Genomic DNA, 71,226 nt, shown 5'->3' on the forward strand with positions numbered 1-71,226 from the left:
CACTTCACTGGTAGGATTAGATAAATCACATTGACATTTAAGGATAATCTTCGAAATGTGAATGAAATCATTCTCATGAAAGAATTTCATGTAAAGTCAATGTAAAGAGGCAAAAGACTCGAGTAGTGGTCTGGCAGCGCAAATCGTGCAAATTGGGTGAAGCGAATGCCACGATATGCACGAATGAAGCAAACAACTTGTGAAAGTTGAAATATCTGAACCCCAGCTAATCTATCGATAACCAATCAGTGTGCAGATCCCCCGGTGACATCAGTGACGTATGGACCAGCGGAGATTCACTCATCTGGAATATATGGGACACTTTGATTGTATCTCTGTGCAGCTTCCCCAAACTCTGTGACTCTCCCTGTTTTTATGGGATCAGGAATAAACAGGAGCTCACTGTGAGGACAGAGAGTGAGGAGGATTATCTGCTGAGTTGGGAAAACTTTGTCTGTCACTTGAATCCAGCTATTGGTTATAGTAGGAAGTTAGCTCTGCCCCCTTAAGCATAACCGGCTTCCCAATTCAATATCCATGAGCTCAACCTTGTTTCCCGTCTTGGGCACTCATGGACACGCAATTTTGAAGCGGAATTGAGCGAGTCATTCGACATTAGTCATTCATTCAGAGTCTGACATGATGGAGGCTCCTCCCTGGAGTTTTCCTTCACTGTCCTTCAGTTGTAAGTTCTTTATCAACATCTAATCTGATCTGATGCAGAAAAAAACAAAAGTGTAAATAAATTATTAGCTTACCTGACACAACAATCAGAAATAAGGTGGAGTTCTGACGTCCCATTATGCTCTGAGCTTCACAATAATAATTCCCACTGTGTTCAGGTCTGAAGTCAGTGATGATGAAGACTGGGCCTGATACTTTTGGTGAGTCTTCATTCTCCTTGTACCAGGTGTAGTTAGCTGCTGGGTTAGCATCACTGCTGCAGGTCAGAGTCACTGAACTGCCCTCCACTATCTCAGCAGAGGGACTCACTGACACAGAGGGAAGCTTTGGAGCATCTAAAGTAGGAAGGTGGAGAAGCAAATATAAGACCCAGATGCCCTTAATGCTGTGATGCAAAGAAAACAGTTCTCAGAAAGCAGAGCAAACTCACACACTGAGGGAGAGACAGACTTCTCAAGTCCTCTCACAGCACAAGAGATGAAGTCTCCTGGGTAAAACCGGTCCTCATGAGAAGACTTTTCCTCATTCTGGATTTCCTTTCCATTCTTAAACCAGATGTATGACATGTCACCAGCAGAAGAGCAGCTGTGGTGACACCTCAGCACTGCTACAGTGTAATCCTGGTGGACTGTTACCGAGGTTACCTGCACCTGCATAGCTGGACACATGAGGAACAACACAACATGTCAACAGATGACTGTGACAGTGCTTACATTGTAATCTTTAAAGTTAGAGCGTCTCAGTTCAAGACTTCAGTGACTTCAACAAACACAAACAAAAGTTTGAATCATAGAATCAAAGGATTTGTCATGAGTGAAGTGTATTCAGCTTAATAATCAAACTGAGGGAAAGGAGCCTTAATAGAAGGTGGTAAAAGCTTGTGTGGTGCTGCTGTACCAGGTGTGTTCTTCAGTACCTGTGACAGTCAGAGTTGTACCAGGGAAACTGTTCCCCCAATTAGAGCGTGGTCCTTTGAACTTAAAGCAATACTCTGCTGAATCGCTCTCTCTCAGGTCAGAGATGCTCAGAGTGGAGTGTACTCTCGAAATGCCAGAGACCTGAACACGGCCTTCATACTGTGAGTCTTCTTTTAGGTCCTGAGGCTGTGTTGGATTCTGCCAGTGATGACTATGTGCAGGACTGAACCAAAAGACTGAATTGGGAGCCCAATAAGAGAAGTATGTGCATGAAATGTTCACTGATGAGCCTTTTAGGGCACAGATCATCCTCTTGTTGTACATCATCCTGTTGCAGAATTCCCCATAGACACCTAAAATAATAAAGAAAGTATTTTTGATTTTGTGTTGGAAAAATAAATTACCTTCACATGTAGACCTGATAAATGGTGGTTAATGCACATGTTTTAAATTAATGCTCAAGCTTGTATTGTTAAAGCAAAGCTAAGAGGAAACAGTCACTGGCTGTTAGCAGTCAAACAGTCAAGAGCTTTTTAGCTATGTTTTATAAAAACAACACATCTCACATTCTCACAGGACTTTAACCATAACTCTCCACTAAAACTCTCAGAGATTATTGAGCCACCGGCTGCTGCTGAATTGTGAGCAGTCAAAGTAAACATTCCGGTTCCAGGCACCAGCAGGTGGTGATGTTAAACTCACACACTGAAGGAGAAGGGGAATCCTCATGTCCTTTCAGAGCACAGGCATAGCTGGGTTTATTATCTAAGGATACTGAAACCGAAGACGTTTCTGTCTGAATCTTCTCTCCGTTCTTGAACCAGATGTAGGACAGCTGACCAGCTGGACTGCAGCTGCTGTGACACTTCAGCTCTGCAGTGCCAGCATACAAGTCAATTTTGTTCACCTGCACCTGTAGAGCTGGATATTTGAGCCAGAATCACAAAAAGTCTTTAACATTAACAGTTAAAAAGATATTCTGATGACTGTAAAATAACAACACTGTTTAGTTACATGTCTGATGTCTACGCCTAATGTCTGCTAACTCTTTGATATCCACCCTCTTATCTCATCCAAGATCTGGTCATCAAAATTGAGGATTCAAAACTGCAGTCCACAGACCACAGCGTCTATTTTACATCTTAAATAGGCAACAGTCTGTGGGAAGAGCTGTGATATGCAATGTGTACCTGATCTAAAAGGCACCTCTTATGATTCAGTCATTTCAGTGTGATGCCATCGTCAGGATCAGCACAAACAGCTGTCTGAACACCAGAACCAAGACTAGATCAGGGAACTAAGACAGCTGGTTCAGTCTGTCACCTATATCTGTGCTTTAGATGAGCTTAGATCTTCATAAGGACACTCAGTTAAAGATCTTACCTGTGACAGACAAAGAAACTCCAGGTGACCCAGTCAAGCTCTGATCCGGTTTGTTTGTTCTCAGTGTGAACTTGTACTCAGCTGAGTCGCTCTTTCTCAGGTCTTTGATTCTCAGAGTGCAGCCGTTCTCACGAAAGTGATACTCCACACGACCTGTGTAGTCTGAGTCTGATCTCAGGTCCACAGGGTCATTTCCATTCATTTCTCTGAACCAGGAAGCAACAACCACATCACGCTCATTCCATCTGGGTGGATATGTGTAGGTGCAGGATATGTCCACCGTTGATCCATTAAGGGCACAGATCTGAGTAGAAGAGTAAGTCACTCCTGAGCCATGCTGACCGTGTACCACTGTAACAGAAAGCAGATTAGAAACTATAATCATGACCGTGACTATTCATTTTGATTGTTTATGGAGGCTGATGTAAATCATGATAAGAGAAAAGAACTCAGGCCCATCCTGTCTGAAGCCTGATTTATACCTCTGCGTCAAATCGACGGCGTAGCCTACGCCGGGGGTTCAAATTGAAGTGTTATCTGTTTATCACTATGGTACAGGTCTGAAGTATTTACATTGATACGTTTTACAATACAAAACGTACATACAACTCTCTGAATTGACAAGGGCAACTAAGAGTGCAAATGGTAGTAAGCATGTGCTTTAGTGATGGGATGTTCGGCTCTTTTCAGAGAGCCGGCTCTTTTAACTCGGCTCCCAAAGAAGAGCCGGCTCTTATGACTCCCGAGCGGCTCTTAATTTAGGATCTTTTGTAGCCGTATATTTTACCTGAACTTTGCAAAAAATTATGGTTTCTGTTGAAAGCTCTTTACGTACAGTGTTTTAATGAGAAGCATTATAATTGACCAATTTTTTGCATTTATTCTGTTACAAAACCATTCTTACCCTAACCCGAGGGTTAGGGTTAGGATTAGGATTAGGGAATGATAACAGAAAATAACTCAGGCCCATCCTGTCTTAGAAACATGCTGGAAACCTAGACCATGCATGTGGTACTTCTCAATCCGGAAGCATCTACCAACTTCTAGGGACATCCTGTGTTTGTTGCATGCAGATATCTATTAATAGACAAGCGTTAGAACTAAACTGTGGTTAGATGACTGCTGATGGGTGCAGAGAGGCTCTCTGCTCAATTTGTTTGCATGTCAACAACTTTAAAACTTAATGTCACTTTAGAGTTACTATAGATCTTCCCAGGAGTTCTTGAGGTTCTTCTGGATCGTTGCTAAAGATGGCCTGTTGGGCGTGCCTGACTTCAGCTGCTAAAATTATAAATATCAGTCTTCCCTTTAGTATCATTACTGTAAATGTTAATGCATCTTAGAGCTGCTCAATCTTAGCTGATATTATCAACTTTATCACTCCTCCCTGTTTTAACAGCATGATAGTGGTTGATGTTTAAAATAGGCTGATCAGTGGATTGTCATACTTCCTGTTCCTGCTTATACCACTCATACTTTTGACGTTTACTATGTTGCCATTGTTGCCATGAATGTGTTGTATCTGTTGTTGTAGTTTCTTTAGTTGTTCCTCTATTTGCTTGAGATAAAACTTTTATAAACTGCTGCCATAAAAACACACACAACCTTTCGTCTATAAAAAAGGCTTATCTGAGGACTTTTATCAGCTATAAAATTTGTTCTAAAGATGCATTGATTCAGCTTACAGAGACTTCAGCAAAGACAAAGGCTTAAAAGACTTCGTCTTCAGATTTGATATGAAAATGGAGACGTCGTTACCTGTTATAGAGAGAAGGAAGATGACTAATCCACTCTTAGTTGCTGATGAACTCATCGCTTCTCCTTTCACCTCTGGGTGGGTTCAAAGGTATTAAGGTATGACAAGATAAATCAAATCCGCAAGATATATCGCATCAGATGCTTCCAGTTGTTGCCTTGACTTGTCACGCTCGTTGATGGCCAGGCGTGTGAACAGGAGACAGAGACGGGCTGTTAAAATACACCCAACTTCCTTCCTCTTCACAGTTTTGATCGTCTTTGTGAAGCACACACCAAAAGCATGTGACAAAGATGACTTCAGTATCCTCATGTGGCCTGCTGTCACTGAACATCATACAAAACCCACCACCTCAACAATACTATTTATTATTATTATCTTACTTACAACCATAACATAATGATCTATGATATATCACGTTCACAATGTCTGCAAAACTACTCAAGATGCAAGACTCGTCTACTCATGTTACTATTTTAGGTTTTATATTTCTTTAATATTCATTTCTTTGTAATACAAGGAGACTTTAAGCTGTATTCAAAAGAATGCATTACTTTGTAGACTCAGATACACATTTCTGAGGTTGTATTAATACTTTTCACATCAGCTAGCAGGACTGCAGTTGTGGTCACCCTCTTCCTGTTTGTCCTTATGTGTGACAACAGTAAAAAACTCCCTACAGTCAGTCTCTTACTGTGTTCTCTCTGTAATGTGTATTAATAGAGACTGATCTTCTAGTACGTATGCTACCCTGCAGTCTCACATGTAAATTAGGCATTTGAACCTGATTGTATATAAAAAGGAGAAGAGCATGGTAACATAAATAACTATAGTAGGCACATGAAAAGAGGAAGTGAGGGCAAGTGAGGGTGTTACTACGGCAGCCATTGGGGTGTCCCTCCATGCCCGCATGGCCTGGTCCATCGGTCGCGGGGCGTGGCTGGGGGGGAGTGGTCGGGCCGGCTGGGGGGGCGGGGGGGATTGGCCCTGCCCCCTCCACCCTCCCCCACTCCGGCGTGCCGGTTGGCGGGCTGTGGTCCGGGTCCTGCCCGGCTGCCTGGCTCTCTGCTCCTGGTGCTGGGCCCCTTGGGCTCCTTTGGCTGTCTTGTGGGGCTGTGGGGGCTGGTGTCCCCGTCACCCTCCATCCCTCTGCTGTCCCCTCCGTTGCGGGAGCCTGGTCCGCGGCCACCCTCGGGGCCGGGTTTCCCGATGGTCCCCTCGCGGTCCTCTCGGGAGGGTGGGGTGGCGCGCAGCTGGGGGGGTGTTACTACGGCAGCCATTGGGGTGTCCCTCCATGCCCGCACGGCCTGGTCCATCGGTTGCGGGTTGGGCTGGGGGGCGTGGCTGGGGGGAGTGGTCGGGCCAGCTGGGGGGGGGGGGGGGGGATTGGCCCTGCCCCCTCCACCCTCCCCCCACTCCGGCGTGCCGGTTGGCGGGCTGTGGTCCGGGTCCTGCCCGGCTGCCTGGCTGTCTGCTCCTGGTGCTGGGCCCCTTCGGGCTCCTTTGGCTCTGTCTTGGGGGGCTGTGGGGGCGGTGTTGTGGAGGCGTTCCTTGGGGGGGCTGCGGGATCTCTCCCCCCTCGCCCCCCTTTCCTCCTGCTGGGTGCCCTGGCGGTGCCTGTTTGCTTCCGGTCTGGGTCCTTGGCTGGTCCCCTGGCCTGGGTCTCCCGCAGCACGTTGGGTCCTTCGGCCTGACTGCTCTCGCGGCCCGGGTGCTGGGCTAAACCGCTCGGCTGATCTGACCCAAGTGGTATGATCTGCACCAGTGGTGGTCTTGTCACACAAATAGAGCACAGCACAGCGGCAACCCTCTGCGACCCAAGCTTCAGTAATGGTTGTGGACACTAAGGGTTGCTTAATCATTAGTATCACCGCACAATGTTTTTGGCGTCATGGTGAGATGGTCCCTCTCCATCTAAGTGTCTTAGGTCTCTCTCTCCTTCTCTTTCCCTGTCCCTTTGTGTATCTTTGTGTATTCTTTCTTTTACTTTATTTATTTATTTATTTATTTTTGGTCTACCTAGGTGTTCACGCCCTCTTTTACAGAACATGATATTGGCTGTCAATAAAAGATAGGCCAGAGTTCTAAGAGGGATGGTGATGGTCGCATGCACACAGTCACAAGCGCTAGCACTTTTCCATGAAAAATAAAAATCATCCACTAGATCTTCAAATCTGCAGACGTGGGGATTAAAACCGACCTTTGTGTTTATTAAGACAGCCTACAACTAGCATGCCTCCCTCTTAAGCTCCTTGTTAGCACACGTGTGCAGGGAATGAAAAACGGAGGAGGGGTTGAGTTGTATTTTATAAAGTCTATGGGCTGAACAAGCTCCGAGCTCTGACTTCCTGTTACAGACCGGATGGCGTTGTGACGTATGAAAAACACTGAAAACTGAAACGGCTTGTTTCAGCACACATTTACAGAAAGGTGGAGAAATCAGAACAGGGGCAGAATGGATTCTTTTCATTTTCAGGGGGTTTGTAGACAGGGACACAGATTGCAGGGAGAGAACCATTAAAAAGTCAATTTTGCATGATATGTCACCTTTAATGCTGTTTTAGGAGTTATATTACATCAGTTATTTGCTTAAATATACAACACGTTTCATGTAAATACAAAGCTGCAGATTCACTATTTCTAAATGTTGCAGAAACGCTCCCATCCTGCTCAGCTCCGGGCAGAAGTGGGCTTGTTAATAGTGATAGCGGCATATACAACATCCTGATTCTCTTGCAGCTGGTGTCCGTGTTGTTGAACTGGTCTGACGCAGGAGTAGAGAGACTCTGGTTGAACTGGTCTGACGCAGGAGTAGAGAGACTCTGGCTCTGGGTTTGTGATGAACTGAACAATGGAATAATGAAGGTCCTGCTCCTCTTGAGTGCTCTGAGAAGGAAGGCACTGTTAGGATGAAAAAGATGGGAGATGTTGATTGTAATGATCAGAGACTTGTCAGGGATATTAGTGGCTTTACATTGGGGTTTGTTTTTCAGTGGTTATGCAGCTTTTTGCCTGTGATTCATCATTTTTGCGCTGCCCATACAAAGAAATGGCGGCAGTGGACACGGCACCTTATTCAGGATTTAGACTTTTGATTCTTTCTCACCTGTTCCTGGGTGTCACCTGCTGTCTCTCCATTCTCAGCTGATCGCTTTGAGGCTCTCTTTTTTCTGTGTGGGAGCATTTTAAAGGATGAAGGAAGCATTAAACTCTGAATACTGACTGATTTGATTTTTATTGATTTAATGAAATGGGAAGAAAACTCTAAGCATGTGAAGTTCCATGAAGACACATTTTGGAGGTAATCTCCAGAAGTTCTGGATAACTTTAGACCGCTTTGTTGTTTTTAAAAACTTTCAACCAATGCTACCCATGTGACCCCTAATAGACTATAATCGATAAAAGCAAACTGCTTGCCTTATCAGGATGAATACAACGAGGAGTAAGATGACAAAGACTACAGCAAGGCTTGTTCCAACAGCTGTTGATGTCCATGCTCCTGGGTAAAGGTGATAAAGTGACAACACTGACAATTAGCTGGACTGTTAGAGAAACTTTAAGTCTACTAAAGTACAAATGAAGCTCTCGTGTGAGTTCAGACAGGAAGACTAAACTCAGCATGCAGTTTCATTGTTCATTTGGTTTATTTGGTGTGGTTGAGGGTTGACACCATCAACCACACCACCCTCCTCTCTCGTCTACAATCAACTCTACACATTACTAGCACTGCACTCTCAAGGATCAAATCATACCTCACAGACAGACAGACACCAATTCATCAATATCAACAACTGCACCTCCCCCACAGCTCCCCTGCCCCAGGGCATCCCCCAGGGTTCGGTGCTTGGTCCCCTCCTCTTTATTCTCTACATTCTCCCAATCAGTAAAATCACCCGTCGTCACGGTCTCCGCTTCCACTGCTACACTGACGACATCCAACTTTACATCTCCACCAATTCCTTTACTGCTCCAACCCTCTCCACCCTGACCAACTGCCTGACCGAAATTAAATCCTGGATGCAAAAAAAAACGACCTCCACTGAGAGAAATCTGACCTCTGATTCATCGGCCACCAACAACTTCAACCTAATGCTTCCCTTACTCCGTCCTCACATGTTCACAACCTCGGTCCATCTCTCTCCTTCTCCACCGCTGAAACCCTGATCCACGCCTTTATCACTTCCAGATTCCACTACTGCAATAGCATCCTCCACGGCCTTCCTTCCAAACAACTCAACAAACTACAACCCGCTCCTGTGACCACATCACCCCTGTCCTCCAAAACCTCCACTGGCTCCCTATCAGACAGCAAATACATTTTAAAATCCTCCTCCTCACCCACAAAGCCCTCCATAACCAGGCCCCCTCCTACCTCACCAACCTGCTCCACCACCACACCCCCTCCTGTAACCTCCGATCCTCCAACACCCACCTCTTCTCTCTTCCACCTGACATCAACCACCGAACCTGGGGGGTAGAGCTTTCTCTATCACCGCCCCCACTCTCTGGAACGCCTTACCACTTAATATTTGAAACTGTCCCAACCTGTCCACTTTCAAAACCCTCAGTAAAACCAACCTATTTACTACTGCTTTTAAATGTATTTTATGCTTTTCATTCAAATTTTTATTCATCTGTTTATATGATGTTCTAAAAATATCATTGTTGGCATCCAATTCCTTGTTAAACCAAGTTCCAAGTCATCCCAGAACAGATGTGGTCAGAGCACTTTCTTAAAGACGGTTTAATAAGTGTCTCTCTTTTGTTAACATTACATCAGTGAATGTGTTTTGATCACTGCTGTTGTCAGTGTAAAGAAAATGGAAACTAACCTGCCACAACAATCAGAAGTAAGGTGGAGTTCTGACGTCCTATTCCATTATGGGCTTCACAGTAATAATTCCCACTGTGTTCAGCTCTGGATTCAGTGATGATGAAGACCGGTCCTACAGCTTTTGGTGAGTCTTCATTCTCCTTGTACCAGGTGTAGTTAGCTGCTGGGTTAGCATCACTGCTGCAGGTCAGATTCACTGAACTGCCCTCCATTATCTCACCAGAGGGACTCACTGACACGGAGGGAAGCTGTGGAGCATCTGGAGGAGACATGGGGGGAGAAATTCATGAGCAAATGTTCCATGGATCTCCCAACGTAGAGAAAGACTTAATCATCTCAGTTTCATACTAGGAACACACTGGCTCAGGCTTGGACCAGCTCTTAGTTATGCTGCTATAGGCTTAGACTGCTGGGGGGGAAGTATCTCGGGGTCTTGTTCATGAGTGAGGATAAAATGGAGAGTGAGATTGACAGGCAGCTTGGTGCAGCAGACGTTGTACCGGACCATTGTGGTGAAGAGGGAGCTGAGCCGGAAGGCAAAGCTTTCAATTTACCAGTCATCTACGTTCCAACCCTCACTTATGGTCATGAGCTGTTGGTCGTGACCGAAAGAATAAGATCTTGGATACAAGTGGCTGAAATGAGTTTCCTCCAAAGGGTGTCTGGTCTCAGCCTTAGAGAGAGGGTCAGGAGCTCAGACATCCGGAGGGAGCTTGGGGTAGAGCCACTGCTCCTTGGCGTTGAAAGGAATCAGCTAAGGTGGTTTGGGCATCTGATAAGAATGTCTCCCGGGCGCCTCCCCTTAGAGGTGATCCAGGCACGTCCAACTGGGAGAAGGCCCCGGGGAAGACCCGGTGGAAGAACTCAGTGGAGGGAATATACTGTATATCACACCTGGTATGGGATCGCCCTGGAATTCCCCAGGAGGAACTGGAAAGTGTTGCTGGGGAGAGGGATGTCTGGGTCAATTTGCTTGGACTGCTACCTCCGTGACCCGACCCCGGATAAGCGGAAGAAAATGGATGGATAGATGGATGGACTTCATTTTCATTTTCAGGCCAATAGAGCTGGGATAAGCCAGGGTGAAGTCTCTGAATAACTTGCTGTTACCAGGGAAACTGAGACTCAGCAGAAATGTATTGTCACTAGGAGGATATGATGAACCAGGAAATGACTATTTAGCAAACATATCTGGAGGGGGGATTTTGTGGCACTTGATAACTAAATACTCTTTTTGTGAGCTGTTCTTGAAAGTGAATTTATCCTGCAGGGTCAGTAAAGCTTATCTTTAAACCTCCTCATTCAGACATGTAGGCTGTTTGTTTGTTTTTACTCACATTTGACATCAATGAAGACGGGTTCAGATGTTCTCTTTCCCAGCTCGTTCTCAGATGTACAGCGATACTCTCCAGAGTCAGAGGGCTGGATGGAAGTGAAGACAAGTTGTGGTTCTTCCCTGGGCAGTGTTTGGTTCCTCTTGAGCCAGGTGTAGTTAGCTTCTCTGTTAGCATCACTGCTACATTTCAGAGTGACTGAACTGCCATTCGTTATTTCAACAGGAGGACTTACTGACACAGAGGGAGCCTTCAGAGCATCTAAAGTAGGAAGGTGGAGAAACAAATATAAGACCCAGATGCCCTTAATGCTGTGATGCAAAGAAAACAGTTCTCAGAAAGCAGAGCAAACTCACACACTGAGGGAGAGACAGACTTCTCAAGTCCTCTCAGAGCACAAGAGATGAAGTCTCCTGGGAAAGCCCATCCCTCATGAGAGGACTTTTCCTCATTTGGGATTTTCTGTCCATTCTTAAACCAGATGTATGACATGTAACCAGCAGGAGAGCAGCTGTGGTGACACCTCAGCACTGCTTCAGTGTAATCCTGCAGGACTGTTACCGAGGTTACCTGCACCTGCAGAGCTGGACACATGAGGAACAACACAACATATCAACAGATGACTGTGACAGTGCTTACATTGTAATCTTTGTAGTTAGAGCATCTTAGTTCAAGACTTCAGTGACTTTACACAAAAGTTTGAATCATAGAATCAAAGAATTTGTCATGAGTGAAGTGTATTCAGCTTAATAATCAAACTGAGGGAAAGGAGCCTTAATAGAAGGTGGTAAAAGCTTGTGTGGTGCTGCTGTACCAGGTGTGTTCTTCAGTACCTGTGACAGTCAGAGTTGAACCAGTGAAACTGTTCCCCCAATTAGAGCGTGGTCCTTTGAACTTAAAGTGATACTCTGCTGAATCGCTCTCTCTCAGGTCAGAGATTCTCAGAGTGGAGTGTGCTCTCCAAATGCCAGAGACCTGAACACGGCCTTCATACTGTGAGTCTTCTTTTAGGTCCTGAGGCTGTGTTGGATTCTGCCAGTGATGACTACGTGCAGGACTGAACCAAAAGACTGAATTAGGAGCCCAATAAGAGAAGTATGTGCATGAAATGTTGACTGATGAGCCTTTTAGGGCACAGATCCTCCTCTTGTCGTACATCATCCTGTTGCAGAATTCCCCATAGACACCTAAAATAATAAAGAAAGTATTTTTGATTTTGTGTTGGCAAAAATAAATTACCTTCACATGTAGACCTGATAAATGGTGGTTAATGCACATGTTTTAAATTCATGCTCAAGCTTGTATTGTTAAAGCAAAGCTAAGAGGAACAGTCACTGGCTGTTAGCAGTCAAACAGTCAAGAGCTTTTTAGCTATGTTTTATAAAAACAACACATCTCACATTCTCACAGGACTTTAACTATAACTCTCCACTAAAACTCTCAGAGATTATTGATCCACCGGCTGCTGCTGAATTGTGAGCAGTCAAAGTAAACAGTCTGGTTCCAGGCACCAGCAGATGTTGATGTTAAACTCACACACTGGAGGAGAAGGGGAATCCTCATGTCCTTTCAGAGCACAGGCGTAGCTGTTTAAAGAATCAAAGGATCCTGAAACCGAAGATGTTTCTGTCTGAATTCTCTCTCCGCTCTTGAACCAGATGTAGGACAGCTGACCAGCTGGACTGCAGCTGCTGTGACACTTCAGCTCTGCATAGCCAGTATTCCAGTCAGCTTTGGTCACCTGCACCTGTAGAGCTGGATATTTGAGCCAGAATCACAAAAAGTCTTTAACATTAACAGCAAAAAGACATTCTGATGACTGTAAAAGAGCAACACTGCTTAGTTACATGTCTGATGTCTACGCCTAATGTCTGCTAACTCTTTGATATCTACCCTCTTATCTTATTCAAGATCTGGTCATCAAACTTGAGGCTTCAAAACTGCAGTCCACAGACCACAGCGCCTATGTTTACATCTTATATAGGCAACAGTCTGTGGGAAGAGCAGTGATATGCAATGTGGTAACTTTGCTATGATGGGAGTACTCTGATCTAAAAGGCACCTCTTATGATTCAGTCATTTCAGTGTGATGCCATCGTCAGGATCAGCACAAACAGCTGTCTGAACACCAGAACCAAGACTAGATCAGGGTACTAAGACAGCTGGTTCAGTCTGTCACCTATATCTGTGCTTTAGATGAGCTTAGATCTTCATAAGGACACTCAGTTAAAAATCTTACCTGTGACAGACAAAGAAACTCCAGGTGACCCAGTCAAGCTCTGATCCGGTTTGTTTGTTCTCAGTCTGAACTTGTACTCAGCTGAGTCGCTCTCTCTCAGGTCTTTGATTCTTAGAGTGCATTCGTTCACATAAAACTGATAATCCACACGACCTGTGTAGTCTGAGTCTGATCTCAGGTCCACAGGGTCATTTCCATTCATTTCTCTGAACCAGGAAGCAACAACCACATCACGCTCATTCCATCTGGGTGGATATGTGTAGGTGCAAGGTATGTCCACTGTTGATCCTTTAGGGGCACAGATCTGAGTAGAAGAGTAAGTCACTCCTGAGCCATGCTGACCGTGTACCACTGTAACAGAAAGCAGATTAGAAACTATAATCATGACCGTGACTATTCATTTTGATTGTTTATGGAGGCTGATGTAAATCATGATAAGAGAAAAGAACTCAGGCCCATCCTGTCTGAAGCCTGATTTCTACCTCTGCGTCAAATCGACGGCAGAAGATCTGCCAATGAAATAAACGCATCTACTCTACTCCAATACGCAATCAGTGTTTTGATGGAGTTTAGAGAGCGATTTGATGAGGCTTAGTCTGCCACTCTTGCTCTAGAAAAGTTAGGCGTCACTTGGATGAAGACAGTCGCCTCACTGTCCCAGGGAGCAACTTTCGGGTGAACGTTTTCAATGCCTGATATCATCATCCAGCAACTGTCCCAAAGATTCACCAGCTTAAATGGAACTGGGAACATGTTTGAGTCAATTCACCCCAACACACTGCTGCAAGCACGAGATGAGGAGTTACGCAGAGCTACCTGGCGCAGCTCAGTGAGCGCTCATTCTCCAAGTTAAAACTAACTAAAAACCCCTTGATGAGCACGATGGGACAGGAGAGACTGAGTGGACATGTCATGTTATTTATTGAGAATGACAGATCAAAGAAAATGGACATACAGTGCATCATGGACAAGTCCACGGAGCTTAAGGCTCGTCCAAACAGTGGTGAGTAGGCCGAGTACTTCATATTGATTTTTTGTTTGTATGTGAAGATGTGGGCCTCTGTGCCAATTATACTAAACTTTATATCTGTTGATATAGTGACCTGCTGTGCTCTCATTAGTTGAAAAAGTTAAAGTGGGTGTCAGAATGATGCGGTCGCTATCCGTGGTGCTGAACTGCTTTGAATTTGTGTTGTTTTATTATTATTATTATTATTGTTTTGTTCTCTTGGTTTGATTGACTAAAACATTTAGTAATGCTTGTAAGCCCAGCTTTTGTGGGCATAAAGCGATGTTATGATGAGCTTTACAGTGACCGCAGCCATGTGTGCGTAACGCTGTGCCAGTTTGCACCTGCCTTTCAAACGTGCTAAATATAGCATCTCCTCCTCCCAGTATTTTGCGCGTCCTGATGATCTACATGTATTCTGCAGCTTTGCGCGCGCTATCAAGTTTGCACGTGTTTTTATACACGCAAACCTTTAGTAGATCGGGCCCTAAGAGTGCAAATGGTAGTAAGCATGTGCTTCAGTGATGGGAAGTTCGGCTCTTTTCAGAGAGCCGGCTCCCAAAGAAGAGCCGGCTCTTTTGACTCCTGAGCGGCTCTTAATTTAGGATCTTTTGTAGCCGTATGTTTTACCTTAACTTTGCAAAAAATTATGGTTTCTGTTGAAAACTCTTTACGTACAGTGTTTTAATGAGAAGCCTTAATTGACCAATTTTGTGCATTTATTCTGTTACAAAACCATTCTTACCCTAACCCTAGGGTTAGGGTTAGGATTAGGATTAGGGAATGATAAGAGAAAAGAACTCAGGCCCATCCTGTCTTTGAAACATGCTGGAAACCTAGACCATGCATGTGGTACTTCTCAATCTGGAAGCATCTACCAACTTCTAGGGACATCCTGTGTTTGTTGCATGCAGATACTGTATCTATTAATAGACAAGCGTTAGAACTAAACTGTGGTTAGATGACTGCGAATGGGTGCAGAGAGGCTCTCTCCTCAATATGTTTGCATATCAACAACTTTAAATCTTAATGTCCCTTTAGAGTTACTATAGATCTTCTCAGGAGCTCTTGAGGTTCTTCTGGATTGTTGCTAAAGATGGCCTGCTGCCATGGACATGCCTGACTTCAGCTGCTACAAATATAAATATCAGTCTTACCTTTAGTATCATTACTGTAAATGTTAATGCATCTTACAGCTGCTCAACCTTAGCTGATATTATCAACTTTATCACTCCTCCCTGTTTTAACAGCATGATAGTGGTTGATGTTTCTAACAGGCTGATCAGTGGATTGTCATACTTCCTGTTCCTGCTTATACCACTCATACTTTCACTTACTGTTTTGCCATTGTAGCCATGAGTGTGTTGTATCTGTTGTTGTAGTTTCTTTTGTTGTTCCTCTATTTTCGTGTCTCTATTCGTCTCTCTTCCTGTAAGCTCGACACAGCTGCAGCAGGTGAGTGTTAAACATGCGTCTGGTTCTGCTCGAGGTTTCTGTCTGTTAAACAAAGTTTCTCCTCTCTGTTGTTCGTTGCTAAATGTTGCAAAGTTCCTTTACCATGATGAATTAATATTGGGTCTTTGTGAATAATATAACAAAGAGTACAGTCTTGACCTGCTCTTATTGTAAAGTGGCTTGAGATAAAACTTGTTATAAACTGCTGCCATAAAAAACACACAGAACCTATTTTTCATCTATAAAAAAGGCTTATCTGAGGACTTTTATCAGCTATAAAACTTGTTCTAAAGATTCATTGATTCAGCTTACAGAGACTTCAGCAAAGACAAAGGCTTAAAAGACTTCCTCCTCAGAGTTGATATGAAAATGGAGACGTCGTTACCTGTTATAGAGAGAAGGAAGATGACTAATCCACTCTTAGTTGTTGTTGAACTCATCGCTTCTCCTTTCACCTCCGTGTGGGTTCAAAATCTATTAACATAAAAGAATATTGATAAAAATCCACAAGATATATCGCATCAGATGCTGCCAGTTGTTGTCTTGACTTGTTACGCTTGTTTTTCGTCAGGCGTATGAGCCGGAGACAGAGATACAACCCACTTCCTTCCTGTACACAGTTTTGAGCTTCATTGTGAACCACATGCAAAAGCAAGTTCTAAAGATGACTTTAGTATCCTCATGTGGCCTGCTGTCACTGAAACTCATCATACAAAACCCACCACCTCAACAATACTATTTAATATTATCATCTTACTTACAACCATAACATAATGATCCATGATATATCACATTCACAATGTCTGCAAAACTACTCAAGATGCAAGACTCATCTTACTCATGTTACTATTTTAGGTTTTATATTTCTTTAATATTTGCTCCTTTCTGAAATTCTAATACAAGGAGAGTTTAAGCTTAAGTCAAAAGAATGCATTACTTTGTAGACTCAGATACACATTTCTGAGGTTGTATTAATACTTTTCACATCAGCTAGCAGGACTGCAGTTGTGGTCACCCTCTTCCTGTTTGTCCCCTGGTGTGACTTCAGTGGAAACCTGCTGCAGTCAGTCTCTTACTGTGTTCTCTCTGTAATGTCTATTAACAGAGACTGAACTCCTAGTACGTACACTACCCTGCAGCCTTACATGTAAATGAGGCATTTCAACTTAATTGCAGCGAAAAAATCAATGCACTTGACAGGACCTTTGAAATGCTTTTATCACTGAAATATGACTCTTAACTTACACTTAGTGGCAGTGTATGGAATTACAACTAGATCATTAAATAACTACCCCCCCCACATTTAAAAATACATCTAGCTTTGCCCTCCAGCTTGGACCAGGGGTTTGATGCACACTCAAGCTTTGAATACAGTGTAGTCTTCAAGTTGTCTCTTACACACTGACCAAATGTTAAGTTGACTGGATAAAACCTCTAAGAGGAGTTTGTTAAAATATGAACCCTGTAAATTGGCAAAAATAGGCTTTAAGTTAAAATTCACACCAAATTGGCGGACCTCCACTTGAGCTCAGCATTACAAAATGTTACATTTCTGGAGGTGTTGACATGATACCTAAATGTATGTTTTACTACTAAGTAAAAAAAACCTTGAGGAGTGTTTGTTTGATTGAAAAGACTCCTCAGTTAAAGATAACTAGTAACCAGGGGAGGGGGATGGAGTAAGTCTCTACAAACTGGTCACAAGCAGCCGGTCCAGCTGTACCTCACTATCAACACTACTGTAGACTGTGCTCAAGTCAACTCCAGTCAGCTGGTAGGGTGATGATAACAGATGGTGCTACATGTTGCTGAACACAAAGGAAGTCCTCACACATGAACACAGTTTAAACTTTATTCCCTTTTGGAGCGCCCCCCAAAAACAGACTGCATCTTTAACAGTTATTAACAATCAATGAACAATTATATGATTCTATAACACATGTATAAGAACGTATAAGCTGTATTTTGTTGCTGTAAGTTTTATTGTTGAAAACATTTTAACATTTTATTAAACTCTCTCCATAGGTTTCCAAACATTCTCTGTCCAAGGCATACTAAATGACACATCTCAAAGAACAGCTGTAATCATATCTGTGCTAAACTAAGACATCTGGCTTGATATATCAAATAAAAGCACTGACCTATATTAACTCAGTCACACCACTCACACCACAAACATGTATACTTGGAGACCTCCATAGCTTTAATGATGTTTCCTGAAAGCTGGGGTTGGTAGTCAGATTTAGATCCACTTTTTGTTATACTGGTTAAAATGATCTTTATGTCCCGATGGTAATCAATACATAATGTGCTCTTTGCAAAGAGAAAACAACGGAGTATTGAGGAAATGCTACATTCAAATTCATGCTAGTTTTCCGTCCCTAGCTTTAAAGAACAAAAAAATGTTTCTGTCTGTATGATCACAAAAAAAGTCATCATGGCTAACTGGATTGAATCTAATGCACCATCCTATAAAGAAAGGATCACCAAAGCAATGGAAATAACCAAGTTAGAGAAGGTAGCTTTCAGGCTGCAAAATAACAAGCAGGAATACACAGAAACATGGGCATCAAAATTATGCAATATCACTATAGCAATTATTGTATGTGTGTATATATAGGTATGTACATATATGTATATGTATGTGTGTGTATATATGCATGTGTATGTATGCCATGATCACTCAGGTCCTTCTTGGCGTTTGCAATGTGTCTTGACTTTTGTCTGACAAATGTCACTCTTTTTCTTTGTCTGTTTATTTTAATACAACTCTTGGTTTTGCCTTCCTGGTTTACGGTCAGATGAAATCTGTTTGTTTACAAATGTTGGATGATATGTTGAGTAGCTGACTCTCCCTTCTGTTTAATATCTTTTTTGTCTTCCATTTATGGAGATCGGGGTGGGATCGGGGTGGGCAGGAACTGGTTTGGTGGTTGATGGAGGCGGGAGGGGCTTTGCTTTTCTACTTTTGTTTCTTGTTTGTTTTTGTTCTATTACAAATACATATATATAATAAAACAATATATATACAGTTGTGCTCATAAATGTACATACCCTGGCAGAATTTATGGTTTCTTGGGTAGTTTCTGTTGTTCTTATGATATAAAAAGAGTATACACAGTTGTTTGACAATAAATGGCTTCACCCATCCACTAACCATGAGTGAAAGAAAAGTTTTTCTCTTATCTTTCATATTCTCTGAAATAATGCCCCCCAAAAAAACAAATTCTGCCAGGGTATGTAAACTTATGAGCACAACTGTATATACATCTGTGCTAAACTTGGTTTACTTTCACAGTTTCTAAGAGTATTATTTAACTCAGGGGTGTCAAACATACGGCCCGCGGGCCAAATCCGGCCCGCCAGAGGTTCCAATCCGGCCCGCGGGATGACTTTGCAAAGTGAGAAGTCATTAACTGCAATTTTTCAATAAAAGTACCTACTATTTCAAATTTGTCCTACAATCAGACAGCTGACAGAGGGCACCTGAACGGCACTAAGAAACTTTTTTTTTTCCAAAGTGAGGAAAAAGAATATTTGCAGTTTGCATAATCGACAGAAATTCAGACTTTTTGGACCCCTGCATACAACACTGTCCAGCAAGCAAACTGTTCATGCTGGAGCTGGGGGGTCCAAAATAGTCAACTTTACCTTGTTCATTATTATAATCTATCTTTTCTTTTACTGTAAACATTACACTCTGTGTGTCAGGTGAATGGGAAACCTGAACATTTTCAGAATGTACTTTTTTGCACTAAAACAAAGGGAAAAACTCAGAGTTGTCCTTCTCTATAGGTTATTATGTTATGATTTTACTGGTCCGGCCCACTTCAGATCAACTTGGGCTGTATGTGGCCCCTGAACTGAAATGAGTTTGACAGCCCTGATTTAACTGTTCAGATTTAGCTTCTGTGTTGTGGAACAAGTCTGTAAAGTACTGATGTCAGTGTTTCACTGAGGAGATTTTCACACTTCTTCAAATGAGAGAAAGTGTCTTCCAGGTTCAGGCTGTTTATTTGTTGTCTACTGAATAACCTTAATGTTAACTTCCATTCTTTTGAACAGTATTCACGGATAAACTGTTATCTATGTCAACATCTTTGTTAACAGTTGGGAGTTAAAGTTGTGATGACATGTTCCCACGCTACATGTCTCTGTGCTTCTGAAAACTCAACATGGAAACTTTTGCAGTTAAAGGTAAATGTTTCCACTTCATCCACATCCTCGCTCTCCACACAGAGTCCTCTGGTTACACTGCATCTGGAACAAAACAACAACAACTAATGTTATAGTTGGAACTGTGGCTGTAGATCTGAACTCAGTCTGTTGTCTTCAGTGCAGGAGGCTCTCACCTCTCTGGACTTCACACCAGGTCTTCCTGGTCCTCTGCGTCTTCTGTCTGTGCTGCAGGGACGGCTGAGACGTTCACATACTCAGAACCAGAGTCCAGCTGATGACAGATGATGAGGTTTTAGTTCAAAATAATTCAATTATAATTAAAAGCATTTTCTATTTTGATGGGGGGTTTTTTCCTAAAAAACCTTCTGTGTACATTTTCTACATTAAATCATGACATATCTTTAATCTTTCAACACCTCTGTAGAAAGGTTTAGTCAGTCAGGCCTCTCTCTCTCTCTCTCTCTCTCTCTCTCTCTCTCTCTCTCTCTCTCTCACCTCTATCATCTCCACACGTTCATTTGGTTCACAGGTGGAGCTCAGAGTTTTCTTCCTCCTGGATTAAATCCAAAGACAAAAAAAATCCAAATTTAACAATGAAGAGCACAAATTAAGAACTTGAATCTGAGATGATTGATCTGATGGATTGTCATGGTTTTACCTGCTCCACAGAGTAAAGAGAAGCAGAGGAATCAGCATCATGACAGACAGAGTCAACCTGATGATGTTCATTGTTACTGTTGATTTATCTAGAATTAAAGAGAGACATGTGAGACACTTCACTGGTAGGATTAGATAAATCACATTGACATTTAAGGATAATCTTGGAAACGTGAATGAAATCATTCTCATGAAAGAATTTCATGTAAAGTCAATGTAAAGAGGCGAAAGACTTGAGTAGTGGTCTGGCAGCAAATTGGGTGAAGCGAATGCCACGATATGCACGAATGAAGCAAATAACTTGTGAAAGTTGAAATATCTGAACCCCAGCTAATCTATCGATAACCAATCAGTGTGCAGAACACCCGGTGACATCAGTGACGTATGGACCAGCGGAGATTCACTCATCTGGAATATACGGGACACTTTCATTCTATCTCTGTGCAGCTTCCCCAAACTCTGTGACTCTCCCTGTTTTTATGGGATCAGGAATAAACAGGAGCTCACTGTGAGGACAGAGAGTGAGGAGGATTATCTGCTGAGTTAGGAAAACTTTGTGTGTCACTTGAATCCTGCTATTGGTTGCAGTAGGAAGTTAGCTCTGCCCCCTTAAGCATAACCGGCTTCCCAATTCAATATCCACGAGCTCGACCTTGTTTCCCGTCTTGGGCACTCATGGACACGCAATTTTGAAGCGGAAATTGAGCGAGTCATTCGACATTAGTCATTCATTCAGAGTCTGACATGATGGAGGCTCCTCCCTGGAGTTTTCCTTCACTGTCCTTCAGTTGTAAGTTCTTTATCAACATCTAATCTGATCTGATGCAGAAAAAAATACAAGTGTAAATAAATTATTAGCTTACCTGACACAACAATCAGAAATAAGGTGGAGTTCTGAAGTCCTATTCCATTATGGGCTTCACAGTAATAATTCCCACTGTGTTCAGCACTGAAGTCAGTGATGGTGAAGACTGGGCCTGATGCTTTTGGTGAGTCTTCATTCTCCTTGTACCAGGTGTAGTTAGCTGCTGGGTTAGCATCACTGCTGCAGGTCAGATTCACTGAACTGCCCTCCACTACCTCAGCAGAGGGACTCACTGACACAGAGGGAAGCTGTGGAGCATCTGGAGGAGACATGGAGAGAGAACCTGTTGTGGACCTTTTATAAACTTACAATGTCAAAATAATCTAGTAAGTGCCCTTATCTATGAAATATGGATCAGGTTAAGCAGTTTTTAGCAAAATGTGGTAACAACTAATGTTGGGCTTTGTTTCTTGGCACAAAAACGAATTCAATTTCCAAAGCAACACCAATGAACCCACTAACACTTTCTTTCAATGTATTGCTGTCCCAAGAGAAACACTTATTTTAATACATGCATTAATTATACCCGGAGAAACAATTTTACTGCACAGCAAAATAAAAAAACCAGGTATCTATCCACAGGAGAGAGAATGTGTAAAGTTTTGTTTTACTTGTATGTTTTATTATCTGTTTATTTTCATAACTTGATGACTGCATACTCTTTTTGTGAGTTGTTTAAAGTAAATTTATCCTGCGGGATCAGTAAAGCTTATCTTTAAACCTCCACATTCAGACATTTAGGCTGTTTGTTTTTACTCACATTTGACATCAATGAAGACGGGTTCACATGTTCTCTTTCCCAGCTCGTTCTCAGATGTACAGCGATACTCTACAGAGTCAGAGGGCTGGATGGAAGTGAAGACAAGCTGTGGTTCTTCACTAGGCAGTGCTTGGTTCCTCTTGAGCCAGGTGTAGTTAGCTTCTCTGTTAGCATCACTGCTACATTTCAGAGTGACTGAACTGCCCTCCGTTATTCCACCAGGAGGACTTACCGACACAGAGGGAGCCTTCAGAGCATCTAAAGTAGGAAGGTGGAGAAACACATATAAGACCCAGATGCCCTTAATGCTGTGATGCAAAGAAAACAGTTCTCAGAAAGCAGAGCAAACTCACACACTGAGGGAGAGACAGACTTCTCAAGTCCTTTCAGAGCACAAGAGATGGAGTCTCCTGGGAGAAACTGGTCCTCATGAGAGGACTTTTCCTCATTCGGGATTTTCTTTCCATTCTTAAACCAAATGTATGACATGTCACCAGCAGGAGGGCAGCTGGTGTGACATCTCAGCACTGCTTCAGTGTAATCCTGGTGGACTGTTACTGAGGTTACCTGTACCTGCAGAGCTGGACACATGAGGAACAACACAACATATCAACAGATGACTGTGACAATGCTTACATTGTAATCTTTGTAGTGAGAGCATCTTAGTTCAGAACTTCAGTGACTTCAACAAACACAAACAAAAGTTTGAATCATAGAATCAAAGAATTTGTCATGAGTGATTTGTATTCAGCTTAATAATCAAACTGAGGGAAAGGAGCCTTAATAGAAGGTGGTAAAAGCTTGTGTGGTGCTGCTGTACCAGGTGTGTTCTTCAGTACCTGTGACAGTCAGAGTTGTACTAGGGAAATTGTTCCCCCAATCAGAGCGCAGTCCTTTGAACTTAAAGCGATACTCTGCTGAATCGCTCTCTCTCAGATCAGAGATGATCAGAGTGGAGTGTACTCTCGAAATGCCAGAGACCTGAACACGACCTACATACTGGGAGTCTGCTTTTAGGTCCTGAGGCTGTGTTGGATTCTGCCAGTGATGACTACGTGCAGGACTGAACCAAAAGACTGTCTCAGGAACCCAATAAGAGGAGTATGTGCATGAAATCTCCACTGATGAGCCTTTTAGGGCACAGATCCTCCTCTTGTTGTACATCATCCTGTTGCAGGATCTACCATCGACACCTAAAATAATAAAGAAAGCCTTTTTGATTTTGTGTTGGAAAAATAAATTACCTTCACATGTAGACCTGATAAATGATGGTTAATGCACATGCTTTAAATTCATGCTCAAGCTTGTATTGTTAAAGCAAAGCTAAGAGGAAACAGTCACTGGCTGTTAGCAGTCAAACAGTCAAGAGCTTTTTAGCTATGTTTTATAAAAACAACACATCTCACATTCTCACAGGACTTTAACCATAACTCTCCACTAAAACTCTCAGAGATTATTGAGCCACCAGCAGCTGCTGAATTGTGAGCAGTCAAAGTAAACAGTCCGGTTCCAGGCACCAGCAGATGGTGATGTTAAACTCACACACTAGAGGAGAAGGGGAATCCTCATGTCCTTTCAGAGCACAGGCGTAGCTGGGTTCCGTATCTAAGGATACTGAAACCGAAGACGTTTCTGTCTGAATCTTCTCTCCATTCTTGAACCAGATGTAGGACAGCTGACCAGCTGGACTGCAGCTGCTGTTACACTTTAGCTCTGCAGTGCCAGCATTCGAGTCAACTTTGTTCACCTGCACCTGTAGAGCTGGATATTTGAGCCAGAATCACAAAAAGTCTTTAACATTAACAGCAAAAAGATATTCTGGTGACTGTAAAATAACAACACTGTTTAGTTACATGTCTGATGTCTACGCCTAATGTCTGCTAACTCTTTGATATCCACCCTCTTATCTTATCTGAGATCTGGTCATCAAAATTGAGGATTCAAAACTGCAGTCCACAGACCACAGCGTCTATGTTTACATATTATATAGGCAACAGTCTGTGGGAAGAGCTGTGATATGCAATGTGGTAACTGTGCTATGATGGGAGTACTCTGATCTAAAAGGCACCTCTTATGATTCAGTCATTTCAGTGTGATGCAATCGTCAGGATCAGCACAAACAGCTGTCTGAATACCAGAACCAAGACTAGATCAGGGTACTAAGACAGCTGGTTCAGTCTGTCACCTATATCTGTGCTTTAGATGAGCTTAGATCTTCATAAGGACACTCAGTTAAAGATCTTACCTGTGACAGACAAAGAAACTCCAGGTGACCCAGTCAAGCTCTGATCCGGTTTGTTTGTTCTCAGTGTGAACTTGTACTCAGCTGAGTCGCTCTTTCTCAGGTCTTTGATTCTCAGAGTGCAGCCGTTCTCACGAAAGTGATACTCCACACGACCTGTGTAGTTTGAGTCTGATCTCAGGTCCACAGGGTCATTTCCATTCATTTCTCTGAACCAGAAAGCATCAACAACCACATCACGCTCATTCCATCTGGGTGGATATGTGTAGGTGCAAGGTATGTCAACTGTTGATCCATTAGGGGCACAGATCTGAGTAGAAGAGTAAGTCACTCCTGAGCCATGCTGACCGTGTACCACTGTAACAGAAAGCAGATTAGAAACTATAATCATGACCGTGACTATTCATTTTGATTGTTTATGGAGGCTGATGTAAATCAGGATAAGAGAAAAGAACTCAGGCCCATCCTGTCTGAAGCCTGATTTATACCTCTGCGTCAAATCGACGGCGTAGCCTATGCCGGGGGTTCAAATTGAAGTGTTATCTGTTTATCACTATGGGACAGGTCTGAAGTAATTACATTGATACGTTTTACAATACAAATAGTTCCAAGGGCAACTAAGAGTGCAAATGGTAGTAAGCATGTGCTTTAGTGATTGGAAGTTCGGCTCTTTTCAGAGAGCCGGCTCTTTGACTCGGCTGTTGAAAACTCTCTACGCACAGTGTTTGTATGAGAAGCATTATAATTGACAAATTTTGTGCATTTATTCTGTTATAAAACCATTCTTACCCTAACCCGAGGGTTAGGATTAGGATTAGGATTAGGGAATGATAACAGAAAATAACTCAGGCCCATCCTGTCTTAGAATCATGCTGGAAACCTAGACCATGCATGTGGTACTTCTCAATCCGGAAGCATCTACCAACTTCTAGGGACATCCTGTGTTTGTTGCATGCAGATACTGTATCTATTAATAGACAAGCATTAGAACTAAACTGTGGTTAGATGACTGCCGATGGGTGCAGAGAGGCTCTCTCCTCAATATGTTTGCATATCAACAACTTTAAATCTTAATGTCACTTTAGAGTTACTATAGATCTTCCCAGGAGTTCTTGAGGTTCTTCTGGATTCGTTGCTAAAGATGGCCTGTTGGGCGTGCCTGACTTCAGCTGCTAAAATTATAATATCAGTCTTGCCTTTAGTATCATTACTGTAAATGTTAATGCATCTTAGAGCTGCTCAACCTTAGCTGATATTATCAACTTTAGCACTCCTTCCTGTTTTAACAGCATGATAGTGGTTGATGTTTAAAATAGGCTGATCAGTGGATTGTCATACTTCCTGTTCCTGCTTATACCACTCATACTTTTGACGTTTACTATGTTGCCATTGTTGCCATGAATGTGTTGTATCTGTTGTTGTAGTTTCTTTAGTTGTTCCTCTATTTGCTTGAGATAAAACTTGTTATAAACTGCTGCCATAAAAACACACACAACCTTTCGTCTATAAAAAAGGCTTATCTGAGGACTTTTATCAGCTATAAAACTTGTTCTAAAGATGCATTGATTCAGCTTACAGAGACTTCAGCAAAGACAAAGGCTTAAAAGACTTCCTCTTCAGATTTGATATGAAAATGGAGACGTCGTTACCTGTTATAGAGAGAAGGAAGATGACTAATCCACTCTTAGTTGCTGATGAACTCATCGCTACTCCTTTCACCTCTGGGTGGGTTCAAAGGTATTAAGGTATGACAAGATAAATCAAATCCGCAAGATATATCGCATCAGATGCTTCCAGTCGTTGTCTTGACTTGTCACGCTCGTTGATGGCCAGGCGTGTGAACAGGAGACAGAGACGGGCTGTTAAAATACACCCAACTTCCTTCCTCTTCACAGTTTTGATCGTCTTTGTGAAGCACACACCAAAAGCATGTGACAAAGATGACTTCAGTATCCTCATGTGGCCTGCTGTCACTGAACATCATACAAAACCCACCACCTTAACAATACTATTTATTATTATTATCTTACTTACAACCATAACATAATGATCCATGATATATCACGTTCACAATGTCTGCAAAACTACTCAAGATGCAAGACTCGTCTTACTCATGTTACTATTTTAGGTTTTATATTTCTTTAATATTCATTTCTTTGTAATACAAGGAGACTTTAAGCTGTATTCAAAAGAATGCATTACTTTGTAGACTCAGATGCACATTTCTGAGGTTGTATTAATACTTTTCACATCAGCTAGCAGGACTGCAGTTGTGGTCACCCTCTTCCTGTTTGTCCCTATGTGTGACAACAGTAAAAAACTCCCTACAGTCAGTCTCTTACTGTGTTCTCTCTGTAATGTGTATTAATAGAGACTGATCTTCTAGTACGTATGCTACCCTGCAGTCTCACATGTAAATTAGGCATTTGAACCTGATTGTATATAAAAAGGAGAAGAGCATGGTAACATAAATAACTATAGTAGGCACATGAAAAGAGGAACTGAGGGCAAGTGAGGGTGTTACTACGGCAGCCATTGGGGTGTCCCTCCATGCCCGCATGGCCTGGTCCATCGGTCGCGCGGCGTGGCTGGGGGGGAGTGGTCGGGCCGGCTGGGGGGGCGGGGGGGATTGGCCCTGCCCCCTCCACCCTCCCCCACTCCGGCGTGCCGGTTGGCGGGCTGTGGTCCGGGTCCTGCCCGGCTGCCTGGCTCTCTGCTCCTGGTGCTGGGCCCCTTGGGCTCCTTTGGCTCTGTCTTGTGGGGCTGTGGGGGCTGGTGTCCCCGTCACCCTCCATCCCTCTGCTGTCCCCTCCGTTGCGGGAGCCTGGTCCGCGGCCACCCTCGGGGCCAAGTTTCCCGATGGTCCCCTCGCGGTCCTCTCGGGAGGGTGGGGTGGCGCGCAGCTGGGGGGGTGTTACTACGGCAGCCATTGGGGTGTCCCTCCATGCCCGCACGGCCTGGTCCATCGGTCGCGGGGCGCAGCTGGGGGGCGTGGCTGGGGGGAGTGGTCGGGCCGGCTGGGGGGGGCGGGGGCGATTGGCCCTGCCCCCCACCCTCCCCCACTCCGGCGTGCCGGTTGGCGGGCTGTGGTCCGGGTCCTGCCCGGCTGCCTGGCTCTCTGCTCCTGATGCTGGGCCCCTTGGGCTCCTTTGGCTCTGTCTTGTGGGGCTGTGGGGGCTGGTGTCCCCGTCACCCTCCATCCCTCTGCTGTCCCCTCCGTTGCGGGAGCCTGGTCCGCGGCCACCCTCGGGGCCGGGTTTCCCGATGGTCCCCTTGCGGTCCTCTCGGGAGGGTGGGGTGGCGCGCAGCTGGGGGGGTGTTACTACGGCAGCCATTGGGGTGTCCCTCCATGCCCGCACGGCCTGGTCCATCGGTCGCGGGGCGCGGCTGGGGGGCGTGGCTGGGGGGAGTGGTCGGGCCGGCTGGGGGGGGGGGATTGGCGGGCTGTGGTCGGGGGATTGGCCCTTCCCCCTCCACCGTCCCCACACTCCGGCGTGCCGGTTGGCAGGCTCTGGTCCGGGTCCTGCCCGGCTGCCTGGCTGTCTGCTCCTGGTGCTGGGGCCCTTCGGGCTCCTTTGGCTCTGTCTTGGGGGGCTGTGGGAGCGGTGTTGTGGAGGCGTTCCTTGGGGGGGCTGCTGGATCTCTCCCCCCTCGCCCCCCTTTCCTCCTGCTGGGTGACCTGGGGGTCGCCCTGGGTGCCCCGGCGGTACCTGTTTGCTTCCGGTCTGGGTCCTTGGCTTGTCCCCTGGCCTGGGTCTCCCGCCGCGCGTTGGGTCCTTTGGCCTGACTGCTCTCCCGGCCCGGGTGCTGGGCTAAACCGCTCGGCTGATCTGACCCAAGTGGTATCATCTGCACCAGTGGTGGTCTTGTTACACAAATAGAACACGGCACGGCGGCAACCCTCTGCGCCCCAAGCTTCAGTAATGATTGTGGACACTAAGGGTTGCTTAATCATTAGTATCACCCCACGGAGTTTTTGGCGTCATGGTGAGATGGTCCCTCTCCATCTAAGTGTCTTAGGTCTCTCTCTCCTTCTCTTTCCCTGTCCCTTTGTGTATCTTTGTGTATTCTTTCTTTTACTTTATTTATTTATTTATTTATTTTTGGTCTACCTAGGTGTTCACGCCCTCTTTTACAGAACATGATATTGGCTGTCAATAAAAGATAGGCCAGAGTTCTAAGAGAGATGGTGATGGTCGCATGCACACAGTCACAAGCGCTAGCACTTTTCCATGAAAAATAAAAATCATCCACTAGATCTTCAAATCTGCAGACGTGGGGATTAAAACTGACCTTTGTGTTTATTAAGACAGCCTACAACTAGCATGCCTCCCTCTTAAGCTCCTTGTTAGCACACGTGTGCAGGGAATGAAAAACGGAGGAGGGGTTGAGTTGTATTTTATAAAGTCTATGGGCTGAACAAGCTCCGAGCTCTGACTTCCTGTTACAGACCGGATGGCGTTGTGACGTATGAAAAACACTGACAACTGAAACGGCTCATTTCAGCACACATTTACAGAAAGGTGGAGAAATCAGAACAGGGGCAGAATGGATTCTTTTCATTTTCAGGGGGTTTGTAGACAGGGACACATATTTCAGGGAGAGAACCATTAAAAAGTCAATTTTACATGATATGTCACCTTTAATGCTTTATTAGGAGTTATATTACATCAGTTATTTGCTTAAATAAACAACACGTTTCATGTAAAGACAAAGCTGCAGATTCACTATTTTCTAAATGTTGCAGAAACACTCCCATCCTGCTCAGCTCAGGGCAGAAGTGGGCTTGTTAATAGTGACAGCGGCATATACAACATCCTGATTCTCTTGCAGCTGGTGTCCGTGTTGTTGAACTGGTCTGACGCAGGAGTAGAGAGACTCTGGTTGAACTGGTCTGATGCAGGAGTAGAGAGGCTCTGGTTGAACTGGTCTGACGCAGGAGTAGAGAGACTCTGGCGGGTTTGTGATGAACTGAACGATGGAATAATGAAGGTCCTGCTCCTCTTGCGTGCTCTGAGAAGGAAGGCACTGTTAGGATGAAAAAGATGGGAGATGTTGATTGTAATGATCAGAGACTTGTCAGGGATATTAGTGGCTTTACATTGGGGGTTGTTTTTCAGTAGTTATGCAGCTTTTTGCCTGTGATTCGTCAGTTTTGCGCTGCCCATACAAAAAAATGGCGGCAGTGGACACGGCCCCTTATTCAGGATTTAGACTTTTGATTCTTTCTCACCTGTTCCTGGGTGTCACCTGCTGTCTCTCCAATCTCAGCTGATCGCTTTGAGGCTCTCTTTTTTCTGTGTGGGAGGATTTTAAAGAATGAACGAAGCATTAAACTCTGAATACTGACTGATTTGATTTTTATTGATTTAATGAAATGGGAAGAAAACTCTAAGCATGTGAAGTTCCATGAAGACACATTTCGGCGGTTATCCCCAGAAGTTCTGGATAACTTTAGACCGCTTTGTTGTTTATCAAAACTTTTAACCAATGCGACACATGTGACCCCTAATAGACTATAATCACATCAAAGCAAACTGCTTACCTTATCAGGATGAATACAACAAGGAGTAAGATGACAAAGACTACAGCAAGGCTTGTTCCAACAGCTGTTGATGTCCATGCTCCTGGGTAAAGGTGATAAAGTGACAACACTGACAATTAGCTGGACTGTTAGAGAAACTTTAAGTCTACTAAAGTACAAATGAAGCTCTCGTGTGAGTTCAGACAGGAAGACTAAACTCAGCATGCAGTTTCATTGTTCATTTGGTTTATTTGGTGTGGTTGAGGGTTGACACCATCAACCACACCACCCTCCTCTCTCGTCTACAATCAACTCTACACATTACTAGCACTGCACTCTCCTGGATCAAATCATACCTCACAGACAGACACTAATTCATCAATATGAACAACTGCACCTCCCCCACAGCTCCCCTGCCCCAGGGCATCCCCCAGGGTTCGGTGCTTGGTCCCCTCCTCTTTATTCTCTACATTCTCCCAATCAGTAAAATCACCCGTCGTCACAGTCTCCGCTTCCACTGCTACACTGACGACATCCAACTTTACATCTCCACTGTTCCTTTACTGCTCCAACCCTCTCCACCCTGACCAACTGCCTGACCGAAATTAAATCCTGGATGCAAAAAAAACGACCTCCACTGAGAAAAATCTGACTTCTGATTCATCGGCCACCAACAACTTCAACCTAATGCTTCCCTTACTCCGTCCTCACATGTTCACAACCTCGGTCCATCTCTCTCCTTCTCCACCGCTGAAACCCTGATCCACGCCTTTATCACTTCCAGATTCCACTAGTGCAATAGCATCCTCCACGGCCTTCCTTCAAAACAACTCAACAAACTACAACCCGCTCCTGTGACCACATCACCCCTGTCCTCCAAAACCTTCACTGGCTCCCTATCAGACAGCAAATACATTTTAAAATCCTCCTCCTCACCCACAAAGCCCTCCATAACCAGGCCCCCTCCTACCTCACCAACCTGCTCCACCACCACACACCCTCCAGTAACCTCCGATCCTCCAACACCCACCTCCTCTCTCTACCACCTGACATCAACCACCGAACCTGGGGGGTAGAGCTTTCTCTATCACCGCCCCCACTCTCTGGAACGCCTTACCACTTAATATTTGAAACTGTCCCAACCTGTCCACTTTCAAAACCCTCACTAAAACCAACCTATTTACTACTGCCTTTAAATGTATTTTATGATTTCCATTCATGTTTTTATTCATCTGTTTATATGATGTTCTAAAAATATCATTGTTGGCATCCAATTCCTTGTTAACCCAAGTTCCTAGTCATCCCAGAACAGATGTGGTCAGAGCACTTTCTCAAAGACGGTTTAATAAGTGTCTCTCTTCTGTTAACGTTACATCAGTGAATGTGTTTTGATCACTGCTGTTGTCAGTGTAAAGAAAATGGAAACTAACCTGCCACAACAATCAGAAGTAAGGTGGAGTTCTGACGTCCTATTCCATTATGGGCTTCACAGGAATAATTCCCACTGTGTTCAGCTCTGGATTCAGTGATGGTGAAGACCGGTCCTACAGCTTTTGGTGAGTATTCATTCTCCTTGTACCAGGTGTAGTTAGCTGCTGGGTTAGCATCACTGCTACAGGTCAGAGTCACTGAACTGCCCTCCACCACCTCAGCAGAAGGACTCACTGACACGGAGGGAAGCTGTGGAGCATCTGGAGGAGACATGGGGGGAGAAATTCATGAGCAAATGTTCCATGGATCTCCCAACGTAGAGAAAGACTTAAGCATCTCAGTTTCATACTAGCAACACACTGGCTCAGGCTTGGACCAGCTCTTAGTTATGCTGCTATAGGCTTAGACTGCTGGGGGGAAGTATCTCGGGGTCTTGTTCATGAGTGAGGATAAAATGGAGAGTGAGATTGACAGGCAGCTTGGTGCAGCGGACGTTGTACCGGACCGTTGTGGTGAAGAGGGAGCTGAGCCGGAAGGCAAAGCTTTCAATTTACCAGTCATCTACGTTCCAACCCTCACCTATGGTCATGAGCTGTTGGTCATGACCGAAAGAATAAGATCTTGGATACAAGTGGCTGAAATGAGTTTCCTCCAAAGGGTGTCTAGTCTCAGCCTTAGAGAGAGGGTCAGGAGCTCAGACATCCGGAGGGAGCTCGGGGTAGAGCCACTGCTCCTTGGCGTTGAAAGGAATCAGCTGAGGTGGTTTGGGCATCTGATAAGGATGCCTCCCGGGCGCCTCCCCTTAGAGGTGATCCAGGCACGTCCAACTGGGAGAAGGCCCAGAGGACGACCCAGAACTTGGTGGAGGGATTATATGTCCCACCTGGTCTGGGATCGCCTCGGGGTTCCCAAGAGGAGCTGGAAAGTGTTTCTGGTGAGAGGGATGTCTGGGTCAATTTGCTTGGACTGCTACCTCCGTGACCCGACCCCGGATAAGCGGAAGAAAATGGATGGATAGATGGATGGACTTCATTTTCATTTTCAGGCCAATAGAGCTGGGATAAGCCAGGGTGAAGTCTCTGAATAACTTACTGTTAACAGTGAAACAGACTCACCAGAAATGTATTGTCAATAGGAGGATATGATGAACCAGGAAATGACTATTTAGCAAACATATCTGGAGGGGGGATTTTGTGGCACTTGATAACTACATACTCTTTTTGTGAGCTGTTGTTAAAAGTAAATTTATCCTGCGGGGCCAATAAAGCTTATCTTTAAACCTCCACATTCAGACATGTAGGCTGTTTGTTTGTTTGTTTTTACTCACATTTGACATCAATGAAGACGGGTTCAGATGTTTTCTTTCCCAGCTCGTTCTCAGATGTACAGCGATACTCTCCAGAGTCAGAGGGCTGGATGGAAGTGAAGACAAGTTGTGGTTCTTCCCTGGGCAGTGTTTGGTTCCTCTTGAGCCAGGTGTAGTTAGCTTCTCTGTTAGCATCACTGCTACATTTCAGAGTGACTGAACTGCCATTCGTTATTTCACCAGGAGGACTTACCGACACAGAGGGAGCCTTCAGAGCATCTAAAGTAGGAAGGTGGAGAAACAAATATAAGACCCAGATGCCCTTAATGCTGTGATGCAAAGAAAACAGTTCTCAGAAAGCAGAGCAAACTCACACACTGAGGGAGAGACAGACTTCTCATGTCCTTTCAGAGCACAAGAGATGGAGTCTCCTGGGAGAAACTGGTCCTCATGAGAGGACTTTTCCTCATTCGGGATTTTCTTTCCATTCTTAAACCAGATGTATGACATGTCACCAGCAGGAGGGCAGCTGTGGTGACACCTCAGCACTGCTTCAGTGTAATTGTGGTGGACTGTTACTGAGGTTACCTGCACCTGCAGAGCTGGACACATGAGGAACACAACACATCAACAGATGACTGTGACAGTACTTACATTGTAATCTTTATAGTTAGAGCATCTTAGTTCAAGACTTCAGTGACTTCAACAAACACACACAAAAGTTTGAATCATAGAATCAAAGAATTTGTCATGAGTGAAGTGTATTCAGCTTAATAATAAAAACTGAAGGAAAGGAGCCTTAATAGAAGGTGGTAAAAGCTTGTGTGGTGCTGCTGTACCAGGTGTGTTTTTCAGTACCTGTGACAGTCAGAGTTGTACCAGGGAAACTGTTCCCCCAATCAGAGTGCAGTCCTTTGAACTTAAAGCGATACTCTGCTGAGTCGCTCTCTCTCAGGTCAGAGATGCTCAGAGTGGAGTGTCCTATCTGTGTTTCAAAGACCTGAACACGGCCTTCATACTGGGAGTCTGCTTTTAGGTCCTGAGGCTGTGTTGGATTCTGCCAGTGATGACCAAGTGCAGGACTGAACCAAAAGACTGAATTAGAACCCTGATGAGCGTAGTATGTGCATGAAATGTTGACTGATGAGCCTTTTAGGGCACAGATCCTCCTCTTGTTGTACGTCACCCTGTTGCAGATTGCACCATCGACACCTAAAATAATAAAGAAAGTATTTTTGATTTTGTGTTGGAAAAATAAATTACCTTCACATGTAGACCTGATAAATGATGGTTAATGCACATGTTTTAAATTCATGCTCAAGCTTGTATTGTTAAAGCAAAGTTAAGAGGTAACAGTCACTGGCTGTCAGCAGTCAAACAGTCAAGAGCTTTTTAGTTATGTTTGTTAAAAACAACACATCTCATATTCTCACAGGACATTAACTATAACTCTCCACTAAAACTCTCAGAGATTATTGAGCCACCGGCTGCTACTGAATTGTGAGCAGTCAAAGTAAACAGTCCGGTTCCAGGCACCAGCAGATGGTGATGTTAAACTCACACACTGAAGGAGAAGGGGAATCCTCATGTCCTTTCAGAGCACAGGCATAGCTGGGTTTATTATCTAAGGATACTGAAACCGAAGACGTTTCTGTCTGAATCTTCTCTCCGTTCTTGAACCAGATGTAGGACAGCTGACCAGCTGGACTGCAGCTGCTGTTACACTTTAGCTCTGCAGTGCCAGCATACAAGTCAATTTTGGTCACCTTCACCTGTAGAGCTGGATATTTGAGCCAGAATCACAAAAAGTCTTTAACATTAACAGCAAAAAGATATTCTGGTGACTGTAAAATAACAACACTGTTTAGTTACATGTCTGATGTCTACGCCTAATGTCTGCTAACTCTTTGATATCCACCCTCTTATCTTATCCAAGATCTGGTCATCAAAATTGAGGATTCAAAACTGCAGACCACAGACCACAGCGTCTATGTTTACATCTTATATAGGCAACAGTCTGTGGGTGAGCTGTAATATGCAATGTGGTAACTGTGCTATGATGGGAGTACTCTGATCTAAAAGGCACCTCTTTTGATTCAGTCATTTCAGTGTGATGCCATCGTCAGGACCAGCACAAACAGCTGTCTGAACACCAGAACCAAGACTAGATCAGGGTACTAAGACAGCTGGTTCAGTCTGTCATCTATATCTGTGCTTTAGATGAGCTTAGATCTTCATAAGGACACTCAGTTAAAGATCTTACCTGTGACAGACAAAGAAACTCCAGGTGACCCAGTCAAGCTCTGATCCGGTTTGTTTGTTCTCAGTGTGAACTTGTACTCAGCTGAGTCGCTCTTTCTCAGGTCTTTGATTCTCAGAGTGCAGCCGTTCTCACGAAAGTGATACTCCACACGACCTGTGTAGTCTGAGTCTGATCTCAGGTCCACAGGGTCATTTCCATTCATTTCTTTGAACCAGGAAGCAACAACCACAGCATGCTCATTCCATCTGGGTGGATATGTGTAGGTGCAAGGTATGTCCACCGTTGATCCTTTAAAAGCACAGATCTGAGTAGAAGAGTAAGTCACTCCTGAGCCATGCTGACCGTGTACCACTGTAACAGAAAGCAGATTAGAAACTATAATCATGACCGTGACTATTCATTTTGATTGTTTATGGAGGCTGATGTAAATCATGAAGAGAAAAGAACTCAGGCCCAGCCTGTCTGAAGCCTGATTTATACCTCTGCGTCAAATTAACGGCGTAGCCTACGCCGGGGGTTCAAATTGAAGTGTTATCTGTTTATCACTATGGTACAGGTCTGAAGTAATTACATTGATACGTTTTACAATACAAATAGTTCCAAGGGCAACTAAGAGTGCAAATGGTAGTAAGCATGTGCTTTAGTGATGGGAAGTTCGGCTCTTTTCAGAGAGCCGGCTCTTTTGACTCGGCTGTTGAAAACTCTTTACGTACAGTGTTTGTATGAGAAGCATTATAATTGACGAATTTTGTGCATTTATTCTGTTATAAAACCATTCTTACCCTAACCCGAGGGTTAGGATTAGGATTAGGATTAGGGAATGATAACAGAAAAGAACTCAGGCCCATCCTGTCTTAGAATCATGCTGGAAACCTAGACCATGCATGTGGTACTTCTCAATCCGGAAGCATCGACCAACTTCTAGGGACATCCTGTGTTTGTTGCATGCAGATACTGTATCTATTAATAGACAAGCATTAGAACTAAACTGTGGTTAGATGACTGCCGATGGGTGCAGAGAAGCTCTCTCCTCAATATGTTTGCATGTCAACAACTTTAAATCTTAATGTCACTTTAGAGTTACTTTAGATCTTCCCAGGAGTTCTTGAGGTTCTTCTGGATTCGTTGCTAAAGATGGCCTGTTGGGCGTGCCTGACTTCAGCTGCTAAAATTATAAATATCAGTCTTGCCTTTAGTATCATTACTGTAAATGTTAATGCATCTTAGAGCTGCTCAACCTTAGCTGATATTATCAACTTTAACACTCCTCCCTGTTTTAACAGCATGATAGTGGTTGATGTTTAAAATAGGCTGATCAGTGGATAGTCATACTTCCTGTTCCTGCTTATACCACTCATACTTTTGACGTTTACTATGTTGCCATTGTAGTCATGAATGTGTTGTATCTGTTGTAGTTTCTTTAGTTGTTCCTCTATTTGCTTGAGATAAAACTTTTATAAACTGCTGCCATAAAAACACACAAAACCTTTCGTCTACAAAAAAGGCTTATCTGAGGACTTTTATCAGCTATAAAACTTGTTCTAAAGATGCATTGATTCAGCTTACAGAGACTTCAGCAAAGACGAAGGCTTAAAAGACTTCCTCTTCAGATTTGATATGAAAATGGAGACGTCGTTACCTGTTATAGAGAGAAGGAAGATGACTAATCCACTCTTAGTTGCTGATGAACTCATCGCTTCTCCTTTCACCTCTGGGTGGGTTCAAAGGTATTAAGGTATGACAAGATAAATCAAATCCGCAAGATATATCGCATCAGATGCTTCCAGTTGTTGCCTTGACTTGTCACGCTCGTTGATGGCCAGGCGTGTGAACAGGAGACAGAGACGGGCTGTTAAAATACACCCAACTTCCTTCCTCTTCACAGTTTTGATCGTCTTTGTGAAGCACACACCAAAAGCATGTGACAAAGATGACTTCAGTATCCTCATGTGGCCTGCTGTCACTGAACATCATACAAAACCCACCACCTCAACAATACTATTTAATATTATTATCTTACTTACAACCATAACATAATGATCTATGATATATCACGTTCACAATGTCTGCAAAACTACTCAAGATGCAAGACTCGTCTACTCATGTTACTATTTTAGGTTTTATATTTCTTTAATATTTTCTTCTTTGTAATACAAGGAGAGTTTAAGCTGAATTCAAAAGAATGCATTACTTTGTAGACTCAGATACACATTTCTGAGGTTGTATTAATACTTTTCACATCAGCTAGCAGGACTGCAGTTGTGGTCACCCTCTTCCTGTTTGTCCCTATGTGTGACTACAGTAAAAACCTCCCTACAGTCAGTCTCTCACTGTGTTCACTCTGTACTGTGTATTAACAGAGACTGATCTTCTAGTACGTACACTACCCTACAGTCTTACATGTAAATTAGGCATTTGAACCTGATTGTATATAAAAAGGAGAAGAGCATGGTAACATAAATAACTATAGTAGGCACATGAAAAGAGGACGTGAGGGCAAAATAAATAGTAAAGTTTTAAAGAGGAAGGGTGGGGGTGCAGCCAAAAAAATAAATGCACATGACAGAACCTCTGAAATGCTTTTATCACTGATATATGACTCTAAACTAATGCTTAGTGGCAGTGTATGGAATTACAACTACTGCCGTAGTGTAGTAGTGCACTACGGCTCTCCCCCCTCTCCCCCGCCTCCCTTCCTGCCCCCCCTATTTTAATCCACCTCACTAGCAAACATACATACAAAACAAAAAAAAATACAAATTACATGACACAAACACAGATCAGGTGTGGTAGGGCCTTAGTGTGCAGCTTGGCCCTACTCATTGGGAGTCCATCAGGGCTGGGTGGGTGGCTGGTGTCCCCGTCACCCTCCATCCCTCTGCTGTTCCCTCCGCTGCGGGGGCTTGGTCCGCGGCCGCCCTCGAGGCCGGGATTCCCAATGGTCCCCTCGCGGTCCTCTTGGGGGGGTGGGGTGGCGGGCAGCTGGGGGGTGTTACTACGGCAGCCATTGGGGTGTCCCTCCATGCCCCGCAGCCTGGTCCATCGGTCGCGGGGCGCGGGTGGGGGGGGGGGGGGGCGTGGCTGGGGGGAGTGATCTGGCTGGCTGGTTAGGGGTGGAGGGGATTGGCCCTCCACCCTCCCCCCACTGGCGTGCCAGTTGCCGGGCTGTGGTCTGGGTCCTGCCCGGCTGCCTGGCTGTCTGCTCCTGGTGCTGGGCCCCTTCGGCCCTTATGGCTCCTTTGGCTCTGTCTTGGGGGGCTGTGGGGGCGGTGTTGTGGAGACGTTCCTTGGGGGGGCTGCGGGATCTCTCCCCCCTTGCCCCCCCTTTCCTCCTGCTGGGTGACCTGGGGGTCGCCCTGGGTGCCGTGGCGGTACCTGTTTGCTTCCAGTCTGGGTCCTTGGCTTGTCCCCTTGGCCTGGGTCTCCTGCAGCGCGTTTGGTCCTTCGGCCTGACTGCTCTCGCGGCCCGGGTGCTGGGCTGAACCGCTCGGCTGATCTGACCCAAGTGGTGTCATCTGCACCAGTGGTGGTCTTGTCACACAAATAGAACACAGCACGGGGGCAACCCTCTGCGAACCAAGCTTCAGTAATGATTGTGGACACTAAGAGTTGCTTAATCATTAGTATCACCGCACGGAGTTTTTGGCGTCATGGTGAGATGGTCCCTCTCCATCTAAGTGTCTTAGGTCTCTCTCTCCTTCTCTTTCCCTGTCCCTTTGTATATCTTTGTGTATTCTTTCTTTTACTTTATTTATTTATTTTTGGTCTACCTAGGTGTTCACGCCCTCTTTTACAGAACATGATATTAGCTGTCAATAAAAGTTAGGCCAGAGTTCTAAGAGGGATGATGATGGTCGCATGCACACAGTCACAAGCGCTAGCACTTTTCAATGAAAAATAAAAATCATCCACTAGATCTTCAAATCTGCAGACGTGGGGAGTAAAACCGACCTTTGTGCTTATTAAGACAGCCTACAACTAGCATGCCTCCCTCCTAAGCTCCTTGTTAGCACACATGTGCAGGGAATGAAAAACGGAGGAGGGGTTGAGTTGTATTTTATACAGTCTATGGGCTGAACAAGCTCCGAGCTCTGACTTCCTGTTACAGACCGGATGGCGTTGTGACGTATGAAAAACACTGAAAACTGAAACGGCTGGTTTCAGCACACATTTACAGAAAGGTGGAGAAATCAGAACAGGGGCAGAATGGATTCTTTTCATTTTCAGGGGGTTTGTAGACAGGGACACATATTTCAGGTAGAGAACCATTAAAAAGTCCATTTTGCATGATATGTCACCTTTAATGCTGTTTTAGGAGTTATATTACATCAGTTATTTGCTTAAATAAACAACACGTTTCATGTAAATACAAAGCTGCAGATTCACTATTTCTAAATGTTGCAGAAACGCTCCCATCCTGCTCAGCTCAGGGCAGAAGTGGGCTTGTTAATAGTGACAGCGGCATATACAACATCCTGATTCTCTTGCAGCTGGTGTCCGTGTTGTTGAACTGGTCTGACGCAGGAGTAGAGAGACTCTGGTTGAACTGGTCTGATGCAGGAGTAGAGAGACTCTGGCTCTGGGTTTGTGATGAACTGAACGATGGAATAATGAAGGTCCTGCTCCTCTTGCGTGCTCTGAGGAGGAAGGCACTGTTCGGATGAAAAAGATGGGAGACGTTGATTTTAATGATCAGAGACTTGTCAGGGATATTAGTGGCTTTACATTGGGGTTTGTTTTTCAGTGGTTATGCAGCTTTTTGCCTGTGATTCATCATTTTTGCGCTGCCCATACAAAGAAATGGCGGCAGTGGACACGGCCCCTTATTCAGGATTTAGACTTTTGATTCTTTCTCACCTGTTCCTGGGTGTCACCTGCTGTCTCTCCATTCTCAGCTGATCGCTTTGAGGCTCTCTTTTTTCTGTGTAGGAGGATTTTAAAGGATGAATGAAGCATTAAACTCTGAATACTGACTGATTTGATTTTTATTGATTTAATGAAATGGGAAGAAAACTCTAAGCATGTGAAGTTCCATGAAGACGCATTTTGGAGGTTATCCCCAGAAGTTCTAGATAACTTGAGACCGCTTTGTTGTTTATCAAAACTTTTAACCAATGCGACGCATGTGACCCCTAATAGACTATAATCGAATCAAAGCAAACTGCTTACCTTATCAGGATGAATACAACGAGGAGTAAGATGACAAAGACTACAGCAAGGCTTGTTCCAACAGCTGTTGATGTCCATGCTCCTGGGTAAAGGTGATAAAGCGACAACACTGACAATTAGCTGGACTGTTAGAGAAACTTTAAGTCTACTAAAGTACAAATGAAGCTCTCGTGTGAGTTCAGTCAGGAAGACTAAACTCAGCATGCAGTTTCATTGTTCATTTGGTTTATTTGGTGTGGTTGAGGGTTGACACCATCAACCACACCACCCTCCTCTCTCGTCTACAATCAACTCTACACATTACTAGCACTGCACTCTCCTGGATCAAATCATACCTCACAGACAGACACCAATTCATCAATATGAACAACTGCACCTCCCCCGCAGCTCCCCTGCCCCAGGGCATCCCCCAGGGTTCGGTGCTTGGTCCCCTCCTCTTTATTCTCTACATTCTCCCAATCTGTAAAATCACCCGTCGTCACGGTCTCCGCTTCCACTGCTACACTGACGACATCCAACTTTACATCTCCACTGTTCCTTTACTGCTCCAACCCTCTCCACCCTGAACAACTGCCTGACCGAAATTAAATCACCTCTGATTCATCGGCCACCAACAACTTCAACCTAATGCTTCCCTTACTCCGTCCTCACATGTTCACAACCTTGGTCCATCTCTCTCCTTCTCCACCGCTGAATCCCTGATCCACGCCTTTATCACTTCCAGATTCCACTACTGCAATAGCATCCTCCACGGCCTTCCTTCAAAACAACTCAACAAACTACAACCCGCTCCTGTGACCACATCACCCCTGTCCTCCAAAACCTCCACTGGCTCCCTATCAGACAGCAAATACATTTTAAAATCCTCCTCCTCACCCACAAAGCCCTCCATAACCAGGCCCCCTCCTACCTCACCAACCTGCTCCACCACCACACACCCTCCTGTAACCTCCGATCCTCCAACGCCCATCTCCTCTCTCTACCACCTGACATCAACCACCGAACCTGGGGGGTAGAGCTTTCTCTATCACCGCCCCCACTCTCTGCAACGCCTTACCACTTAACATTTGAAACTGTCCCAACCTGTCCCCTTTCAAAACCCTCACTAAAACCAACCTATTTACTACTGCTTTTAAATGTATTTTATGATTTCCATTCATGTTTTTATTCATCTGTTTATATGATGTTTTTAAACGTAACCATATAAAGACAAATGACTACACTTATATTGTGCTACACTAACAATTATCAAACTGAACTTAGGACTAAAAAAGTTATTGTTGGCATCCAATTCCTTGTTAAACCAAGTTCCAAGTCATCCCAGAACAGATGTGGTCAGAGCACTTTCTCAAAGACGGTTTAATAAGTGTCTCTCTTCTAACATTAAATCAGTGAATGTGTTTTGATCACTGCTGTTGTCAGTGTAAAGAAAATGGAAACTAACCTGCCACAACAATCAGGAGTAAGGTGGAGTTCTGACGTCCTATTCCATTATGGACTTCACAGTAATAATTCCCACTGTGTTCAGCTCTGGATTCAGTGATGATGAAGACCGGTCCTACAGCTTTTGGTGAGTCTTCATTCTCCTTGTACCAGGTGTAGTTAGCTGCTGGGTTAGCATCACTGCTACAGGTCAAATTCACTGAACTGCCCTCCATTATCTCACCAGAAGGACTCACTGACACGGAGGGAAGCTGTGGAGCATCTGGAGGAGACATGGGGGGAGAAATTCATGAGCAAATGTTCCATGGATCTCCCAACGTAGAGAAAGACTTAAGCATCTCAGTTTCATACTAGCAACACACTGGCTCAGGCTTGGACCAGCTCTTAGTTATGCTGCTATAGGCTTAGACTGCTGGGGGGACTGACACACTGGGATCATATCTCACCCCCCATCACTCTTCCTGTCCATGTAATGGTACTAACCATAGACCTTTCTGGAGTCCCTGATCTCCCTTGCCTCGTAGGTTCCTCTGGATCTCTGCTGCTGTGGACGTGTCAGACTCCAGCTGCTACAACTACTACTATCCGTCTCTCCATTATCATCTCTCTCTCTCTCTCTTCATCTCCCTCTATCCCTCTCTCCAACACTCAGCTAGTCTCAGCAGATGTGTGTCTAACATGAGTCTGGTCCTGCTGGAGGTTTCTGCCTGTTAAAGGAAGTTTGTCCTTGCCACTGTAACTTGCTAAATGCTGCAAAGTGCTCTGCTCATGGTGGATTAAGATGAGATCAGACTGAGTCCTGTCTGTAAAATGGGACTGGATCTGATCCTGTTTTGATTTTATTGCATGCATTTTATTCCCAAAGCATAATTATGATTATATATTTAAATTCAACTATTATTCAGGATTAAAAATCAATCGTTTGACCGCCCTTTTTTTTTGTGGTGGATTGCCCTCTCTCTGTGGGGAGTGAATATTTGGCGCAGTGTCAGCAGTTATGCAGCCATTGCCCGAACCCTTGTGGTGAAGAGGGAGCTGAGCTGGCAAAGCTTTCAATATACTGTCGGACTATGTTCCAACCCTCACCTATGGTCATGAGCTGTTGGTCATGACCGAAAGAATAAGATCTTGGATACAAGCGGCTGAAATGAGTTTCCCCCAAAGGGTGTCTGGGCTCAGCCTTAGAGAGAGGGTCAGGAGCTCAGACATCCGGAGGGAGCTTGGAGTAGAGCTGCTGCTCCTTGGCGTTGAAAGGAATCAGCTGAGGTGGTTCGGGCATCTGATAAGAATGCCTCTGGACGCCTCCCTTAAGAGGTGATCCAGGCACGTCCAACTGGGAGAAGGCCCAGAGGACGACCCAGAACTTGGTGGAGGGATTATATGTCCCACCTGGTCTGGGATCGCCTCGGGGTTCCCAAGAGGAGCTGGAAAGTGTTTCTGGGGAGAGGGATGTCTGGGTCAATTTGCTTGGACTGCTACCTCCGTGACCCGACCCCGGATAAGCAGAAGAAAATGGATGGATAGATGGATGGACTTCATTTTCATTTTCAGGCCCATAGAGCTGGGATAAGCCAGGGTGAAATCTCTGAATAACTTACTGTTAAAAGTGAAACAGAGACTCAGCAGAAATGTATTGTCACTAGGAGGATATGATGAACCAGGAAATGACTATTTAGCAAACATATCTGGAGGGGGGGAATTTGTGGCACTTGATAACTACATACTCTTTTTTTTGAGCTGTTCTTGAAAGTGAATTTATCCTGCAGGGTCAGTAAAGCTTATCTTTAAACCTCCTCATTCAGACATGTAGGCTGTTTGTTTGTTTTTACTCACATTTGACATCAATGAAGACGGGTTCAGATGTTCTCTTTCCCAGCTCGTTCTCAGATGTACAGCGATACTCTCCAGAGTCAGAGGGCTGGGTGGAAGTGAAGACAAGCTGTGGTTCTTCCCTGGGCAGTGTTTGGTTCCTCTTGAGCCAGGTGTAGTTAGCTTCTCTGTTAGCATCACTGCTACATTTCAGAGTGACTGAACTGCCATTCGTTATTTCACCAGGAGGACTTACCGACACAGAGGGAGCCTTCAGAGCATCTAAAGTAGGAAGGTGGAGAAACAAATATAAGACCCAGATGCCCTTAATGCTGTGATGCAAAGAAAACTGTTCTCAGAAAGCAGAGCAAACTCACACACTGAGGGAGAGACAGACTTCTCAAGTCCTTTCACAGCACAAGAGATTAAGTCTCCTGGGTAAAACCGGTCCTCATGAGAGGACTTTTCCTCATTTGGGATTTCCTTTCCATTCTTAAACCAGATGTATGACATGTCACCAGCAGGAGAGCAGCTGTTGTGACACCTCAGCACTGCTTCAGTGTAATCCTGGTGGACTGTTACCGAGGTTACCTGCACCTGCAGAGCTGGACACATGAGGAACAACACAACATATCAACAGATGACTGTGACAGTGCTTACATTGTAATCTTTGTAGTTAGAGCGTCTTAGTTCAAGACTTCAGTGACTTCAACAAACACACACAAAAGTTTGAATCATAGAATCAAAGAATTTGTCATGAGTGAAGTGTATTCATCTTAATAATAAAAACATCTCTGAAGGAGAGGAGCCTTAATAGAAGGTGGTAAAAGCTTGTGTGGTGCTGCTGTACCAGGTGTGTTCTTCAGTACCTGTGACAGTCAGAGTTGTACCACGGAAACTGTTCCCCCAATCCGAGTGCGGTCGTTTGAACTTAAAGCGATACTCTGCTGAATCGCTCTCTCTCAGGTCAGAGATTGTCAGAGTGGAGCGTCCTCTCTCTGTTTCAAAGACCTGAACACGACCTACATACTGGGAGTCTTCTTTTAGGTCCTCAGGCTGTGTTTGAGTCTGCCAGTGAGGACTACGTGCAGGACTGAACCAAAAGACCGAATTAGGAGCCCAATAACTGTAGTATGTGCATGAAATGTCCACTGATGAGCCTTTTAGGGCACAGATCCTCCTCTTGTTGTACGTCACCCTGTTGCAGTATTCCCCATAGACACCTAAAATAATAAAGAAAGCCTTTTTGATTTTGTGTTGGCAAAATAAATTACCTTCACATGTAGACCTGCTAAATGGTTGTTAATGCACATGCTTTAAATTCATGCTCAAGCTTGTATTGTTAAAGCAAAGCTAAGAGGAAACAGTCACTGGCTGTTAGCAGTCAAACAGTTAAGAGCTTTTTAGCTATGTTTTATAAAAACAACACATCTCACATTCTCACAGGACTTTAACCATAACTCTCCACTAAAACTCTCAGAGATTATTGAGCCACCAGCAGCTGCTGAATTGTGAGCAGTCAAAGTAAACAGTCCGGTTCCAGGCACCAGCAGATGGTGATGTTAAACTCACACACTGGAGGAGAAGGGGAATCCTCATGTCCTTTCAGAGCACAGGCGTAGCTGTTTAAAGAATCAATGGATACTGAAACCGAAGACGTTTCTGTCTGAATCTTCTCTCCGCTCTTGAACCAGATGTAGGACAGCTGACCAGCTGGACTGCAGCTGCTGTGACACTTCAGCTCTGCATAGCGAGAAGTCCAGTCAACTTTGATCACCTGCACCTGTAGAGCTGGATGTTTGAGCCAGAATCACAAAAAGTCTTTAACATTAACAGTAAAAAGATATTCTGATGAGTGTACAAGGACAACACTGCTTAGTTTCATATCTGATGTCTACGCCTAATGTCTGCTAACTCTTTGATATCTACCCTCTTATCTTATCTGAGATCTGGCCATCAAACCTAAGGCTCAAAACTGCATTCCACAGACCACAGCGTCTATGTTTACATCTTGTATAGGCAACACTCTGTGGGATGAGCTGTCAAGTCTGGTAATCTTTCTATTTAACTACAGGGCAGGCTAAATAGAAAAAGCTAGCTAGCTAGCTGTTGGTTGCAACATGAAAACCCTTTTGAGTGCTTTATAGAAAACTCTGTTCAACCAAACGACGAGACTAAACTGCTTCTGTGGTTATCAGTTCATGTTTGTCAGTACCTGTGACAGTCAGAGTTGTAGAAGGTAAAACGCTGCTCCATTCAACACTCTTTGTTTTAAATGTGAAGTGATACTGGGCTGAATCGGTCTGTCTCAGGTCAGTGATCCTCAGAGTGGAGCGTCCTCTCTCTGTTTCAATAACTTGAATGCGAGCTCCAAACTGAGTGTCTTCTTTCAGGTCCTCATGTCTTGCGGGGAACTTCCACTGTTGACTACGTTCAGGACTGAACCAGAACTTTGATGTAATGGCTGCAGAGCTGCTGTAAGTACAAGAAATGTCCACCGATGAGCCTTCGAATGCACAGATTCTTCTGTCAGCGTACGTCACTCTGTTGCAGTTCTCCCCTTCAACACCTGGAAGATAAAACCTTTGTCAACAGATTGTCAGAGACATACTTATTAAGCTGTGATGCAGAGCGGGTTGAATTGATCCTGTGCAGTTTAATGAAAAACAGTTTGATAGGTTTATGTTTTATGGAATTGGTAAGTGGGGCAATCCTTGATTGGAACCCCACAGTCATTTGATAGAGCTATCTGTCCAATTAGCCACCAAATGGCGCTTTGTCAGTGGAGGACTGTGACGTAAACTCACACACTGCAGGAGAAGGAGAGTCCTCATGTCCTCTAAGAGCACAGGCGAAGCTGTCTGCAGGATAAACGACTCCTGAAAAGGATGTTTCTGTCGAAGTGGTCCGACCATTCCTGTACCAGATGTAGGAGAGATGAGCAGGTACATGACAGCTGCTGTGACACTTGAGCTCTGCCCAGCTTTGACCCTGGTAATCTGTTGAGTTAATCACTGTCACCTGTAGATCTGTAAAGAATAAGCATAGGTATAACTTCTATTCAGACACACATGTAAATACACAAACGCAGCATTCAACACATCTGTATGTGATATTTTATGACTTGGGAATGTATTGCCCTGTATGGGTATTCACTTCCTTGAGCTTCTTAAATTTTGCAAAGTTACAATCAGATATGGAATTTAACAGCTTAGATCTTCATAAGGACACTCAGTTAAAGATCTTACCTGTGACAGACAAAGAAACTCCAGGTGACCCAGTCAAGCTCTGATCCGGTTTGTTTGTTCTCAGTGTGAACTTGTACTCAGCTGAGTCGCTCTCTCTCAGGTCTTTGATTCTCAGAGTGCAGCCGTTCACATAAAATTGATACTCCACACGACCTGTGTAGTTTGAGTCTGATCTCAGGTCCACAGGGTCATTTCCATTCATTTCTCTGAACCAGAAAGCAGCAACAAACACAACATGCTCATTCCGTCTGGGTTGATATGTGTAGGTGCAAGGTATGTCCACTGTTGATCCTTTAGGGGCACAGATCTGAGTAGAAGAGTAAGTCACCCCTGAGCCATGCTGACCGTGTACCACTGTAACAGAAAGCAGATTAGAAACTATAATCATGACCGTGACTATTCATTTTGATTGTTTATGGAGGCTGATGTAAATCATGAAGAGAAAAGAACTCAGGCCCATCCTGTCTGAAGCCTGATTTATACCTCTGCGTCAAATCGACGGCGTAGCCTACGCCGGGGGTTCAAATTGAAGTGTTATCTGTTTATCACTATGGTACAGGTCTGAAGTATTTACATTGATACGTTTTACAATACAAATAGTTCCAAGGGCAACTAAGAGTGCAAATGGTAGTAAGCATGTGCTTTAGTGATGGTAAGTTCGGCTCATTTCAGAGAGCCAGCTCTTTTAACTCCGCTGTTGAAAACTCTTTACGTACAGTGTTTGTATGAGAAGCATTATAGTTTACCAATTTTGTGCATTTATTCTGTTTCAAAACCATTCTCGCATCAAGAGGATTGGGATTGGGATTATGATTAGGGTTAGGGTTAGGTTTAGGTTTAGGTTTAGGTTTAGGGTTAGGGTTAGGGTTAGGGTTAGGGTTAGCACCAGAACTAAAATTAAGCAAACAGAACCAGAACCAAACTCAAGCAAACAGGACCAGAACCGAACTCAAGCAAACAGAACCAGAACCAGAACCAAACTCAAGCAAAAAGAACCAGAACCAAACTCAAGCAAACAGGACCAGAACCAGAACCAAACTCAAGCAAACAGAACCAGAACCAGAACCAAATTCAAGCAAACAGAACCAGAACCAAACTCAAGCAAACAGAACCAGAACCAAACTCAAGCAAACAGAAAAAAGAACCAAACTCGAGCAAACAGAACCAGAACCAGAACCAGAACCAAACTAGAGCAAACATTATTAATGTCCTCAGGTTGGCATTGAGAAAAATCAGATGCCTCAGCTTTGATGGTCTGATCCGATTTCTCCTCTCAGTGAGAATTTGCCCGGTCTTTGAGAAGAACCCTAACCCTAACCCTCTCAGAAGGAACAGATGAAGCCACGATACACAGCCTGCCCTCCATCACCTGTATCCTATATCCTCACATGTGATTGGTCGCATGGCTGCCATGCTGAACAATCAAAACAAAGGTCTGCTGTGAGCAGAGCTGGGGCTGAGCACTGAGAGAGCTAAGCAGGGAAAGGAAAAAACTGGGAGCCGGCTCTCTCTCTGGATGCGAGCCGGCTCTTCTGATTCACTATAAAGCATCGACTCTCAGAGCCGCAGCTTCTGATCATGACACATCATTAATGTGCTTAATCTGTGTTACAATTGTGAGAGGGTCCTTAGACAATTTTCTCACCTGTAAGGGGTCCCTGGCTCAAAACGTTTGAGAACCCCTGACCTAGACCATGCATGTGGTACTTCTCAATCCGGAAGCATCTACCAACTTCTAGGGACATCCTGTGTTTGTTGCATGCAGATATCTATTAATAGACAAGCGTTAGAACTAAACTGTGGTTAGATGACTGCTGATGGGTGCAGAGAAGCTCTCTCATCTATCTGTTTGCATGTCAACAACTTTAAATCTTAATGTCACTTTAGAGTTACTATAGATCTTCCCAGGAGTTCTTGAGGTTCTTCTGGATCGTTGCTAAAGATGGCCTGTTGGGCGTGCCTGACTTCAGCATCTACAAATATAAATATCAGTCTTACCTTTAGTATCATTACTGTAAATGTTAATGCATCTTACAGCTGCTCAACCTTAGCTGATATTATCAACATTATCATTCCTCCCTGTTTTAACAGCATGATAGTGGTTGATGTTTCTAACAAGCTGATCAGTGGATAGTCATACTTCCTGTTCCTGCTTAAACCACTCATACTTTCGACTTTTACTATGTTGCCATTGTAGCCATGAATGTGTTGTATCTATTGTTGTAGTTTCTTTTGTTGTTCCTCTATTTTCGTGTCTCTATTCGTCTCTCTTCCTGTAAGCTCGACACAGCTGCAGCAGGTGAGTGTTAAACATGCGTCTGGTTCTGCTCGAGGTTTCTGTCTGTTAAACAAAGTTTCTCCTCTCTGTTGTTCGTTGCTAAATGTTGCAAAGTTCCTTTACCATGATGAATTAATATTGGGTCTCTGTGAATAATATAACAAAGAGTACAGTCTTCACCTGCTCTTATTGTAAAGTGGCTTGAGATAAAACTTGTTATAAACTGCTGCCATAAAAAACACACAACCTATTTTTTTTCTATAAAAAAGGCTTATCTGAGGACTTTTATCAGCTATAAAACTTGTTCTAAAGATGCATTGATTCAGCTTACAGAGACTTCAGCAAAGACAAAGGCTTAAAAGACTTCCTCTTCAGATTTGATTTGAAAATGGAGACGCCGTTACCTGTTATAGAGAGAAGGAAGATGACTAATCCACTCTTAGTTGCTGTTGAACTCATAGCTTCTCCTTTCACCTCCGTGTGGGTTCAAAATCTATTAACATAAAAGAATATTGATAAAAATCCACAAGATATATCGCATCAGATGCTGCCAGTTGTTGTCTTGACTTGTCACGCTCGTTTACGGCCAGGCGTGTGAACAAGAGACAGAGACGGGCTGTTAAAATACACCCAACTTCCTTCCTGTACACAGTTTTGAGCTTCATTTTGAACCACATGCAAAGCAAGTTCCAAAGATGCCTTTAGTATCCTCATGTGGCCTGCTGTCTCTGAACCTCATCATGCAAAACCCACCACCTCAACAATACTATTTAATATCATTATCTTACTTACAACCATAACATAATGATCCATGATATATCACATTCACAATGTCTGCAAAACTACTCAAGATGCAAGACTCGTCTTACTCATGTTACTATTTTAGGTTTTATATTTCTTTAATTTCTGCCTTTTTTTCTATTGAACTTGAAAACAAGTATGATATTAGAAGTAATGAAAAGAATAAGTATTTTTAGACCCAGTTAAAGAGGTGTTCATATTTTCACACCTGCTAGTAGGACTGCAGTTTTGCTCACCCTCTTCCTGTTTGTCCCCTGGTGTGACTTCAGTGGAAACCTGCTGCAGTCAGTCTCTTACTGTGTTCTCTCTGTAATGTCTATTAACAGAGACTGATCTCATAGTACGTACACTACCCTGCAGCCTTACATGTAAATGAGGCATTTCAACTTAATTGTATATAAAGAGAAGTGGGCATGGTAACATATAAATAACTATAGTAGGCACATGAAAAAAGGAAGTGAGAGCAAAATAAATAGTACTAGTTTTAAAGAGGAAGAGTGGGGGTTGCAGCGAATCAATGCACTTGACAGGACCTTTGAAATGCTTTTATCACTGAAATATGACTCTTAACTTACACTTAGTGGCAGTGTATGGAATTACAACTAGATCATTAAATAACTACCCCCCCACATTTATCTAACTTTGCCCTCCAGCTTGGACCAGGGGTTTGATGCACACTCAAGCTTTTAAAACAGTGTAGTCTTCAAGTTGTCTCTTACACACTGACCAAATGTGAAGTTGACTGGATAAAACCTCTAAGAGGAGTTTGTTAAAATATGAACCCTGTAAATTGGCAAAAAATAGGCTTTAAGTTAAAATTCAGACCATATTGGCAGACCTCCACTTGAGCTCAGCATTACAAAATGTTACATTTCTGGAGGTGTTGACATGATACCTAAAAGTATGTTTTACTACCAAGTAAAAAAAACCTTGAGGAGTGTTTGTTTGATTGAAAAGACTCCTCAGTTAAAGATAACAAGTGACCAGGGGAGGGGGATGGAGTAAGTCTCTACAAACTGGTCACAAGCAGCCGGTCCAGCTGTACCTCACTATCAACACTACTGTAGACTGTGCTCAAGTCAACTCCAGTCAGCTGGTAGGGTGACGATAACAGATGGTGCTACATGTTGCTGAACACAAAGGAAGTCCTCACACATGAACACAGTTTAAACTTTATTCCCTTTTGGAGCGCCCCCAAAAACAGACTACATCTTTAACAGTTATTAACAATCAATGAACAATTATATGATTCTATAACACATGTATAAGAACGTATAAGCTGTATTTTGTTGCTGTAAGTTTTATTTTTGAAAACATTTTAACATTTTATTAATCTCTCCAGAGGTTTTCAAACATTCTCTGTCCAAGGCATACTAAATGACACATCTCAAAGAACAGCTGTAATCATATCTGTGCTAAACTAAGACATCTGGCTTGATATATCAAAAAAAAAGCACTGACCCATATTAACTCAGTCATATCACTCACACCACAAACATGTATACTTGGAGACCTCCATAGCTTTAATGATGTTTCCTTAAAGCTGGGGTTGGTAGTCAGATTTAGATTCACTTTTTGTCATACTGGTTAAAATGATCTTTATGTCCCGATGGTAATCAATCCATAATGTGCTCTTTGCAAAGAGAAAACAATGGAGTCATGAGGAAATGCTACATTCAAATTCATGCTAGTTTTCCGTCCCTAGCTTTAAAGAACAAAAAAATGTTTCTGTCTGTATGGTCACAAAAAAAGTCATCATGGCTAACTGGATTGAATCTAATGCACCATCCTAGAAGAAAGGATCACCGAAGCAATGGAAATAACCAAGTTAGAAAAGGTAGCTTTCAGGCTGCAAAATAACAAGCAGGAATACACAGAAACATGGGCATCAAAATTATGCAATATCACTATAGCAATTATAGTATGTGTGTATATATAGGTTTTTACATATATATATATATGTGTGTGTGTATATATGCATGTGAATGTATGCCATGATCACTCAGGTCCTTCTTGGCGTTTGCAATGTGTCTTGACTTTTGTCTGACAAATGTCACTCTTTTTCTTTGTCTGTTTATTTTAATACAACTCTTGGTTTTGCCTTCCTGGTTTACGGTCAGATGAAATCTGTTTGTTTACAAATGTTGGATGATATGTTGAGTAGCTGACTCTCCCTTCTGTTTAATATCTTTTTAGTCTTCCATTTATGGAGATCGTGGTGGGATCGGGGTGGGCAGGAACTGGTTTGGTGGTTGATGGAGGCGGGAGGGGCTTTGCTTTTCTACTTTTGTTTCTTGTTTGTTTTTGTTCTATTACAAATACATACATATAATAAAACAATATATATACAGTTGTGCTCATAAATGTACATACCCTGGCAGAATTTATGATTTCTTGGGTAGTTTCTGTTGTTCTTATGATATAAAAAGAGTAAACACAGTTGTTTGACAATAAATGGCTTCACCTATCCACTAACCATGAGTGAAAGAAAAGTTTTTCTCTTATCTTTCATATTCTCTGAAAAAATGCCCCCCAAAAAAACAAATTCTGCCAGGGTATGTAAACTTATGAGCACAACTGTATATACATCTGTGCTAAACTTGGTTTACTTTCACAGTTTCTAAGAGTATTATTTAACTCAGGGGTGTCAAACATACGGCCCGCGGGCCAAATCCGGCCCGCCAGAGGTTCCAATCCGGCCCGCGGGATGACTTTGCAAAGTGAGAAGTCATTAACTGCAATTTTTCAATAAAAGTACCTACTATTTCAAATTTGTCCTACAATCAGACAGCCGACAGAGGGCACCTGAACGGCACTAAGAAACTTTTTTTTTTCCAAAGTGAGGAAAAAGAATATTTGCAGTTTGCATAATCGGCAGAAATTCAGACTTTTTGGACCCCTGCATACAACACTGTCCAGCAAGCAAACTGTTCATGCTGGAGCTGGGGGGGTCCAAAATAGTCAACTTTACCTTGTTCATTATTATAATCTATCTTTTCTTTTACTGTAAACATTACACTCTGTGTGTCAGGTGAATGGGAAACCTGAACATTTTCAGAATGTACTTTTTTGCACTAAAACAAAGGGTAAAATTCGGAGTTGTCCTTCTCTATAGGTTATTATGTTATGATTTTACTGGTCCGGCCCACTTCAGATCAACTTGGGCTGTATGTGGCCCCTGAACTGAAATGAGTTTGACAGCCCTGATTTAACTGTTCAGATTTAGCTTCTGTGTTGTGGAACAAGTCTGTAAAGTACTGATGTCAGTGTTTCACTGAGGAGATTTTCACACTTCTTCAAATGACAGAAAGTGTCTTCCAGGTTCAGGCTGTTTATTTGTTGTCTACTGAATAACCTTAATGTTAACTTCCGTTCTTTTGAACAGTATTCACGGATAAACTGTTATCTATGTCAACATCTTTGTTAACAGTTGGGAGTTAAAGTTGTGATGACATGTTCCCACGCTACATGTCTCTGTGCTGCTGAAAATTCAACATGGAAACTTTTGCAGTTAAAGTTGAATGTTTCCACTTCATCCACATCCTCGCTCTCCACACTGAGTCCTCTGGTCACACTGCATCTGGAACAAAACAACAACAACTAATGTTATAGTTGGAACTGTGACTGTAGATCTGAACTCAGTCTGTTGTCTTCAGTGCAGGAGGCTCTCACCTCTCTGGACTTCACACCAGGTCTTCCTGGTCCTCTGTGTCTTCTGTCTGGGCTGCAGGGACGGCTGAGACGTTCACATACTCAGAACCAGAGTCCAGCTGATGACAGATGATCAGGTTTTAGTTCAAAATAATTCAATTATAATTAAAAGCTTTTTGTATTTTGATGGGGTTATTTTTCCTAAAAAACCTTCTGTGTACTTGTTACATTTTCTACATTAAATCATGACATATCTTTAATCTTTCAACACCTCTGTAGAAAGGTTTAGTCAGTCAGGCCTCTCTCTCTCTCTCTCTCTCTCTCTCTCTCTCTCTCTCTCTCACCTCTAACATCTCCACACGTTCATTTGGTTCACAGGTGGAGCTCAGAGTTTTCTTCCTCCTGGATTAAATCCAAAGACAAAAAAAAAATCCAAATTTAACAATGAAGAGCACAAATTTAAAACTAGAGTCTGAGATTATTGATCTGATGGATTGTCATGGTTTTACCTGCTGCACAGAGTGAAGAGAAGCAGAGGAATCAGCATCACAACAGACAGAGTCAACCTGATGATGTTCATTATTACTGTTGATTCATCTAGAATTAAAGAGAGACATGTGAGACACTTCACTGGTAGGATTAGATAAATCACATTGACATTTAGGGATAATCTTGGAAACGTGAATGAAATCATTCTCATGAAAGAATTTCATGTAAAGTCAATGTAAAGAGGCGAAAGACTTGAGTAGTGGTCTGGCAGCAAATTGGGTGAAGCGAATGCCACGATATGCACGAATGAAGCAAATAACTTGTGAAAGTTGAAATATCTGAACCCCAGCTAATCTATCGATAACCAATCAGTGTGCAGAACACCCGGTGACATCAGTGACGTATGGACCAGCGGAGATTCACTCATCTGGAATATACGGGACACTTTCATTCTATCTCTGTGCAGCTTCCCCAAACTCTGTGACTCTCCCTGTTTTTATGGGATCAGGAATAAACAGGAGCTCACTGTGAGGACAGAGAGTGAGGAGGATTATCTGCTGAGTTAGGAAAACTTTGTCTGTCACTTGAATCCTGCTATTGGTTGTAGTAGGAAGTTAGCTCTGCCCCCGTTACCATAACCAGCATCCCAAGTCAATATCCACGAGCTCAACCTTGTTTGATCACAACAGACCTAGGGGCCTGATCTACTAAGATCCCAAATAAGGCGCACTAATTTACCCATCTACTCTACTCCAAAACGCAATCAGTGTTTTGATGGAGTTTAGAGAGCAATTTGATGAGGCTAAGTCTCCCACTCTTGCTCTAGCTACTTAATTGGGAAGTTAATCACAGTTTTGAAACAACCAGGGCCAGAAAAGTTAGGCGTCACTTGGATGAAGACAGTCGCCTCACTGTCCCAGAGAGCAACTTTCGTGTGAACGTTTTCAATGCCTGATATCATCATCCAGCAACTGTCCCAAAGATTCACCAGCTTAAATGGAACTGGGAACATGTTTGAGTCAATTCACCCCAACACTCTGCTGCAAGCACGAGATGAGGAGTTACGCAGAGCTGCCTGGCGCAGCTCAGTGAGCGCTCATTCTCCAAGTTAAAACTAACTAAGAACCCCTTGATGAGCACGATGGGACAGGAGAGACTGAGTGGACATGTCATGTTATCTATTGAGAATGACTGATCAAAGAAAATGTACATACAGCGCATCGTGGACAAGTCCGCGGAGCTTAAGGCTCGTCCAAACAGTGGTGAGTAGGCCGAGTACTTCATATTGATTTTTTGTTTGTATGTGAAGATGTTGGCCGCTGTGCCAATTTTACTAAACTTTATATCTGTTGATACAGTGACCTACTGTGCTCTCATTAGTTGAAAAAGTTAAAGTGGGTGTCAGAATGATGCGGTCGCTATCCGTGGTGCTGAACTGCTTTGAATTTGTGTTGTTTTATTATTGTTTTTCTTTTGTTCTCTTGATTTAATTGAATAAAAAATGTAGTAATGCTTGTAAGCCCAGCTGTTATGGGCATGTTGTAAAGTTATGATGAGCTTTACAGTGACTGCAGCCATGTGTGCGTAACACTGTGTCAGTTTGCACCTGCCTTTCAAACGTGCTAAATATAGACGCAAAAACAGCGCTCAATATCTGCTTCAGGTTTGATAGATCACATTGCGTGTGCTAAATGATTACATTTGCATCTCCTCCTCCAAGTATTTTGCGCGTTCTGATGATCTACATGTATTCTGCATATTCATGAAGGTAAACACGCGAAATTAAGCGAGTCATTCACGTGAATAGAGCGAGTAAACACAAAACTTTCTCGCGTTTGTATTTGTGCGAATAGTGGGATCGTTCGCATCTGGTGTGATTCATTCAGTCATTTGTTCAGAGTCTGACATGATGGAGGCTCCTCCCTGAAGTTTTCCTTCACTGTCCTTCAGTTACAAGTTCTTTATCAACATGTTAATCTGATCTGATGCAGAAAAAAACACAACACACGTGAAGATAAATTATTAGCTTACCTGACACAACAATCAGAAGAAAGGTGGAGTTCTGACGTCCTATTCCATTATGGGCTTCACAGGAATAATTCCCACTGTGTTCAGCACTGAAGTCAGTGATGATGAAGACCGGTCCTACAGCTTTTGGTGAGTCTTCATTCTCCTTGTACCAGGTGTAGTTAGCTGCTGGGTTAGCATCACTGCTGCAGGTCAGATTCATTGAACTGCCCTCCACTACCTCAGCAGAGGGACTCACTGACACAGAGGGAAGCTGTGGAGCATCTGGAGGAGACATGGAGACCTGTTGTGGACCTTTTATAAACTTACAATGTCAAAATAATCTAGTAAGTGCCCTTATCTATGAAATATGGATCAGGTTAAGCAGTTTGTAGGAAACACATGGTAATAAAAAAACTGATGTTGGGCTTCTTGGCACAAAAACTGATTCAAAAACTACAACAGCACCAATCAACCCACTAACACTTCTCTTTCAATGTATTGCTGTCCGAAGAGAAACACTTGTTTTAATACATGCATTAATTATACCCGGAGAAACAATTTTACTGCACAGCAAAATAAAAAAAACAGGTATCTATCCACAGGAGAGAGAATGTGTAAAGTTTTGTTTAACTTTCATGTTTAATTATCTGTTTCTTTTCATAACTTGATGACTGCATACTCTTTTTGTGGGTTGTTTAAAGTAAATTTATCCTGCAGGATCAGTAAAGCTTATCTTTAAACCTCCTCATTCAGACATGTAGGCTGTTTGTTTTTACTCACATTTGACATCAATGAAGACGGGTTCAGATGTTCTCTTTCCGAGCTCGTTCTCAGATGTACAGCGATACTCTCCAGAGTCAGAGGGCTGGATGGAAGTGAAGACAAGCTGTGGTTCTTCACTGGGCAGTGTTTGGTTCCTCTTGAGCCAGGTGTAGTTAGCTTCTCTGTTAGCATCACTGCTACATTTCAGAGTGACTGAACTGCCATTCGTTATTTCACCAGGAGGACTTACCGACACAGAGGGAGCCTTCAGAGCATCTAAAGTAGGAAGGTGGAGAAACAAATATAAGACCCAGATGCCCTTAATGCTGTGATGCAAAGAAAACAGTTCTCAGAAAGCAGAGCAAACTCACACACTGAGGGAGAGACAGACTTCTCATGTCCTTTCAGAGCACAAGAGATGGAGTCTCCTGTGAGAAACTGGTCCTCATGAGAGGACTTTTCCTCATTCGGGATTTCCTTTCCATTCTTAAACCAGATGTATGACATGTCACCAGCAGGAGGGCAGCTGTGGTGACACCTCAGCACTGCTTCAGTGTAATCCTGGTGGACTGTTACTGAGGTTACCTGCACCTGCATAGCTGGACACATGAGGAACACAACATATCAACAGATGACTGTGACAGTGCTTACATTGTAATATTTGTAGTTAGAGCATCTTAGTTCAAGACTTCAGTGACTTCAACAAACACAAACAAAAGATTGAATCATAGAATCAAAGAATTTGTCATGAGTGAAGTGTATTCATCTTAATAATCAAACTGAGGGAAAGGAGCCTTAATAGAAGGTGGTAAAAGCTTGTGTGGTGCTGCTGTACCAGGTGTGTTCTTCAGTACCTGTGACAGTCAGAGTTGAACCAGGGAAACTGTTCCCCCAATTAGAGCGCAGTCCTTTGAACTTAAAGCGATACTCTGCTGAATCGCTCTCTCTCAGGTCAGAGATGATCAGAGTGGAGCGTCGTCTCTGTGTTTCAAAGACCTGAACACGGCCTGCATACTGGGAGTCTGCTTTTAGGTCCTCAGGCTGTGTTTGAGTCTGCCAGTGATGACTACGTGCAGGACTGAACCAAAAGACTGTCCTAGGAACCTGATAATGTATGATGTATGTGCATGAAATGTTGACTGATGAGCCTTTTAGGGCACAGATCCTCCTCTTGTCGTACGTCACCCTGTTGCAGATTCCACCATCGAAACCTAAAATAATAAAGTATTTTTGATTTTGTGTTGGAAAAATAAATTACCTTTACATGTAGACCTAATATATGTTTGTTAATGCACATATTTTAAATTCATGCTCAAGCTAGTATTGCTAAAGCAACAAGGGAAGCTAAGAGGAAATGGTCCCTGGCTGTTAGCAGTCAAACAGTCAAGACCTTTTTAATTATGATTGTTAAAAACAACACATCTCACATTCTCACAGGACATTAACTAAAACTCTCAGATATTATTGAGCCACCCGCTGCTACTGAATTGTGAGCAGTCAAAGTAAACAATCCGGTTCCAGGCACCAGCAGATTTTGATGTTAAACTCACACACTGAAGGAGAAGGGGAATCCTCATGTCCTTTCAGAGCACAGGCGTAGCTGTGTTCCATATCTAAGGATACTGAAAACGAAGACGTTTCTGTCTGAATCTTCTCTCCACTCTTGAACCAGATGTAGGACAGCTGACCAGCTGGACTGCAGCTGCTGTGACACTTCAGCTCTGCAGTGCCAGCATACAAGTCAATTTTGTTCACCTGCACCTGTAGAGCTGGATATTTGAGCCAGAATCACAAAAAGTCTTTAACATTAACAGTTAAAAAGATATTCTGATGACTGTAAAATAACAACACTGTTTAGTTACATGTCTGATGTCTACGCCTAATGTCTGCTAACTCTTTGATATCCACCCTCTTATCTCATCCAAGATCTGGTCATCAAAATTGAGGATTCAAAACTGCAGTCCACAGACCACAGCGTCTATTTTACATCTTAAATAGGCAACAGTCTGTGGGAAGAGCTGTGATATGCAATGTGTACTCTTGATGTGATCTAAAAGGCACCTCTTATGATTCAGTCATTTCAGTGTGATGCCATCGTCAGGACCAGCACAAACAGCTGTCTGAACACCAGAACCAAGACTAGATCAGGGTACTAAGACAGCTGGTTCAGTCTGTCACCTATATCTGTGCTTTAGATGAGCTTAGATCTTCATAAGGACACTCAGTTAAAGATCTTACCTGTGACAGACAAAGAAACTCCAGGTGACCCAGTCAAGCTCTGATCCGGTTTGTATGTTCTCAGTGTGAACTTGTACTCAGCTGAGTCGCTCTCTCTCAGGTCTTTGATTCTCAGAGTGCAGCCGTTCTCACGAAAGTGATACTCCACACGACCTGTGTAGTTTGAGTCTGATCTCAGGTCCACAGGGTCATTTCCATTCATTTCTCTGAACCAGGAAGCAACAACCACATCACGCTCATTCCATCTGGGTTGATATGTGTAGGTGCAGGATATGTCCACTGTTGATCCATTAGGGGCACAGATCTGAGTAGAAGAGTAAGTCACTCCTGAGCCATGCTGACCGTGTAACACTGTAACAGAAAGCAGATTAGAAACTATAATCATGACCGTGACTATTCATTTTGATTGTTTATGGAGGCTGATGTAAATCATGAAGAGAAAAGAACTCAGGCCCATCCTGTCTGAAGCCTGATTTATACCTCTGTCAAATTAACGGCGTAGCCTACGCCGGGGGTTCAAATTGAAGTGTTATCTGTTTATCACTATGGGACAGGTCTGAAGTATTTACATTGATACGTTTTACAATACAAATAGTTCCAAGGGCAACTAAGAGTGAAAATGGTAGTAAGCATGTGCTTTAGTGATGGGAAGTTCGGCTCTTTTCAGAGAGCCGGCTCTTTTGACTCGGCTGTTGAAAACTCTTTACGTACAGTGTTTGTATGAGAAGCATTATAATTGACGAATTTTGTGCATTTATTCTGTTATAAAACCATTCTTACCCTAACCCGAGGGTTAGGATTAGGATTAGGATTAGGGAATGATAACAGAAAATAACTCAGGCCCATCCTGTCTTAGAATCATGCTGGAAACCTAGACCATGCATGTGGTACTTCTCAATCCGGAAGCATCGACCAACTTCTAGGGACATCCTGTGTTTGTTGCATGCAGATACTGTATCTATTAATAGACAAGCATTAGAATCGAACTGTGGTTAGATGACTGCCGATGGGTGCAGAGAGGCTCTCTCCTCAATTTGTTTGCATATCAACAACTTTAAATCTTAATGTCACTTTAGAGTTACTTTAGATCTTCCCAGGAGTTCTTGAGGTTCTTCTGGATTCGTTGCTAAAGATGGCCTGTTGGGCGTGCCTGACTTCAGCTGCTAAAATTATAAATATCATTCTTCCCTTTAGTATCATTACTGTAAATGTTAATGCATCTTAGAGCTGCTCAACCTTAGCTGATATTATCAACTTTATCACTCCTCCCTGTTTTAACAGCATGATAGTGGTTGATGTTTAAAATAGGCTGATCAGTGGATTGTCATACTTCCTGTTCCTGCTTATACCACTCATACTTTTGACGTTTACTATGTTGCCATTGTTGCCATGAATGTGTTGTATCTGTTGTTGTAGTTTCTTTAGTTGTTCCTCTATTTGCTTGAGATAAAACTTTTATAAACTGCTGCCATAAAAACACACACAACCTTTCGTCTATAAAAAAGGCTTATCTGAGGACTTTTATCAGCTATAAAACTTGTTCTAAAGATGCATTGATTCAGCTTACAGAGACTTCAGCAAAGACGAAGGCTTAAAAGACTTCCTCTTCAGATTTGATATGAAAATGGAGACGTCGTTACCTGTTATAGAGAGAAGGAAGATGACTAATCCACTCTTAGTTGCTGATGAACTCATCGCTTCTCCTTTCACCTCTGGGTGGGTTCAAAGGTATTAAGGTATGACAAGATAAATCAAATCCGCAAGATATATCGCATCAGATGCTTCCAGTTGTTGTCTTGACTTGTCACGCTCGTTGATGGCCAGGCGTGTGAACAGGAGACAGAGACGGGCTGTTAAAATACACCCAACTTCCTTCCTCTTCACAGTTTTGATCGTCTTTGTGAAGCACACACCAAAAGCATGTGACAAAGATGACTTCAGTATCCTCATGTGGCCTGCTGTCACTGAACATCATACAAAACCCACCACCTTAACAATACTATTTATTATTATTATCTTACTTACAACCATAACATAATGATCTATGATATATCACGTTCACAATGTCTGCAAAACTACTCAAAATGCAAGACTCGTCTACTCATGTTACTATTTTAGGTTTTATATTTCTTTAATATTCATTTCTTTGTAATACAAGGAGACTTTAAGCTGTATTCAAAAGAATGCATTGCTTTGTAGACTCAGATGCACATTTCTGAGGTTGTATTAATACTTTTCACATCAGCTAGCAGGACTGCAGTTGTGGTCACCCTCTTCCTGTTTGTCCCTATGTGTGACAACAGTAAAAACCTCCCTACAGTCAGTCTCTTACTGTGTTCTCTCTGTAATGTGTATTAATAGAGACTGATCTTCTAGTACGTATGCTACCCTGCAGTCTCACATGTAAATTAGGCATTTGAACCTGATTGTATATAAAAAGGAGAAGAGCATGATAACATAAATAACTATAGTAGGCACATGAAAAGAGGAAGTGAGGGCAAGTGAGGGTGTTACTACGGCAGCCATTGGGGTGTCCCTCCATGCCCGCATGGCCTGGTCCATCGGTCGCGGGGCGTGGCTGGGGGGGAGTGGTCGGGCCGGCTGGGGGGGCGGGGGGGATTGGCCCTGCCCCCTCCACCCTCCCCCACTCCGGCGTGCCGGTTGGCGGGCTGTGGTCCGGGTCCTGCCCGGCTGCCTGGCTCTCTGCTCCTGGTGCTGGGCCCCTTGGGCTCCTTTGGCTGTCTTGTGGGGCTGTGGGGGCTGGTGTCCCCGTCACCCTCCATCCCTCTGCTGTCCCCTCCGTCGGTTTCCCGATGGTCCCCACGCGGTCCTCTCGGGAGGGTGGGGTGGCGCGCAGCTGGGGGGGTGTTACTACGGCAGCCATTGGGGTGTCCCTCCATGCCCGCACGGCCTGGTCCATCGGTCGCGGGTTGGGCTGGGGGGCGTGGCTGGGGGGAGTGATCGGGCCAGCTGGGGGGGGGGGGGGGGGGGGGGGGGGATTGGCCCTGCCCACTCCACCCTCCCCCCACTCCGGCGTGCCGGTTGGCGGGCTGTGGTCCGGGTCCTGCCCGGCTGCCTGGCTGTCTGCTCCTGGTGCTGGGCTCCACCCTCCATCCCTCTGCTGTCCCCTCCGTTGCGGGAGCCTGGTCCGCGGCCACCCTCGGGGCCGGGTTTCCCGATGGTCCCCTCGCGGTCCTCTCAGGAGGGTGGGGTGGCGCGCAGCTGGGGGGGTGTTACTACGGCAGCCATTGGGGTGTCTCTCCATGCCCGCACGGCCTGGTCCATCGGTCGCGGGTTGGGCTGGGGGGCGTGGCTGGGGGGAGTGGTCGGGCCAGCTGGGGGGGGGGGGGATTGGCCCTGCCCCCTCCACCCTCCCCCCACTCCGGCGTGCCGGTTGGCGGGCTGTGGTCCGAGTCCTGCCCGGCTGCCTGGCTGTCTGCTCCTGGTGCTGGGCTCCTTCGGGCTCCTTTGGCTCTGTCTTGGGGGGCTGTGGGTGCGGTGTTGTGGAGGCGTTCCTTGGGGGGGCTGCGGGATCTCTCCCCCCTCGCCCCCCTTTCCTCCTGCTGGGTGACCTGGGGGTGCCTGTTTGCTTCCGGCCTGGGTCCTTGGCTGGTCCCCTGGCCTGGGTCTCCCGCAGTGCGTTGGGTCCTTCGGCCTGACTGCTCTCGCGGCCCGGGTGCTGGGCTGAACCGCTCAGCTGATCTGACCCAAGTGGTATCATCTGCACCAGTGGTGGGCTTGTCACACAAATAGAGCACAGCACAGCGGCAACCCTCTGCGACCCAAGCTTCAGTAATGATTGTGGACACTAAGGGTTGCTTAATCATTAGTATCACCGCACAATGTTTTTGGCGTCATGGTGAGATGGTCCCTCTCCATCTAAGTGTCTTAGGTCTCTCTCTCTCCTTCTCTTTCCCTGTCTCTTTGTGTATCTTTGTGTAATCTTTCTTTTACTTTATTTATTTATTTATTTTTGGTCCACCTAGGTGTGCACACCCACGTTTACAGAACATGATATTAGCTGTCAATAAAAGATAGGCGAGAGTTCTAAGAGGGATGGTGATGGTCGCATGCACACAGTCACAAGCGCTAGCACTTTTCCATGAAAAATAAAAATCATCCACTAGATCTTCAAATCTGCAGACGTGGGGATTAAAACCAACCTTTGTGTTTATTAAGACAGCCTACAACTAGCATGCCTCCCTCCTAAGCTCCTTGTTAGCACACATGTGTGCAGGGAATGAAAAACGGAGGAGGGGTTGAGTTGTATTTTATAAAGTCTATGGGCTGAACAAGCTCCAAGCTCTGACTTCCTGTTACAGACCGGATGGCGTTGCGAGGTATGAAAAACACTGAAAACTGAAACGGCTCGTTTCAGCACACATTTACAGAAAGGTGGAGAAATCAGAACAGGGGCAGAATGGATTCTTTTCATTTTCAGGGGGTTTGTAGACAGGGACACAGATTGCAGGGAGAGAACCATTAAAAAGTCAATTTTGCATGATATGTCACCTTTAATGCTGTTTTAGGAGTTATATTACATCAGTTATTTGCTTAAATATACAACACGTTTCATGTAAATACAAAGCTGCAGATTCACTATTTCTAATTGTTGCAGAAACGCTCCCATCCTGCTCAGCTCAGGGCAGAAGTGGGCTTGTTAATAGTGACAGCGGCATATACAACATTCGGATCCTCTTGCTGCTGGTGTCCGTGTTGTTGAACTGGTCTGACGCAGGAGTAGAGAGGCTTTGGTTGAACTGGTCTGACGCAGGAGTAGAGAGACTCTGGCTCTGGGTTTGTGATGAACTGAACAATGGAATAATGAAGGTCCTGCTCCTCTTGAGTGCTCTGAGGAGGAAGGCACTGTTAGGATGAAAAAGATGGGAGACGTTGATTGTAATGATCAGAGACTTGTCAGGGATATTAGTGGCTTTACATTGGGGTTTGGTTTTCAGTAGTTATGCAGCTTTTTGCCTGTGATTCGTCAGTTTTGCGCTGCCCATACAAAACAATGGCGGCAGTCGACACGGCCCCTTATTCAGGATTTAGACTTTTGATTCTTTCTCACCTGTTCCTGGGTGTCACCTGCTGTCTCTCCAATCTCAGCTGATCGCTTTGAGGCTCTCTTTTTTCTGTGTAGGAGCATTTTAAAAAATTAACGAAGCATTAAACTCTGAATACTGACTGATTTGATTTTTATTGATTTAATGAAATGGGAAGAAAACTCTAAGCATGTGAAGTTCCATGAAGACACATTTTGGAGGTTATCCCCAGAAGTTGTGGATAACTTTAGACCGCTTTGTTGTTTATCAAAACTTTTCACCAATGCGACCCATGTGACCCCTAATAGACTATAATCAAATAAAAGTTAACTGCTTACCTTATCAGGATGAATACAACAAGGAGTAAGATGACAAAGACTACAGCAAGGCTTGTTCCAACAGCTGTTGATGTCCATGCTCCTGGGTAAAGGTGATAAAGTGACAACACTGACAATTAGCTGGACTGTTAGAGAAACTTTAAGTCTACTAAAGTACAAATGAAGCTCTCGTGTGAGTTCAGACAGGAAGACTAAACTCAGCATGCAGTTTCATTGTTCATTTGGTTTATTTGGTGTGGTTGAGGGTTGACACCATCAACCACACCACCCTCCTCTCTCGTCTACAATCAACTCTACACATTACTGGCACTGCACTCTCAAGGATCAAATCATACCTCACAGACAGACACTAATTCATCAATATGAACAACTGCACCTCCCCCACAGCTCCCCTGCCCCAGGGCATCCCCCAGGGTTTGGTGCTTGGTCCCCTCCTCTTCACTCTCTACATTCTCCCAATCAGTAAAATCACCCGTCGTCACGGTCTCCGCTTCCACTGCTACACTGACGACATCCAACTTTACATCTCCACTGTTCCTTTACTACTCCAACCCTTTCCACCCTGACCAACTGCCTGACCGAAATTAAATCCTGGATGCAAAAAAAACGACCTCCACTGAGAAAAATCTGACCTCTGATTCATCGGCCACCAACAACTTCAACCTAATGCTTCCCTTACTCCGTCCTCACATGTTCACAACCTTGGTCCATCTCTCTCCTTCTCCACCGCTGAAACCCTGATCCACGCCTTTATCACTTCCAGACTCGACTACTGCAATAGCATCCTCTACGGCCTTCCTTCCAAACAACTCAACAAACTACAACCCGCTCCTGTGACCACATCACCCCTGTCCTCCAAAACCTCCACTGGCTCCCTATCAGACAGCAAATACATTTTAAAATCCTCCTCCTCACCCACAAAGCCCTCCATAACCAGGCCCCCTCCTACCTCACCAACCTGCTCCACCACCACACCCCCTCCAGTAACCTCCGATCCTCCAACACCCACCTCCTCTCCCTACCACCTGACATCAACCACCGAACCTGGGGGGTAGAGCTTTCTCTATCACCGCCCCCACTCTCTGGAACGCCTTACCACTTAACATTTGAAACTGTCCCAACCTGTCCACTTTCAAAACCCTCACTAAAACCAACCTATTTACTACTTCTTTTAAATGTATTTTATGCTTTTCATTCAAGTTTTTATTCATCTGTTTATATGATGTTCTAAAAATATCATTGTTGGCATCCAATTCCTTGTTAACCCAAGTTCCTAGTCATCCCAGAACAGATGTGGTCAGAGCACTTTCTCAAAGACGGCTTAATAAGTGTCTCTCTTCTGTTAACGTTACATCAGTGAATGTGTTTTGATCACTGCTGTTGTCAGTGTAAAGAAAATGGAAACTAACCTGCCACAACAATCAGAAGTAAGGTGGAGTTCTGACGTCCTATTCCATTATGGGCTTCACAGTAATAATTCCCACTGTGTCCAGCTCTGGATTCAGTGATGATGAAGACCGGTCCTACAGCTTTTGGTGAGTCTTCATTCTCCTTGTACCAGGTGTAGTTAGCTGCTGGGTTAGCATCACTGCTGCAGGTCAGATTCACTGAACTGCCCTCCATTATCTCACCAGAGGGACTCACTGACACGGAGGGAAGCTGTGGAGCATCTGGAGGAGACATGGGGGGAGAAATTCATGAGCAAATGTTCCATGGATCTCCCAACGTAGAGAAAGACTTAAGCATCTCAGTTTCATACTAGGAACACACTGGCTCAGGCTTGGACCAGCTCTTAGTTATGCTGCTATAGGCTTAGACTGTTGGGGGGGAAGTATCTCGGGGTCTTGTTCATGAGTGAGGATAAAATGGAGAGTGAGATTGACAGGCAGCTTGGTGCAGCGGACGTTGTACCGGACCGTTGTGGTGAAGAGGGAGCTGAGCCGGAGGGCAAAGCTTTCAATTTACCAGTCATCTACGTTCCAACCCTCACTTATGGTCATGAGCTGTTGGTCGTGACCGAAAGAATAAGATCTTGGATACAAGCGGCTGAAATGAGTTTCCTCCAAAGGGTGGCTGGTCTCAGCCTTAGAGAGAGGGTCAGGAGCTCAGACATCCGGAGGGAGCTCGGGGTAGAGCCACTGCTCCTTGGCGTTGAAAGGAATCAGCTGAGGTGGTTCGCGCATCTGATAAGGATGCCTCCCGGGCGCCTCCCCTTAGAGGTGTTCCAGGCACGTCCAACTGGGAGAAGGCCCAGAGGACGACCCAGAACTTGGTGGAGGGATTATATGTCCCACCTGGTCTGGGATCGCCTCGGGGTTCCCAAGAGGAGCTGGAAAGTGTTTCTGGTGAGAGGGATGTCTGGGTCAATTTGCTTGGACTGCTACCTCCGTGACCCGACCCCGGATAAGCGGAAGAAAATGGATGGATAGATGGATGGACTTCATTTTCATTTTCAGGCCCATAGAGTTGGGATAAGCCAGGGTGAAGTCTCTGAATAACTTACTGTTAACAGTGAAACAGAGACTCAGCAGAAATGTATTGTCACTAGGAGGATATGATGAACCAGGAAATGACTATTTAGCAAACATATCTTGAGGGGGGATTTTGTGGCACTTGATAACTAAATACTCTTTTTGTGAGCTGTTCTTGAAAGTGAATTTATCCTGCAGGGTCAGTAAAGCTTATCTTTAAACCTCCTCATTCAGACATTTAGGCTGTTTGTTGGTTTTTTACTCACATTTGACATCAATGAAGACAGGTTCAGATGTTCTCTTTCCCAGCTCGTTCTCAGATGTACAGCGATACTCTCCAGAGTCAGAGGGCTGGATGGAAGTGAAGACAAGTTGTGGTTCTTCCCTGGGCAGTGTTTGGTTCCTCTTGAGCCAGGTGTAGTTAGCTTCTCTGTTAGCATCACTGCTACATTTCAGAGTGACTGAACTGCCATTCGTTATTTCACCAGGAGGACTTACCGACACAGAGGGAGCCTTCAGAGCATCTAAAGTAGGAAGGTGGAGAAACAAATATAAGACCCAGATGCCCTTAATGCTGTGATGCAAAGAAAACAGTTCTCAGAAAGCAGAGCAAACTCACACACTGAGGGAGAGACAGACTTCTTAAGTCCTTTCAGAGCACAAGAGATGAAGTCTCCTGGGTAAAACCGGTCCTCATGAGAGGATTTTTCTTCATTCTGGATTTCCTTTCCATTCTTAAACCAGATGTATGACATGTCACCAGCAGGAGAGCAGCTGTTGTGACACCTCAGCACTGCTTCAGTGTAATCCTGGTTGACTGTTACTGAGGTTACCTGCACCTGCAGAGCTGGACACATGAGGAACAACACAACATATCAACAGATGACTGTGACAGTGCTTACATTGTAATCTTTATAGTTAGAGCATCTTAGTTCAAGACTTCAGTGACTTCAACAAACACAAACAAAAGTTTGAATCATAGAATCAAAGAATTTGTCATGAGTGAAGTGTATTCAGCTTAATAATCAAAGTGAGGGAAAGGAGCCTTAATAGAAGGTGGTAAAAGCTTGTGTGGTGCTGCTGTACCAGGTGTGTTCTTCAGTACCTGTGACAGTCAGAGTTGTACCAGGGAAACTGTTCCCCCAATCAGAGCGCAGTCGTTTGAACTTAAAGCGATACTCTGCTGAATCGCTCTCTCTCAGGTCAGAGATGCTCAGAGTAGAGCGTCCTGTCTGTGTTACAAAGACCTGAACACGACCTCCATACTGGGAGTCTTCTTTTAGGTCCTGAGGCTGTGTTGGATTCTGCCAGTGATGACTACGTGCAGGACTGAACCAAAAGACTGAACTATATCCCCAATAACTGTAGAATACACATGATATGTCCACTGATGAGCCTTTTAGGGCACAGATCCTCCTCTTGTTGTACATCATCCTGTTGCAGGATCCACCATAGACACCTAAAATAATAAAGAAAGCCTTTTTGATTTTGTGTTGGAAAAATAAATTACCTTCACATGTAGACCTGATAAATGATGGTTAATGCACATGTTTTAAATTCATGCACAAGCTTGTATTGTTAAAGCAAAATTAAGAGGAAACAGTCACTGGCTGTTAGCAGTCAAACAGTCAAGAGCCTTTAAGTATTTGTTTTATAAAAACAACACATCTCACATTCTCACAGGACATTAACTATAATTCTCCACTAAAACTCTCAGAGATTATTGCTAGTACTGAATTGTGAGCAGTTAAAGTAAACAGTCTGGTTCCAGGCACCAGCAGATGGTGATGTTAAACTCACACACTGAAGGAGAAGGGGAATCCTCATGTCCTTTCAGAGCACAGGCGTAGCTGTGTACAGAATCAAAGGATCCTGAAAACGAAGACGTTTCTGTCTGAATCTTCTCTCCGCTCTTGAACCAGATGTAGGACAGCTGACCAGCTGGACTGCAACTGCTTTGACACTTCAGCTCTGCAGTGCCAGAAGCCCTGTTCACCTGCACCTGTAGAGCTGGATATTTGAGCCAGAATCACAAAAAGTCTTTAACATTAACAGTAAAAAGATATTCTGGTGACTGTAAAATAACAACACTGTTAAGTTACATGTCTGATGTCTACGCCTAATGTCTGCTAACTCTTTGATATCTACCCTCTTATCTTATCTGAGATCTGGCCATCAAACCTAAGGCTCAAAACTGCATTCCACAGACCACAGCGTCTATGTTTACATCTTGTATAGGCAACACTCTGTGGGATTAGCTGTCAAGTCTGGTAATCTTTCTATTTAACTACAGGGCAGGCTAAATAGAAAAAGCTAGCTAGCTAGCTGTTGGTTGCAGCATGAAAACCCTTTCATGTGCTTTATAGAAAACTCTGTTCAACCAAACGACGAGACTAAACTGCTTCTGTGGTTATCAGTTCATGTTTGTCAGTACCTGTGACAGTCAGAGTTGTAGAAGGTAAAACGCTGCTCCATTCAACACTCTTTGTTTTAAATGTGAAGTGATATTGGGCTGAATCGGTCTGTCTCAGGTCAGTGATCCTCAGAGTGGAGCGTCCTCTCTCTGTTTCAATAACTTGAATGCGAGCTCCAAACTGAGTGTCTTCTTTCAGGTCCTCATGTCTTGCGGGGAACTTCCACTGTTGACTACGTTCAGGACTGAACCAGAACTTTGATGTAATGGCTGCATAGCTGCTGTAAGTACAAGAAATGTCCACTGATGAGCCTTCGAATGCACAGATTCTTCTGTCAGCGTACGTCACTCTGTTGCAGTTCTCCCCTTCAACACCTGGAAGATAAAACCTTTGTCAACAGACTGTCAGAGACATACTTATTAAGCTGTGATGCAGAGCGGGTTGAATTGATCCTGTGCAGCTTAATGAAAAACAGTTTGATAGGTTTATGTTTTATGGAATTGGTAAGTGGGGCAATCCTTGATTGGAACCCCACAGTCATTTGATAGAGCTATCTGTCCAATTAGCCACCAAATGGCGCTTTGTCAGTGGAGGACTGTGGCGTAAACTCACACACTGCAGGAGAAGGAGAGCCCTCATGTCCTCTAAGAGCACAGGCGAAGCTGTCTGCAGGATAAACGACTCCTGAAAATGAGGATGTTTCTGTCGAAGTGGTCCGACCATTCCTGTACCAGATGTAGGAGAGATGAGCAGGTACATGACAGCTGCTGTGACACTTGAGCTCTGCCCAGCTTTGACCCTGGTCATCTGTTAAGTTAATCACTGTCACCTGTAGATCTGTAAAGAATAAGCATAGGTATAACTTCTATTCAGACACACATGTAAATACACAAACGCAGCATTCAACACATCTGTATGTGATATTTTATGACTTGGGAATGTATTGGCCTGTATGGGTATTCACTTCCTTGAGCTTCTTAAATTTTGCAAAGTTACAATCAGATATGGAATTTAACAGCTTAGATCTTCATAAGGACACTCAGTTAAAGATCTTACCTGTGACAGACAAAGAAACTCCAGGTGACCCAGTCAAGCTCTGATCCGGTTTGTATGTTCTCAGTGTGAACTTGTACTCAGCTGAGTCGCTCTCTCTCAGGTCTTTGATTCTCAGAGTGCAGTCGTTCTCACGAAAGTGATACTCCACACGACCTGTGTATTTTGAGTCTGATCTCAGGTCCACAGGGTCATTTCCATTCATTTCTCTGAACCAGGAAGCAGCAACCACATCACGCTCATTCCATCTGGGTGGATATGTGTAGGTGCAAGGTATGTCCACTGTTGATCCTTTAGGGGCACAGATCTGAGTAGAAGAGTAAGTCACTCCTGAGCCATGCTGACCGTGTACCACTGTAACAGAAAGCAGATTAGAAACTATAATCATGACCGTGACTATTCATTTTGATTGTTTATGGAGGCTGATGTAAATCATGAAGAGAAAAGAACTCAGGCCCATCCTGTCTTAGAAACATGCTGGAAACCTAGACCATGCATGTGGTACTTCTCAATCCGGAAGCATCTACCAACTTCTAGGGACATCCTGTGTTTGTTGCATGCAGATATCTATTAATAGACAAGCGTTAGAACTAAACTGTGGTTAGATGACTGCTGATGGGTGCAGAGAGGCTCTCTCATCTATCTGTTTGCATATCAACAACTTTAACTCTTAATGTCACTTTAGAGTTACTATAGATCTTCCCAGGAGTTCTTGAGGTTCTTCTGGATCATTGCTAAAGATGGCCTGTTGGGCGTGCCTGACTTCAGCTGCTACAAATATAAATATCAGTCTTACCTTTAGTATCATTACTGTAAATGTTAATGCATCTTACAGCTGCTCAACCTTAGAGCTGCTCATTATCAACTTTATCATTCCTCCCTGTTTTAACAGCATGATAGTGGTTGATGTTTCTAACAGGCTGATCAGTGGATTGTCATACTTCCTGTTCCTGCTTATACCACTCATACTTTCACTTTTTTGCCATTGTAGCCATGAATGTGTTGTATCTGTTGTTGTAGTTTCTTTTGTTGTTCCTCTATTTTCGTGTCTCTATTCGTCTCTCTTCCTGTAAGCTCGACACAGCTGCAGCAGGTGAGTGTTAAACATGCGTCTGGTTCTGCTCGAGGTTTCTGTCTGTTAAATATAGTTTCTCCTCTCTGTTGTTCGT

The 71,226-nt window shown here is 43.9% G+C and overlaps 3 protein-coding genes and 1 long non-coding RNA gene across 5 annotated transcripts; all 4 read right to left on the bottom strand.

Annotated features, from left to right (window-relative positions):
- Positions 1-8,129: 8,129 nt before the first annotated feature.
- On the bottom strand, positions 8,130-44,166 carry LOC117815598 (B-cell receptor CD22-like). Its single transcript, XM_034687406.1, has 5 exons — positions 44,129-44,166; positions 11,265-11,492; positions 10,912-11,169; positions 9,573-9,833; positions 8,130-8,239 (listed from the first exon to the last, which is right to left on the bottom strand). The coding sequence occupies exons 2-5, from the start codon at positions 11,398-11,400 to the stop codon at positions 8,130-8,132; spliced, it is 765 nt and encodes a 254-aa protein (XP_034543297.1). The 5' UTR covers positions 11,401-11,492; positions 44,129-44,166.
- Positions 19,607-20,485, bottom strand: LOC117815949. Its single transcript, XR_004631873.1, has 4 exons — positions 20,449-20,485; positions 20,286-20,343; positions 19,964-20,061; positions 19,607-19,871 (listed from the first exon to the last, which is right to left on the bottom strand). It is a non-coding gene; the product is annotated as an uncharacterized LOC117815949 (long non-coding RNA).
- LOC117815939 (B-cell receptor CD22-like) lies at positions 29,074-43,788 on the bottom strand. 2 transcript variants are annotated; one of them, XM_034687971.1, is made up of 6 exons: positions 43,637-43,788; positions 43,284-43,541; positions 41,452-41,712; positions 40,008-40,089; positions 39,696-39,759; positions 39,140-39,490 (listed from the first exon to the last, which is right to left on the bottom strand). In XM_034687971.1, exons 1-6 carry the CDS (start codon positions 43,770-43,772, stop codon positions 39,260-39,262), a joined length of 1,032 nt encoding a protein of 343 aa, XP_034543862.1. In that variant the 5' UTR covers positions 43,773-43,788; the 3' UTR covers positions 39,140-39,259. The 2 variants fall into 2 exon arrangements, 1 of the variants encoding a protein (XP_034543862.1); XR_004631867.1 differs by lacking the exons at positions 39,140-39,490; positions 39,696-39,759; positions 40,008-40,089; ... (1 more) ...; positions 43,284-43,541; positions 43,637-43,788 and adding exons at positions 29,074-29,342; positions 29,548-29,611; positions 29,860-29,941; positions 31,269-31,380.
- Positions 44,167-63,271: 19,105 nt separating the features above from the next.
- On the bottom strand, positions 63,272-66,863 carry LOC117815944 (B-cell receptor CD22-like). The gene is made up of 5 exons (XM_034687976.1): positions 66,857-66,863; positions 65,529-65,789; positions 64,120-64,201; positions 63,808-63,871; positions 63,272-63,602 (listed from the first exon to the last, which is right to left on the bottom strand). The coding sequence occupies exons 2-5, from the start codon at positions 65,740-65,742 to the stop codon at positions 63,372-63,374; spliced, it is 591 nt and encodes a 196-aa protein (XP_034543867.1). The 5' UTR covers positions 65,743-65,789; positions 66,857-66,863; the 3' UTR covers positions 63,272-63,371.
- Positions 66,864-71,226: the final 4,363 nt, after the last annotated feature.

This window comes from Notolabrus celidotus, chromosome 7 (assembly GCF_009762535.1).
Source record: "Notolabrus celidotus isolate fNotCel1 chromosome 7, fNotCel1.pri, whole genome shotgun sequence".
NCBI classification, from domain to species: Eukaryota; Metazoa; Chordata; class Actinopteri; order Labriformes; family Labridae; genus Notolabrus; species Notolabrus celidotus.

Bases quoted from the DNA above. Each gene is read 5' to 3' on its own strand.
- LOC117815598 (XM_034687406.1), bottom strand. From the start codon at position 11,400: ATGTCATACATCTGGTTTAAGAATGGACAGAAAATCCCAAATGAGGAA. The intron at 9,834-10,911 runs GTGAGTAAAAAC...TGTCTCCTCCAG, and splicing joins CGTCTTCATTGATGTCAAAT to ATGCTCCACAGCTTCCCTCC. The intron at 8,240-9,572 runs GTTAGTTTCCAT...ACCTTTACCCAG, and splicing joins ACTTCTGATTGTTGTGGCAG to GAGCATGGACATCAACAGCT.
- LOC117815939 (XM_034687971.1), bottom strand. From the start codon at position 43,772: ATGTCATACATCTGGTTTAAGAATGGAAAGGAAATCCCAAATGAGGAA. The intron at 43,542-43,636 runs GTGAGTTTGCTC...TTCCTACTTTAG, and splicing joins GTCTGTCTCTCCCTCAGTGT to ATGCTCTGAAGGCTCCCTCT. The intron at 41,713-43,283 runs GTGAGTAAAAAC...TGTCTCCTCCAG, and splicing joins CGTCTTCATTGATGTCAAAT to ATGCTCCACAGCTTCCCTCC.
- LOC117815944 (XM_034687976.1), bottom strand. From the start codon at position 65,742: ATGGAGGGCAGTTCAGTGAATCTGACCTGCAGCAGTGATGCTAACCCA. The intron at 63,872-64,119 runs GTAAGCAGTTAA...GCTCCTACACAG, and splicing joins GTTGTATTCATCCTGATAAG to AAAAAAGAGAGCCTCAAAGC. The intron at 63,603-63,807 runs GTGAGAAAGAAT...TCATCCTAACAG, and splicing joins CAGGTGACACCCAGGAACAG to TGCCTTCCTCCTCAGAGCAC.